At 28.7% G+C, this 72,089-nt stretch overlaps 3 protein-coding genes across 7 annotated transcripts; all 3 read right to left on the reverse strand.

Annotated features, from left to right (window-relative positions):
• Positions 1-4,864: 4,864 nt before the first annotated feature.
• Positions 4,865-6,217, reverse strand: LOC114179230 (uncharacterized). The gene is made up of 2 exons (XM_085671583.1): positions 5,634-6,217; positions 4,865-5,507 (listed from the first exon to the last, which is right to left on the reverse strand). Exons 1-2 carry the CDS (start codon positions 6,215-6,217, stop codon positions 4,865-4,867), a joined length of 1,227 nt encoding a protein of 408 aa, XP_085527709.1.
• A 21,157-nt stretch (positions 6,218-27,374) lies between these two features.
• LOC114179598 (guanosine nucleotide diphosphate dissociation inhibitor At5g09550) lies at positions 27,375-33,610 on the reverse strand. 2 transcript variants are annotated; one of them, XM_028066004.2, is made up of 13 exons: positions 33,379-33,607; positions 30,886-30,948; positions 30,723-30,806; positions 30,270-30,377; positions 29,965-30,137; positions 29,724-29,835; positions 29,392-29,472; positions 29,254-29,316; positions 28,738-28,839; positions 28,469-28,593; positions 28,099-28,309; positions 27,837-27,911; positions 27,375-27,614 (listed from the first exon to the last, which is right to left on the reverse strand). In XM_028066004.2, exons 1-13 carry the CDS (start codon positions 33,463-33,465, stop codon positions 27,561-27,563), a joined length of 1,338 nt encoding a protein of 445 aa, XP_027921805.1. In that variant the 5' UTR covers positions 33,466-33,607; the 3' UTR covers positions 27,375-27,560. The 2 variants fall into 2 exon arrangements, with proteins under 2 accessions (XP_027921805.1, XP_085527761.1); XM_085671635.1 differs by having other exon boundaries at positions 29,254-29,472; positions 33,379-33,610.
• Positions 33,611-35,029: 1,419 nt separating this feature from the next.
• On the reverse strand, positions 35,030-45,313 carry LOC114177349 (MADS-box protein SVP-like). Of its 4 annotated transcripts, none has more exons than XR_003603127.2 (9): positions 45,178-45,313; positions 44,574-44,759; positions 43,845-43,920; positions 39,186-39,247; positions 39,003-39,102; positions 38,721-38,762; positions 35,833-35,871; positions 35,649-35,726; positions 35,030-35,247 (listed from the first exon to the last, which is right to left on the reverse strand). XR_003603127.2 is itself a non-coding variant. In XM_028062648.2 (9 exons), the coding sequence occupies exons 2-9, from the start codon at positions 44,753-44,755 to the stop codon at positions 35,238-35,240; spliced, it is 615 nt and encodes a 204-aa protein (XP_027918449.1). In that variant the 5' UTR covers positions 44,756-44,759; positions 45,178-45,313; the 3' UTR covers positions 35,030-35,237. The 4 variants fall into 4 exon arrangements, 3 of the variants coding, with proteins under 3 accessions (XP_027918449.1, XP_027918450.1, XP_027918451.1); XM_028062648.2 differs by having other exon boundaries at positions 35,649-35,752; XM_028062649.2 differs by having other exon boundaries at positions 35,649-35,752; positions 45,066-45,221.
• Between the last annotated feature and the right edge of the window lie 26,776 nt (positions 45,314-72,089).

The raw sequence follows: 72,089 nt of genomic DNA on the forward strand, positions 1-72,089 counted from the left end.
ACTGTTTACTATATTATATATTGGAGTTTAATTTTATTTAGTATAATTAAATATGAAACATTTATAAGCAGGTAGAAAATTGAATATAAGCAAGTTGATTTAGCCACCGATTTAGCCTTCGAATTAGTCATTGATTTAGCTATCGATTTACTCTCCAATTTAGCGACCGATTTAGCCATCGATACTATTTTAATTAAATTCAAAAACGTATCTATTTGTGACTTTATTAGCGACTGAAAACCCTTTTAGTACATTAAAATTTGTTTCTATTAGCCACCGAATTAACAACCGATATTTCGGTTGCTAAATTGGTCTCCAATACTTTAAGATAACCAAATTTATAGCGACCAATTAGTGACTATAATATCAATGGCTATTTAGCCACCGATTTTAAAATCTGTGGCTAATTGTTTTGCGACTAAGATTTTCGTTACTATTTATTTTCGGTGGCTAAGGGTGTTAGCCACCGATTTCGTCGGTGGCTAAAATGTTTTTTTCTAATAGTGCTTATAATAATCAATTGAAATACTTGTCAAATTTATTTATCACATATAAAGTATGATAAAATCAATAATATTATTGCCATCATTTTCTTCAATGATTTAAAATAAAGTAAATAATTCAATTTTTAGTTATAAAATTACTGAAAAAAAATAATTGAAATTTTGAAGATTTAAAAAAATATTTTAAATAATTTGTGACGGTTTAAAACTTTTAATAAATTTTAAGTAATAATAAAATACGATATATTTAATATTTTTTTGGAACAATGATAAAAACTTTTAAATTTTTTTTGTTGCAAACATTTTTTAACAATTGTACTTTTGGTAGTTATTTAATTATAAAAAAAATATATATGACAGTTTTTAATAATTAAAATATGCAATTTTAACCTTTAGAAAAGCAACATTTTATAGTGCCAATTACAACTTAATTTATCAACGGATACATTTAACAAGATTACAAATTTATCTACGTTAATATTCTCTGAGTAAATATCCATTGTTTTTCTTATAACAGTGATCGTAAGCCTCGATTAAAATAAATAAAATATTTATTAAATTATGTAGCAATCAATATAATTATATATGTAAAATGAATTGAATAATTTAGAAAAATATTTTTTTTGTAAAAATATGTCTTATTATTTTAATCTTTTCTTAATTAATCTGTTTTAGGAGAATATGTTAGCTTTAAACTCTTGATACTTTTTAATCATTCCTTCCTTATTTTTTTTATATTTAATTATGGTTAGTTTAACGTTATAAATGTAAAATATTAGTATTCTTACTCGTGCGGGACATCGAATTTTAAAATTAAAAATTATAGTATATTTATTTTCTTCTATATTTATTAAAATTACAATATATTTCAAAAGTTGGTAAAATTATTAAAGTATAATTAAATTTAATATAAATTTTATTTTATAAAATTCAATAATAATATTTTAATCAATTTTATGATAAAAATATATTTAAATTATTTATATATATTTTAAATATTTTAAATAATATATTAAGATTTAGTTAATTAAAATTAAGAAATTTAATTTAATTTTAAATGAAATATTGAGTAAAAAATGTAGAAAAATAAATAGTTAATTCTCTAATAATAAAAATGATGGACGATATAAAAAGTTAATAAAGATACAAACGTTAAACGATATAAAAAATGTGAAAAGTAAACGATATAAAGCTACAAATGATAGATGTGGTGCATATAAATGTAATGCTTAATTAGTCAGATAGTACTCACTCTCTTCAGATGTGTCAGTTTGGTACTCACTTTTAAACATGTGTCAATCGAGTCCCAACTTTTGAAAAAATGTCTCAATTAGGTTCCTTTCACTCTTGTAAATATCGATACCGTTAATGACGTTAATACTTTTTTTCTCAAAGGGACCTAATTGACACCTTTTTAAAAGCGGGTATCAAACTGACGTATCCAAACAAAAGTGAGTATTATCCGACTAATTACACCTAAATATAAATAGTAGATTCTTTAAAGATACAAATGTTAGACTGCAAACAAAATGTAAATAATAAACAATCAAAACTTACAAAATGTAGACTATGTAGACAAATATAAATAGTACACTATGCAAAAATACAAAGGTTAGACTCTGGTAGACTCCTCTATTGAAGTCTTTTTTTCACAATTTTTTTGAATTTTGAATTTCAAATTTTAACTTTGCTCCCATATTTTATAGCTTTTAAAATTTAAAATTTAAATTCAAACTTTATTACTATATATTTTGAATTTCAAATTTGACAATATATATCTTAATTTAGAAAAAAAAATATTGAAATCGAGATCATTAGTGATTTTTATATCTTTAAAAATTTTAAAAATGTATAATTTTAACTTGTAATGATATACCAATGTCTATGTTATAAAAATTATTTTTTAAATTATTATTTAAGTTTGTGTAAAACGTCAAAAATATGTAAAAATTATTTAAAATTATTTAAAAATTCATATTTAAATTTTACAATTATTTATTTGTTATTTTACACCATATTTTAATTATTTTTACTATTGTTATTATCATATTAAGACTAATATATTAATATATTATTATATTATTAAGAAACACGAAGCTAGAGATGGCAAATAAACCCGTCTCCGTGGGTATTATCCGAACCCGTCCCCATTTTGACGGAAAATCCCCGCATTGACTGGGTATGGGAATGGGTATGGGGAATCCCCGATTTTTTCAATTGGGTATGGGGATGGGGATGGGGATGAGGATATACATATCCCCGCCATAATATTCGTCCCCGCCATATCTCCATCATCGTTTAAATTATTAAAATATTTACAATTAATTAAGTAACCATATATATATATATATATATATATATGTGTGTGTGTATATATATATATATATATATATATATATATATATATATATATATAAATACATATATATATATATATATATATATATATATATATATATATTTTATATTCTATTTTTTATTTCTTTTAATTATTTGGTTTGTTATGAAACTCATTCGCATCTCCAATATATTTTTCATCTTATCATAACCCTTATGTAATTATGTTAGAATGATGTATATCAATTAAAAAAAATTATTTCTAACATTTGAATATTTCTATTATTTTTTAATATTTTTATTTATTGCATTTTCCTTTCACATGAGAATGTTTAATACTCTCAATTTAAGTGTTTAATAACATAAACCTTTTATTTACTAGGTAATATATAAAAAAATTACTTATTATTATTAATTTTTGTTTCATTTGAAGAACTTTTTTGTTTCGCTAAAACAATTTTTGTTATTTCTCAACCATTGAGTATATATGTTGATATTTGAAAAGTTTTCTTAGATCTCTAAGATTTTCATCTTATCATACTCTTAATTATATATTTGTTTTCCTTTGTGCGATTTCTTTCAATAGTCTCCAAATTGTTTATAAGATACACATTTTTTAATTTTTTAATATTTTTATTTTTTTATTTGCATCATGTAGAATACTATTTCGATATATTTTATCTAATTATTTTTTATTTTCTAACTCATTACAATCATACTTTAATTTTTTCACTGTAATTGTATACATAATTTTTATTTACTACAATATAAAAATTTAATGTAATTGCTATGAATATTTTTTTATCACCATCCAACATATATTGGAGTTCAAAAGATACAAGATCTATGTTAAAATTTTATTATTATGGTTATTGTTTGTTCTTTGCGTCATTTTGATAAAGTGATGTATTATAACTTTTATTAGTGTATAAAAAAAAGATTCATTATAATTTAAAAAATTGAAGTAAATAAACATTTAAAATATATTTTAATTTGAATATTTTTTCCTTTTATATTTTTTTAAAATAATTTTAAATTTTATCAAACCTCATCCATCCCTTGGCGTACAGCTGCTTCTCTCTCAAAACACCAAATACCAACCTCAAGTGTTCTGCATGCTCCTCTTGAGTCCTGGAATAGATAAGGATGTCGTCTATGAAGACTACGACAAACTTATCTAGGAAAGGTCGGAAGATCCTGTTTATGTAGTCCATGAACACCGCTGGAGCGTTGGTCACACCAAACGGATAACCACATACTCATAGTGGCCATACCTGGACCTGAAGGTCGTCTTCTGTACGTCATCGTCCTTCACCAATATCTGGTGGTATCCTAACCGTAGATAAATCTTCGAGAATACTGCTGACCCATGTAGCTGATCCATCAGGTCGTCAATTCTCGGAAGCGGATACTTATTTTTGATCGTCATCTTGTTCAGTTGCCTGTAGTCACATCCTTCTTCACTAACAACACTGGTGCTCCTCAAGGCGAAGTGTTGGGTCAGATAACTGTTTCTCCATCAACTCTTCTATCTGTTTCTTAAGTTCAACCAACTCCGCTGGAGCCATACGGTAGGGAGCCATCGATATTGGACCTGTCCCCGGCACTAGATCGATCGAGAACTCTACCTCTCTACGGGGAGGTAACCCCGACACTTCCTATGGGAACACATCCTCAAAATCTTGCACAACCGGTATTACTGACGTCGCCTCTCCTCTCTTCACCTCCAGATATGTGATGATCATGTAACACTGCGCGTCGTCATGTAGTTCCTTTATAACACCCTGAGAAGACACCAACTCAGGATCCTCTACGTCGGGAAAAATCAGCTTCTTCTCTCGACAATCTATTAGAACGCGATTGGGAGAGAGCCAATCCATTCCTAAGATTACCTCCAACCCTTGTAGAGGCAGACAGATCAAGTTCACCCTGTACCTGCGTCCCTCTACCTCCACTGGAAGCCTAGCACACAAGGACGATGTCCTGACCAGACCCGACGCCGGGGTAGATACTGCAAGTTCACACTACAGCTCGCGCACCAGCAGACCTAAATGTTCCACACAAGTAAATGACACAAATGAGTGTGTCGCTCCAGAATCAAATAGTACACACAAAGATTCACCCGCTATCATGCATCGACCCATAACAAGATTACTTGAGCCTGCCGCCTCTACTCCGGTCATGGCATAGACTTTGTCCGTTGCCTGAGGCCTGTTGCCTCTGTCTCTCCGCTGGTGCTGGTGAGGGGTATGAACAGGAGGGCGTGTTGCTGCCCTGGCAAGGTTGGGACAATCCTTCCCAAAGTGGTCTTCCTTGCCACAATTGTTGCACCTGCGGTAACCCTCCATACGTGGACAAGCGCTCCTCAGGTGGGGTCCTCCACATATGTAACACTGAACTCGGCCCTGCTGAGGAGAAAAGCTCCTAAACCCCTGAGGCTGATGGTGGGGTCTATCATATGGTCTCCTCCAATCCTCATGTCTGGGCTTGGACCCAGATGGTCCATCGGTACTCTGAGGCGGTTGTGACTGCTGTGGGCGCTGACCTTCCACCTCACGCTTCATCTTCTCCATCACCCAGGCCTTCTCCACTAGAGTGGCAAAATCCTTGATGGACAAGGGAGCCACCATCAAGCGGATGTTACCACGAAGCGCATTCTCGAACTTCCTGCATTGCCACTCCTCATCGAGTGGCAGTGTGTAGAAACGGCTGAGGTGTTTGAACCTCTCAGCATACTCTGTTACCGTCTTCCCTCCTTGGGTCAACTAGAGGAACTCCACCTCCTTGGCGTACCGAATGTTGTTTGGGAAGTACTCTGAGAGGAATCTCTCTCTGAAAGTCTCCCATGTCACTGGCTCATCCCTCTCCTCCAGGATGGATTTGGTGCTACTCCACCAATGCTCCGCCTCCCCCGTGGGCATATACACTGAAAATGCCAACCTGTTCTCTGCGGGGCACATCTTGGCGTCATAGATGCGCTCCAGGTCCTTCAACCATTGGTCTGCGGCGTCAGGACTGGTCTTCCCATCAAACTTCGCCGGGTGGTGCTTCAGAAAGTCCTCCAAGCTCCACTCCCTGATTGCAGGTCGTGGTTCAGGACCAAACACAGGGGCAGCCGCCCTGTTCTCCTCCAGCTGGCGGAGGGCTTCCATGTGCTGCCGATGAGCATCCTCAGCAGCTACCCTCGCAGCCTCCATTTTCTGCATCACTGCCTGCTGCTGCTCAAGCGACGCCGCCTGTCGCTGCATGGATGCCTCATGTTGCTGCATCATCGCAACACTCTGCTGCGCCATAGCCGTTACCATCGCCTCTATTGCTCTGGCGATATCAGGTACGTCTCCCTGAGATGATTGTGAAGTCCTACGAGGAGGTGCCATATCTCGCTGGAACAGAGAAAATCACTTGGTTAGGCTCGGTAAGATAGGATTTCAACTAAACACTCAGAGACACATAAAAAGCTAAGCGGACATCCAAGTCCACAGACCTAAGGAATGACCACTCTGATACCATAAATGTAACATCTCATTTAAATATTAAGCGAAATTAACGGAAATGTCACACAATAATAGTACTGTAGCATAGTCTTGGGGTCCTTAACACAACCCCTACAACATGGGCACACCACGATGCCGACGGAAACCATATACAAGTCTAACAAAAGATAGTAGAGTAGAAAAGCATAAAGCGATACATGGGCCACAGCCCTAGAGAAAACATGAAGAAAATAACTTCAGCCCATATGGCTAAGCAGCGGAATCATCATTCCCTTGTTGGCCACGAGAACCTCGCCCATCTGCTCCCATCAATCAAGTTGATGATCATTTGAAGAAAGAACAGCCACATACAATACAACCATGCAACAAAACGGGTAAGCTAGAGCCAACAACATATTCATCATACAGCCAAAATATATTTTCACCATCCCATATCCATACAACAACCAAGCATGTTATGACTTTTCATTCAATACACTACGACTCGACTCGACTCATCCGGATACGTATAACCTGGTCGGATTCAGCGGATACTTGCACTTGTGGTGGATACCTCTGCTCACCCCCGAGCTATGTGTTACAAGTGTTTCATTGAATCATTTTCCCTCACCACAAGGTTAGCCCTTAAAGAATTTCAGGCCTCCTGTTACTCTCACCACAGGAGTCAGTCCGCTCTAAGTGAGACTAATTGGCCCCTTAGAGTGTCAGGATGCGGTCCTTACCTTGAATCCTTACCTAGTTATACAGATGGGGCACCACCATGGACACCCACTAACAAGGGCCATGGAATTACGTCCCGACCACTGAAGCGCGACCCAGAAAGTTTCACCTAGAGACTCCAAGGAATTATACACTAACACATACCAACCATATTCACATAGTTAAAGAATATTCACCATGCATAACTATACATTAATCATACCAACCTTTAAAGCCAAAGTCATCCATGTTCCAGGCCCAACCCGTTTCAACTCATCATAAACCATCCATGCTCATAGGATTTCAATTCATCACATTTTCATGCCACTTTAACAATGACCAACTCACTTAGTTCTCATGCCAACTTTCATAGCAACCCATCATTTATAATTCATGAATCATGCTACGTATACATCATACTCCCTCATATACATGTCCCTCATCATACATTCATACCCAACCAAAATAGATCATCCAGAAATAAACAAACATCCAATCACAGCACTGTCTCGCCTAGCACCTCGCTCAGGCTGAGGGGTCTCGCTCAGGCGAGACAGTCTCGCTCAGGCGAGTCTCCCTCCGCCTAGGCGAGGGCTTAAAATGGAAGCAGGAAAGTAACGCGGGGTCTCGCTTAGGCGAGACCCCTCTCGCCTGGGCGAGTTGTTTGCTCGCTCAAAAATTTGAATGGGTCGCTTGGGCGACCTTTCGCGCAAACTGGTGTGGGCGAGCCTTTGTAAGACTCGCCTAGGCGAGTCCGACTCGCCTGGGCGAGATTAACAGTTCTCGCCCTGATCTCCTGCAGCACATGTATATTCTGATCCAAACAAACACGTAGTTCCACGCACCAAAAACAATGATTTCACTATACAACATCAAGCAAACTCAAGAACATACCAAAATCAACTTAAACCTGAAACCCTAACTTCCCGTACCTAGAAAAGGCTTGTTCGAGACCTCGACACTGGACCACGGAGCACAGCAGCTCGAGAGACGGACCTGGAAACTAGCGAAACAGCGGTATAGTGGGAAGAATGAGGTTATTGACTAACCCTAAATGGTGGAATACAAAAAGGACCACATGGAAGTAAGAGCAGTAGGTTTAGGGTCACTTACATGGAGCAGAAAGTAGAACGTGAGCTTTGAGCGGACCGGTTCGAGACGGCAAAGCTAACCCTAGCAGAGCTCTAGTGCGGAAAAGGGGGTGACGGCAGCTGAATCTTCTGCAAGAGTGCAAAGTGAGGGTTAAGGCAACCTGAAAGGGTTTTATCAATTGGGTCAGCCCTAGGCCCAAACACAAGAGGGCAACCCTTAACTTTAGGGCAGAAATGGCCAGCCAAACTTTGATGGACCTTACATAAATTCAATGTAATTTAATATTATATAAAAATATATAATGATAATATTACATTAATTCTACATAAATATAAATTTATTCTTAAATTAATATTTAAATTTAATCATAAATTGATATAAAGTTAAGAATACAACCATAATCAGTAATATTAGATCAATCAATTTTCAAACACATTAATAGAAGAAGATTTTGCTTTTCAATGCAATATTTTAAAACCATTATTGATATAAAGTTAAGAATACAACCGTAATAAGTAATATTAGATCAATCGATCTTCAAGCACATTATTAGAAGAAGATTTTGCATTTTGTATTAATCATTAACGATAAATAAAAACATCTCCAAAAAAACAACATGATGATATTAAAATTTTATATTTTTTATATACTTAAAATCGATAAATAATATTTTTTGTGAATGTCTTAAACTTTAATTATATGTTTGATTGATACTTCATGATTCATTGATTCCAACAAATTATGATTGTTGTTGTTCATAATAAATAGAGTCATAATTCAAAATGCAAAATTCTTGGAAGACGAAAAGATTTCCATTTATTCTTTATATTTTTTACATTTATATTGGAAGGCGTAAGTGTTGATTGATAAAGTTTATTCAATAAGCTACATTAAAATTTAAGAAAATTTTTAAAACCTGTATAAAGCTTTCTTCAAAAGGTAGATAGATTTTTAAAATATTCTCCATTTAAAATTTTAATACAATAAATTCATATATAACATTGCAATGAGAAACACAAAAAGTTTTTGGTTTCTAATATTTAATGTTATTTAATGACGAAGACATTCATCTTTGAGAAGTTGTAAAAATATATCTTGGAAGTAGGGTTGGAAGAATGTGAAAAGTTCTTTGAGAGGTTGAAAAACTATACCTTGGAAGTAGTGTTGGAAAAAATTGGAAAATTGTTTTAATTCTTCTTAATATCTTTATATTTTTGGAAGATGAAAAATAGATTTTGAAAAATATAAATATATTTTTCAGTAAGCTAGGTAAAAAAAAACATTCTTAATTTTTAATTTGATAATTAAATATATTTAAGGTAACTAATTTTATTTGCATTTATTAACATTGTCATTAATTATTAAGAAACTATTAACTGATTGGATTTTAAGAAAAGCGTAATATGTAATGACTATTTTTAGAATAATTAATAAATTACATAATTTTTTTGTAGAAGATGAGAAAATATTAATACTTATATAAAAATATTTGTTAGTTATAAATCTTTCTTCTTCTTTGAACTTTTTAAAAGTCTATGTTATCATTAATGAGACAAATTCATAGAGTGAGAAATTTATTTTAATTTTGTTTGTTCAAAATTTTAAAAACTTGGATTATGCCTTTATAATTTGTATTTATTATAAAAATAAAATGTAGTTTATGTTTTGTATTTACCTCACTATAAAAATTTTGAAATAGTAAATATTATCTTATTAAATAAGATTTAATATTGGATTTTAAAATATTCACTCTCGATGCTACAAAACATTTCAGTCGTGTAATATTAATAAATTTCACACAAAATCCTAATTAATTTATTATATTACAATTTTTAATTAGATTTATTTATAAAATTAGCTACCTTCTCCAAGAAACTTTGTAAAAGTTTCTAAAGTTGTTATTTTGTAATATTTACTTCAAAATATTAATTATGAAGACCACTAATTATGTATTTTTTGGGACAATGCACATTAGAACTCAAAACAATATTGTTAGTTTTGCAATTGTATATAATTATATATTAGATTAGATACTATTAGAAATTTTGGTCATTCAAAATGACTTTTACTCTATGGAAAGGTGAGAAGATTTTTTGGAGCCAGTATAAAACTTTTTCAAGAAGGTATGTAGATCTTTTAAAAAAAATTCCATTTATAATTATAATACAATAAATTCAAATATAACATTGTATTGAGACACTAAAATTGGTTTTTTCATAATTAATGCTAATTAATTATAAAGATGTGTTGGAAGAACCAAAATTTTATCTTGAAAGTAGTGTTGAAAGAATCTGAAAAGTTGTTTTTATTCTCCTTAACATGTTTTAATTTTTTGAAGATGAATTTTTTTTTTTGAAAAGTATAAAAAACATATCCAGTAAGCCAAGTAAAAAAAAACAAAAGTCTTAATTTTTAATTTAATAAATAAATGTATTTAAAGTAAATAATTTTATTTACATTTATTATTATTATTTCAAATTTTAAATCCAAACATTATTATTTAATACGTTAAAAGAGATTTCTCACTGAATTAAAAAGCAGAGAACATCTTCCTTTCTAATAAACTAATTTTGAAATTTAGTTTAAAAAACATTTTATAATGCATTATAACATATATTTGAACATGTATTTGTGAATGTTGTATATCTTTAAATATTTCAATTCAATACATATATATATATGCACACTTATTTAATGAAAAATAAATTTATTAATAAATGTGTGCAATCAAGTTTTTTACTTTTATTATTTATTTAGTGAGAAACTTATAAAGTCTAAAGTAAATGTATTTCTTATATATTATATATAATAAATATTTATTTATTTGGTTATTTATTCTTCGTTATTTCTCTTTTTATCTTTGTTCTTTATTATAATTTAATTGTTGTTTACTATTCACTATTTATTCATTTATTTATAACATTTACGTTTAATAATGGTTAAATTTACAACTCAAAAGAATATTATTAGCTTTGCAATTGTATATAATATTATGGATTATATATTAGATTAGATACCATTAGATATTTGATAATTCAAAATGACTTTTACTCAATGGAAGGTGAGAAGATTTTTGAAACCAGTGTAAAAATTTTTCAAAAAAGTAGGTAGATTTTTTAAAGTATTTTTCATTGAAAATTATAATACAATAAATTCAAATATAACATTGTATTGAGACACACAAAACCTCTTTGGTTTCTTCATAATTAATGCTAATTAATGGCAAAAAGACATTGGAAGAGACCAAAGTTTACATTGGAGGTAGTGTTGGACGAAACTGAAAAGTTATTTTTATTCTTCTCAACATCTTTTAATTTCGGAGGATGAAAAGTAAGATTTGAAACTAAAAAGTAGTGTTGGAAGAAACTGAAAAGTTATTTTTATTCTTCTCAACATTTTTTAACTTTTGAATAATGAAAAGTATATAAACCTCTTCGGTAAGCTAGGTAAAATAAAAATAAAAGTCTTAATTTTTAATCAGGTAAATAAATAACTTTAAAGTAAGTAATTTTATTTTCATTTATTATTATTATTAATTAATTAATAAGAAATTATTAATTGATCATATTCAAAAAAATATGTCATATTTAATGATTATTCTTAAAACAAAAATTATAAAATACCTAATTTTGTCTATAGAAAGGAGAAACTATTATTATTTATATAAAAATATTTGATAATTACAAACTAAGTCATTATGTATTTCTTTTAATTTTAAATTATAAATCTTTTTTTACTATGAAATTTTTAGAATGTGTGTTATGGATTAACCTATTAAAGTTTAAGAAATATTTATTGGAGCATGAGCTTTATTTTAAATTTGTTTGTTGAAAAATTTAGAAAATTTGGATTCTACCTTTATGATTTGCATTTATTTTAAAAATGAATTGTAGTTTATAATTTTCATTTACTTCACGATTGTAATTCTCAAATAGTAAATATTATCTTATAAAATAACATTAAAATTATATTTGAAATTTTTCACTCTCAATGCTGCAAAACGTTTTAGTAAATATCGTGTAATATTTGTAAATTCCACACCAAATCTTAATAAATTTGTTTTATTACAATTTTTAATTTAATTTATTCTAAAAAAATTAGTTACCTTCAAGAAACTTTGGATTTTTAAAACAAATTGATTACCATCTATGGTATGATACTTACTGCTTCAAAACATTAATTATGCAGACCACCAATTATGTTTTTTTTTTTGGACATGGCACTCCCTCACTAATTAAATGAATGTTGTATCTTTCCATGCAGACCTTCTCCAACATGTCATTTCCACCTCTGTAAAAAATAAATGTTCTACCCAAAGATTAAATTTTCTGCATTAGTTTGTGTGCTCTTTTATTCTTAGGAATTGCATAAATGTCTCGAGCACAGCTTTGCATCTTCAACAAACATATTTTGGCTCCCTCATTCTTTTCAAACACCCACCATATTCATCCTTCCAAAAAACATTACAGGTCTGTTATGTGAAGAATAAAATTTGAAAGAAAAAGACAGAAAAATAGAATGAAGTTTTAAAACTGAAAAATTGTTACTGACTATTATCAATATATTAAAGTCATTTAATATTATATATAAAATAATTTCATAAAATAAAATAATTAAATATAAAAAATATATATTGATAATGTTCAAAAATGCAGCTTTGAAGTATGTTACTACACTTTGTTAATTAAAGAAAAAAATAAATAAAGTTTTAAAAATGAAAGATTGTTAGTCAACTCTGTTAATAACAAAATAAGAGATTTTTGAAAGATAACTATTGATTAAACAGGTTTAAAAAATCTAAATCATCTCGCAGATAACTATTGATTCAACCGGTTTCACCTTTCTTATGTTGCTCAATGAGTTCATTGAACTATTTTGCCCAAAATCTTGATGGATGTCCTTGCCTCAATTAGTCAATGAATTTGACAGAGAAAAACTTGATCCAATTGTTAAATACTACAAAGAAAATGAGTTAGATATTACATAGGGTAGAAGAAGAAAAAATCGGACAGAAGAACAAAAGCATTGACCTTTTTTGGTGTTCTTCAATTAGTTAATGAATGACAAAGAAAAAGATGGGTCCAATAGAAGAATAATACAAAGAAAGATAGTTAGATACGTAGAAGAGAAAACATTGGACAAAAGAAGGAAAACATAGACATTTTTCGCATTCTTCAATAATTTCATAAATCTCACAAAAAGAACCACGATTTAATAGACAAATACTACAAAGAAAAATAGTTACATATGATAGAAGAACAAAGAATCAAAGAGAAGAACAAAAGTTTTTACCTTTTGGGTGTTTTCAATGTGTTTAAGAATCTGACTGGAAAACATTCATCAAAAATAGAAATGCTACAAAGAAAGGTAGTGAAATATGGTAGAATAACTAAAAATATGAGAGAAGACGAAAAATTATTACCTTTTTTGTGTTATTTTTCACAGTGTTCATGAATCTCACAAGAAAACATTAATCCAACAGGAAAATACTACAAAGAAAAGTAGTTACATATGGTAGAAGAACAACAAAATCACAGAGAAGAAGAAAAGTTGTTACATTTTTTGTGTTCTTCACCGTGTTCATGAATCTCACAAGAAAACATGCATCCAGCAGAGAAGAAATACAAAGAAAAGTGTTTAAATATGGTAGAAGAACAAAAATCGCAAAGAAGCAAAAAAGTTGTTACCTTTTTGGTGTTCTTTACCGTGCTCATGAATCTGAGAGCAAAACATCTTCGAACAGAAAAACACAACCAAGAAAAGTAGATCTGATAGCAAAACATTCATCTAACACAGAAATACAACAAAAATAAGTAAATATGAGAGCAAAACATTCATCCAAATATGGTAGAAAAACGAAAAAACGCAAAAAAGTTGCTACCTTTTTTTGTGTTCTTCACTGTGCTTGTGAATCTGACTGCAAAGCATCCATCGAACAGAGAAATACAACAAAGAAAAGTAGATCTCGGGTGCAAAACATCCATCTAACACAAAAATACAACAAAAATAAGTAGATCTGTCAGCAAAAAAATCACCCAACCAAGAAATACAAAAAAAACTTAGTTAAATATGTTAGAACAACGAAAAAATGCAGAAAAATTGTTACCTTTTTGGTGTTATTTGTCGTGCTCATGAATCTGAGAGCAAAACATCCTCGAACAGAAAAATACAATCAGGAAAAGTAGATTTGATAGCGAAACATTCATCTAACACAGAAATACAACAAAAATAAGTAGATATGAGAGCAAAACATTCATCCAAATATGGTAGAAAAACGAAAAAATGAAAAAAGTTGCTACCTTTTTTTGTGTTTTTCATTGTGCTTGTGAATCTGACTGCAAAACATCCATCGAACAGAGAAATACAACAAAGAAAAGTAGATCTGGGGTGCAAAACATTCATCCAACACAAAAATACAATAAAAATAAGTAGATCTGTTAGCAAAAAAATATCCAACCAAGAAATACAACAAAAAAACTTAGTTAAATTTGTTAGAACAACGAAAAAATGCAGAAAAATTGTTACCTTTTTGGTGTTACTCACTGTGCTCATGAATCTGAGAGTAAAAATTCCATCCAACCAAGAAATAAAGTTTGAGAAGAAGAAAATTGGTGTAAGGTAGATGGAGGACGAACACTGGTGGAGTAAGAGAGAAGAAGAAAAGTTGAGAGGTTGAGAGGAAGAGAGGAAGCTGAAGAGGTTTGATGTGTGCGAGTGAGAAAGAGAGAGAAAAAGCTGAAGTGGTTTGAAAGAGAATGAGAAAGAGGTATTGTATGTGGAACACGGAGAGTCAGAAAAAAATAGTGTGGGAGTGATTTGTTTTTGAATTAATTTTTAATCTTCAAAATTCTGAGAGATTGACACGTAACCATATTTTCCTCTTGTAGAAAGTAAAATTTGAATATAAGTGGTTCAGAAATATTAAAATATTGAAAAAGTTGCCCTTTGTTAGTTTAGAATTGTATATAGTATTAGATTAGTAATCCATTTTTATATTGCATATAATTTTAATATATATTACACGATTTTAATGCATTTTACAATTTTGTGTGTTAAGGCTACTAATAAGTGGTTGCATGATAATTAAGTTAGAGAATGTTAAAATTAGCATATGAAGAGAATGCAGTACAACAAATAAAATTGTAAATATTAATAATCTATTTTTATGTTACATACCATTTTAGTAAATATATATTGTGTGTTCAGGCGCTACTGATAGGTGCTTGCATGGTAATTAAGTTGAGAAATATTAATATAACATACAAAGATAATGTAGGAAGCATAGGTAAAATGCAACTACAGAACAAAAAAAATCATATGTAAAAGGAAAAGAGAGCATATAATTAAGATATAGGTGAAATGTATATTATTTATTAGATTACCCTAATCATTTATTGAACATAAAAGAAAGGAGATGATGGGAGGGAGAGATGAATGGAAGGAGAGTGGAGATTAGGGCACAAGCATCCCTTAAGTTAAGGGGCACCGATGGCTGAACCTGGTGGTTGGAGAGAAGGACATAGGATGTGGAAATCTGCAGGGAATAAAATGCAGCCATTTAAAGGAATTTAAACTTGTTGCATGAGATGGTGTGCTGCGAGTGCTCCCTCCATGGCGAGTGAAAAAGAAATAGCAATCACAAAAGCAAAAATCATCCATTTCTTACACTCACTCTCCATACCTATTATGTCTTCTTCAATTCCAACTTTAACTTTCAATACACTCCCCTTTTATACACATCAAATAATCAAATGAACCACTTCCACATCTTACTATTTATTCATTATTAATATTGATTGTTACGTGTTTGACAATCCAACATTATATTTAATTATGGTTAATTTAACATTATAAATGTAAAATATTAATAACCCATTTTATATTGATACAATTTTAATATATATTGGACGATTTTATTTTTGGTACGATGGAATAAATGGATGAAAAAAAATGCATTTTACAATTTTGTGTGTTCAAGCAACTAATAGGTGGTTGCATGATATTAGTGACCATAGAATATATATATATATATATATATATATATATATATATATGTGTGTGTGTGTGTGTGTAATTAATATTAATTAAATTATGTAATGTGTATGTTATATATGCATATAAATAGATTAAATTTTAATTTTGAAAATTATAACTTTTGAAAAATAATTACTTTATTCTTATCTTAATATATTAAAATATTATCGTTAAAAAAATAAATAAATAATATTCTAAAACAAAAAAAAATAAATAGTTAAAATGAAGGAGTTAACTACTTCTAGACATACTGAATACAAGATTGATGATGAAATTGAATTCCTCTAGCCTTCAAAATGCCCTTATACCGTCAAATGTATAGATATCAAATTTCTTTCTCTCCAAGTGTGTATTTTGACTTCTGTCATGCCCTCAATTCATAGACTTTCAGAAACACATAGCTCGTTGGGCGAATTAAGCTTGATCGTTAAGCGAGTGATGATTCGTTGGGCGAATATAGCGAAATCTGATTTGGGCCTCCAGCTTTGTACTAGAATTTTTGTTGTATTTATCTTTTTAATTTTCTTGAACTCCATTTTTACGAATTATCTTTCCATTATTCTGACTTGAACTTGAGTAACCAACTTTGTGGAGAATTGATATTGTTGATAATCCTTGCACTACAAGAAAATGCTTCATTAGTAACCAATTTTAGTGACCAAAAGTTGTTAGTTACTATAATTACTAATTTAGATACAAGTTTACAAAGTAAAAAAATTATTGGTTTCTAAAATAGTTACTATTATGAATAAAAAGTTATAATTGGTCACTAAATTGGTTTTTAAAATTAGCTACCATAGTTTTGGCTACCAAAGAAAACTGGTCACTAAAAATTAGCTACCTAAGTTTTGGCTACCAAAATAACTTAGTTACTAAATTGCTCTCTAATTAATTAGTGACAAATTTAGTGACCAATTATAATTTTTTATTTATATTAGTGACTATTTTAGTAACCAATAAATTTTAATTTTGTAAATTGGTATCTAAATTGTTCACGTGACTAACAACTTTTAGTCACTAAAATTGGTTACTAATAAGACATTTTCTTGTAGTGTTGACTAATCAATATTTCACTGATTTTATTGCTAATCTTTCCAAATTTATAAGATTTCCACTTATTTGCAGAATATAACCTAAACATTTATCTTTTCTACTTTTATTGAATAAAATATAAAATATTAAATAAAATCCAATAATAAAACAACAATAAAATATAAAAATAAAATAAATAAAAACATGAAATATCAATTATCAGACTTCATCTTTTTAATTTTTACCTATTCTCAGGATGGAGTTGAAAATCATTTGGACAAGAGGACTCACAAAAATATTGAAATAAATTCAATTCTTTTGTTAAATACGAGTTGTAATTTCTTTTAATTTTCATAATGTATATTACACTAGCTTTTATTATTTTCAGTTGTACAATTATGATTTCACATATACATTATGGTATTTGCACACTTTCTTTTCTAAACATTATGTGTTTTACTTATGTTATCTTCAATTACAAACATATAAAAATAGTAATTGCCCTAATTTTTTAATTATTTCATAATATTGAACAAATAGTCTTTTAATAGTTTATATGACTTCTTATATTTTTATATTATTAAAAACTATTTGTGGATTTAAGCATTAATAATTTTTTATAAAAGTTATAACTTTAGTATAAAAGAATAAGATGCATTTAAAATAGTGTTGTCTAAAATGTAACTTCATAAGAATAAACTACATTTATAAAAGTGTTGCTTAGAATTATAAAAAGAATAGGAAACATCTAAAATATGATGTTTAAAAAAATATAGAATGTGTAAAATGTTTTGTCAAAAGAATAGACTATGTCTAAAATGTATTGTCTAAAAAATAGGAAATGTCTAAAGCCTAAAGTTATGAAAAGTGTTGCCTAATTGATCGAAAAGTGTGGTTATTGCATTGATCAAAAGCAATAGTTTTTTAAAATGTGTCTTTAGAAAAAGAAAAAATTGTTGCCCTTAATCTATGGTCAAATTCCACGGTTTGAAAACGGTGGTTAAACTTAAGGATGCAAATTTTTTATTTTAGACAACATTTTTTAGTTGTTGTCTAAACTAAAAAGTGATGTAATGATTGGAAGGGTTGTGGTGGAGAATCCATTGCACTAGACACAACAAGTTGATCATAAATAATAGGGACATTGATCGTAACAAACAAAGACATACAAGAAAAAAAAAGACTTAAAATAAAGAGAAGACTCATCAAATGTGATATTTGCTCAAAATGAAATAGTAATTAAGAGAAGGAGAAATTATAATTAAGAGAAGGAGATGAGTATTTATATCCTTTTTTAGATCTAATGAATCATAAAATGATACATTTTTGTGTGAATTAAGAAATGATTTATCAAGTCCTGAACTAAAATTATTACAATGAGCAAAGTCAATTTTTAAAGAACCCAAATAAATAATTTCATCAATATTTTATTGCTTTTAAAGAAATAAGTAACTAAAAAATTGTTTATACCTATATTTCTATTTGATTTTTTTGAAAAAAAATTTAAAATTATATTAGTTTGCATATTTAATTAAATATAACCATTTTAAAAAGTTTTAAAACTTTCCTATAGGGAAACAATTTCTAACTCTAAATTCAATGTTGAAGATCATTTTTTCATTTAAAAGGTTTTTTGGTAATTTTCTCTAATAAGCTACGGTAATGACTCTTCTATCCACTTCAAAAGATTTTTTTTATGTCATTCCATCGTGACTTTGATTACGATGGTCATTATTTCAATTCTTGTAGGGAATTGGTGCAGATTTATCGTTATATTACATAAATAAGTAGATTTAAAAAATATTATCGTTAATTTAAGACATGAATTCAATCATAGCCAAATAATACACCAACTCAGTTTGAACAACCTAGACTTAGGAACGTACAAGTTCGTTTAATCATTTAGAGCTCCGAGCTTAGGAATTTATGTACTTCTCCTTTATTTGAGTTATAAAATTAAATAAATATAATCATGATAAATATTCTCATAATAATTATAAAAATAAATATTTTTATAATATATCATAAAATATTACTTCATCATAATATGAATATAATATGTCATAAATCTCCTTAAATTTGATAACTGGCACATGTATGTGTAAATAATTGATCAAACAAGGAATAATTTGCAACATAACCTTATTTTGGCAATCAATTACCAATTTGCATTTTGGATTCACCATTGCATATAAATATAACACATTCTACTTTTACCCTTACGAAAAACTCTTAAATATATTAATTTAAATATTAATTTATAAAATAAAAAAATATTGATTATTAAAATAATCATTATTATGAATAAAAAGTTATAATTAATCACTAAATTGATTACTAATTAATTAATACCTAACATTTAGTGACCAATCTACAAACTAATTCTTTTAGTAGTCAAAAACTTGGTAGATAAATTTTATTGACTAATTTAAAAATCAATTATAATTTTTTATTTATAATAATGACTATTTTAATAACTAATTTTTTATTTATTTTGTGATTTAGTATCTAAATCGGTCACTAACTAAAATTTTTTATCACTAAAATTAAAATTATTGATTGTTAATCAAAAATTTTCTTGTAATAAATGTCAAAACATCGGTGGATTTTCTATAGGGGTGGCAAAACGGACTGGACCCAACGGACCAACCTATCAGCCTGTGCTAAAAGGAACGAGCTGGGTTGAAGATTTCAACCCGTCAGCTTGTTTTAAAAAAATAAAATAAAATAAAAATAATTAAAAAGATTAATTTTTTAGATTATATATTTTAAATGTAAAAATATATAATAGTATTGTAATTTAAATCATTAACACCTACAAATTAAGTTTGAATTATTAGTTATAATTGAATAATTTAATATGTAAATTTAATAATTATTTTAACTTATCTAATTAAAAACATTAACTAATCAATTAAAAGTTAAAATAATATTTTATTTGATTAAATATGACTTTAATAATAATTTATATGAATATATAAACAATTTTAAACAATAAAACAAATTAAAAAAAATTTAAAAAACTAGACGAGCCAGCCCGGCCTGACCCATTAGCCCGTCCTATACGGAATAGATTGTAATTATTGACCCGTTTCTGTTTGACAGGTCAGCCCGGACTGGCCCATTATAAAACGGGCCACATACGGACCGGACTAGCCCGTTTACCATCCCTAATTTTCTACGATTTTTTTGCACATCAACGATCAACCTTTATACATTACTTCAGGTAACCCACGTCCTTTACTGATAAGAACAACAATTTAAATTTTCACAATATAATTTTGAACATAAAATAAATTATTCCCAAAAGAGAAATATTTATTTTGTATACGTATAATTTAAAGTCTACTAATTATTAGTTCTGATAATAGAAATTATGTATTAAATTAGTGTGGTGACTTCCCAGTAAACACACCGTAAGTTGTGTTACCAAAAAATGTAAATCATAATAATGAGTAATAAATTAATGAGTTGAATTATCTAGATATTTTATTTTTCCTTTTCATAACAAAAAAATATCTTAGAGCGATAATTTATGATACTTGATATAATATTAAATATACCACTTGATTAAGTTTTAACTATTTCATAAATTTGAATACCTACAATTAGTTGGTTGGATTAAATATATTTTATCTATTAAGTATTTATAATTTTTATGTTTTTCAATTAAATATATGTCTAATATATTTTTTTAATTAGCTAACATGAGTGTTCTATTGTTCCCTTTTTTTGTTGTTAAAAATTTTGAGATTTTATTATAAATATGAAATAATATGAGAAATAATAAGTGATTTTTATTGTTTTAATAAAAAATATATTGGATAATAAGGTATTGTTATGATCATTATGTTATTAACTGTCATTTTATATTAATCATAATATTGTTTTATAGTAATTATAAAATTTCAAATTTCTTAACACGTGAAACAAATAAGTAAAATAATGACATTATATAAGAATCATATCATCCAGATAATATCCACGTTACCAAGATAATAATAATGTCACTTAAATAATAGAAAATTTAAACATCACTTATTTGGAAATAATAATATTTTGAGTACTTGATAGATAAAAAAATTTAACAAAAACTTAATTAAAAATACCTAAATTATAGACGAGGTTATAAGTATAAAAGAGAATTAGTGGAATAAAATGGTTAAAGTTGGATTACATATCTGTTTTGAGTTTTGGCTTCTAAGGAAGTATGACGGTTTAAGAGAGTGAAAGTGAATCTTAATGGAATGGAATGAGAAAAGTTTATGTGAATTGTTTGTTGCATAAGGGTTGTGCTTATAAGGAAGAAGTGCAGTTCTCACTAGTAGGTTGTTATGCATTCGCTAGGGATATGTGTTGGTCAGAAGTTATCTTATACTCTACTACGTTTAGAAACTCATATAGAATGTCATGGCCTAGGTGGTGATAGTTGAAGAAGGTTCTTATGGCGGGATTAGGGGTGGGACCACTAATTTGGCGATGTCATAAGTAACTTATCCTGTCCAAAGAAAATTGATTCATGTTGGTTAGGCCAAGTGAAGCCAAGGCCTTTGCCGCAATCCACTTCTATGATATGTGCTCAGCTTCTGATGTCCAAGTCAATGCATAGATCTGGATAATTGAATCTAGAGAGTCTATAATTGTAAGTTTGGTATTTTTATGAATGTTTAAAATATGCTATTTTGGGATGTAATAAGCTTAATTGTTATATGATTATTTCTTTTATAAACTAGCTTACCCTTGCACTCTGTGTCTTTTGTTGTTTGTCTTTCTTTTGTGATGATCACCTATTCAGTGGGAGCAGATGAGGTTACAGATTTAGAGGCGCCTTTGGAGGATGAGGAATCATCTGTTAGGTTAGTGAAAGGTTTGTAGGAGTTGTAGTAAGTGGATAACGTGTGTAGAGCTTATTTAGTTTTAATTGATTTGTATAAATAATATATTTTTATAGTCCTATCTTTTGTAAGATTGTAATAATATATTTTATATAATGGATATTTGTTTTTAATATTATGATAAAACATCCAAGTTTATTAATTTTAAGTTGATGAAATTGGGATGTTAAATTTATGGTATCATAGCAGTTCGTCATTTGGATGACCTAAGGGTTGTGGGTTTCTCATGTCTTGCTTGTTTAAGAGTTCAAGTTTAGTGTGGTTCGTTTATGAAATTGAAAGTATTAAGATCAAGAAATATATGGATAGAGTGATGAGGGTATACACTCATTGATTATATTAGAGATAGTTTTCCTTTCTCATTTCTAAATATTTGGGAAGAACGGAGTTAGAATTATCATTTGAGTTTTGTCTTTTATACCTTTTCTTTTCATGTTTGTGCCTCCATGGTTTGTGTTCGGTGTATGTGATGGTAGAGGAATGTAGATTAAAGGTCAAACTTGACCTACTTACCTTTGTAAGGGTTGGGTAAGGTCTTTAAGACAATCTTTTGCCTCGAATATATGAATATGTAGAAGGTTGTATATCGGTGGACGAAGAAAGTTAAGTTTTAGTTATATGAGTTGATAGATGAAGTTGGAGTTCATAAGCAACATTTTGGACTGAGGAAGCTGCAAGAACAAGTTCTGAGATCCTATACCATAAGTTTTACAAGAGGAGTTGAGTTCATAGGTTAGAATAAGAGAAGATATCGATGCATGTTCTTGTAGTAATGTTTGAGAAATCAACTGGGTTCTATAAGTCGACAATGTTTGAGTTCTGAGGTGGAAAGTTGTTGAAAGTTTGAGGTTAATGCTAAAAAGGCTAAAGACCATTAAGTATATAAGGATGACAATTCTCTAGTGGGAGGTTAAGATGAGGTAGAGCTTGGAAGTTTAGTCAGGCAAGGTGGTTTTCTGAGTAAAGGGGAAAAACAATCATGTGATAAAAAAGAAGTATATTAAGGGTTTTATACCAGATCAACATCAATAGGAGGTAGTTGGAAGTTCTCAATAGGTAGCAACATCAAAGTTGAGAATAACAGGTATGTTTCAAGGAAAATGGTTCACATGAGAAGAAGATTTGACCTTGGGTTAAGGTAGATGATTTCAAGTGTTGGAAGAGGAAACACGTCGTTAAGTTTGATTTTGTGGGAAAGGCAAAGCTAGTGATGGCAGAGCATAATAAAGGAGGAAAAGAGAACAAAAGTTCATTTTTAATCTAATGGTCTCGATTTAAAGATGACAAATCTTCTCACCCATTATTTTTTTTCCTCACTTTCTATATAAATTTCATCACACTTATCTTCTTCGTTTCCATTCATAAATATTCTCACACTCATATCTTTCATTTATATTCACTCCTCATCCACACTCATCTTTTTCATCCACACACATTCATCTACATTTTTTTTTCTTATTTTCTTCATTCATATTATTCTCTTCTTCTCCTCGTCTCTTTTCTTCATACTAATTTCTTCTATCCACATTACATACGTTGTATATCTTTTCTATTGTTTAAATTTATACGTATTAAATATTGAAAGTATTATACGAGAATTTTTTTAATCTATTGTCATTTGCATTAGTAAAGTCAACGTTAAATTAAATAAATTTTAAAATAAAAATACATTAGTGTAGATTAAATCGATATTAAATTACTTTAATATAAATATAAATATAAATAAATAAATTTAAAATTTAATATAATAATCCTAATGTTAGGTATTATCGATCTTAAAAGTTGACGTTAGTTAAAGAATTAGTGTTCATGATCTTAAAAAGTCACATGACGTATTTATACAAATTCAACGTTAACAAAATATATATATATATATATATATATATATATATATATATATATATATATATATATATATATATTCACATGAAATTCCTTTAATATAATTAATCAAAAATGAAAATATTAATACTAGCTAGTATTATAGGATAAAGAAAAAATAAAAAAAATCCAAACAATTCATAAGTGAAATTCGGTCTCAAAATTTTCCAGCACCACAAAAAGGTAAAAAATTACAATTAAATGTATAAATTTTGTTTATAATAATTTAATTTAATATATAATAAATGTAGAACGTTTGAATCTTGAAGATTATATATATATATATATATATATATATATATATATATATATATATATATATATATGTGTGTGTGTGTAATTTGCTTTAAAACATTTTGTTTTATATTTCTCTTTCATATATCAAATTATACATGAATTTTTGTCATTGGACAATTTTCTCCCTCTTTTACTGGGCCTTATACATATATATTTGCATTTTGTTTATAGCTTGGATATTTTGAAAACTTTTTAGTTGTTTTAGTGTGAACAAATTACATATACTATTATCATATAAGCAAACAATACAGATAATAGTTTATTAAATAAAATACTGGAATATAAAAAATAATTAGAATTTTCTAAAGCATTTATTATGCAATTATCATTTTGCAGATACTTAAAAAATAATATATTTTTAAATTAAACGAGTGATTATCTCTTTAAATAAAATAAAAATATATAACTTTTATTTTCCAATTTCTATTAAAATTATTTCTTATACTATATACACCATCAATTAAAATATATTTATAACAAAATTTAAAATTTTAATAATAATATAGAAAATAAATTATAAATTTTTTTATTAATATAATTAATATAACTCAAATCTTTTTATTATTTAAATTCTATGAAAAATATAAAGAAAAAAAAAATCACGCACGTCTTTTTCTTGTAATTAAGTCTGATAATAAATGATATGTACTATAATATTGCAATTAAAAAAAGTTATTGGTTATTAGTGTGGTGACTTCCCGGTTACCACGGCAAGTTGCACCACCATACATTTTTGTAACAAAACAATATTTTACTTTTGTGGTATCTACTCTAATTCCACCTTCACTCTTTTACCTCCTCCACCTCTTTCTTGTTATTGCTTTATTTATTAACTTAGTAATGAACCTACAAGGAAGTTACACACTAACAATATAATTGATTAAATTAAATAATTAAATTTTATACATTTGCTGTAAGTGAAATATTATTAAACCTTTTGTTAGTAAAAAAAATATAATTAATATAAAATTTGAGAATATGTAAAATTGATTGAGTAATACTTAATCAATTAAAAATATGACTCAATAAAAATATATTTGTTACTAAAATAAGAAACTTGCAAGAGAAAAATAATGCAGGGCGGTTCTTATTGGATAAAAAAGTAAAATATTAAAATAATTTCAAAATTATATACATGAAAACAATTATACAATAAAACATTCTAAAATATGAGAATATTTAATGAATCAAAAAGATAAAATTAAAAACAAATTAGTTAAAATGAAATTCTCATCAAAATACAACTTAAAAATTATAAATTTTGAATTTATTATTGTACTTCCTCAAAATTATTAGTCAAAAATTCTTCATGATTAGCCAATTTTGAAACACATTCATGTCCATAAATCATAATAGGATATTAACTTGATTCATGAGAGATTAAAGGAGAATACATTCTTCAATTTCTCTTATTCAACCTCTTTTTCCAATTTATCTCTTTGTATTTATTTCTACTTTTACACACTTTTTTTTATGATTTATTGTGAGAGAACCTCATGACCAGAAACAAAATATTAATCTTTTTTTATAAAATGACGCCCATGAAGTTTGATTGAGCTTTATTTTATCTTTATTTTTTAAGCCAATCGTAATATTTTCAAAGAGTCATATAATAGAATTAATTCGTCAATTAATTCTAATAGTTATTGTATTGATTTTCTCATCATTTAGTACTCTGTGTTTTCTTATATGTAGATTTGAGATTTCTTGGGTGCCTTCCTTCTATTTGGGCCACTGCAACATGTTTCATGTTATAGACCAGATTAAACACAGTGGTGGGGTGAAATAAAAAAATTAGCTACTAAGCATTCTCAAAATTAGTAAGGTTAGTGCCTTGATGAACAGGATCTTCGGTCAATATGCTGGGGGTATCCAAATTTTGGTTGAATTACTCTTTTAGTTTTTTTTTTCGTCTAAAAATATCAAGTTGATCGTCTAAAAAATCAAGTTGGCCGTCTAATATTTTTTAGTCTCAAATTGGTTTTGATTTTTTAAAAATTGATGCAATTTGATATTTTTCGTTAAATTTTTTAAAGCGGAACAAAAATTTTTTACCAAAATTTATACTAGGACTATGTCAATTACACAAACAAAACAAATCATCCTTATTCACAACTTCGATGTTGATGAAAAAACATTGGTCCAATTCAAACAATTTAATGAAAAAATGACAAAAATTGCATCATTTTTTCCAAAATCGAGATAAAATTAAGACTAAAAAAAATTTGAGGACCAACTTATTATTTTTGAACGAAAAGAGGAACCAAAAAAGTAATTCCAAAATTTTTATATAAATTAATAAAAAATTATATTCACTTTTTATATGATAATAAAAAATAATAAAATTATAATTATTGTTATCATTATAATTATAAAATGAAATATAAAATAATTTTTATTTTATTATAATTAGTTTTCATTAATAATGTTTAAGTTTGAAAAATAATTAAACAAAAAAATATTAAATTAAATAAATAATCCCTTAAAAAATAATATTAATAAAATAATTTGTTTATTTAAAAATATTTAAAAAATAAAATTGAAAAATAAATGTGAAAAAAAAAATTATTCCTCATCTATAAATATAAATATATAAAAGTTTATTAGAATATAAATATATAATATATATTGAAATATTAAATTTTTAAAAAGTATATATGAAAATATATAAATATAAGAAAAAATTGGGAAGGCCATGACACCCTCTGTCCACACTAAGGTTCGCTACTGTTTGTAATCATCATGAATGCTGGGTGGTGTCGCTCTACTTTTTCTTTTCAATGTGTTTCAAGTAATGCTGGCAAGTTGTATGCAAGGTGAAGCAACATAACGAACTTGTGACCTGATTGAAAACTATAGGTGCTGATTTTGCCAATGTTATAATCATCACATTATATATTGCGCAATTATTTTTCTTTGTGCAAAAGCATTATGTTAATAAGGGTCTTGCCATCAATTTGAAATGAATAAATAGACGAATGAATAATCTACGAATTTTTTAAATGAGCATGGTGTATAAAATTTATATGGTTTAAATGTCCCTAGTTTTCTTGCATTCATATATTTTTTAGCAAATATGCTGAGAAATGGAATTAACTATGGAAGGAAAAGGATCTTAAAGAATTATATTGACTAATAAACAGCTCGTCTGAATTAAAGAATGCTGTAATAGATGGGTCATACAAATTCCATCCAGAAAACGAACAAGAATCATCTAAAAGATAAATTTGAAATAAAAAAATAGAATAAAGCTTCTCTTTCAAAACTTGGGCATGTTTATATAGCTTCAAGCAATCTCAATCTTCAGTTGCAGCACTTGCGGCACTCAAGTCCACAGAAAGATCAAGAACCTGAAACAAAAGACAAAATTGATACCGATCAGGAAAAGAAAAAACAAAATCCAGACTTTATTACCTTTTCCCCTTGAATATGATATTTTATTTATGCAACATTACATTTGGAGATACCATTTATCAATTTCTTGGCCTAGTTTATAATACCAGTTCTTTTTTAATTCTTGTTCTCAATGAGATATGTAATGTGAATTGCATTTAAAGTGAAAAAATACAAACCTTTCCAGTGATTTTGCTGTACATCCCGACCACGTCTTTAACTGTGGTTTCAAAGTGTGTGGTAGGATCATAGCTCTGCAAGGATTTAATTTCAGATTATTGCAATTGTTTTTTGATAATAAAAATTACAAGGAAAGAAATTCCATCTTACATACCGAAAAGGAAGTGCAATAAGATTTCATATCATCATGAAGGACAACAGGGAAAACCTTAGGATTCTAATTGTAAATTTACAGAACATGAGATTGTACTCAATACTTACAGTAGAGATGAAACAACCATCAGCCTCATGGTCATTGCAGGGTTCAAACCTGTCATACATGTCATAGAATATCTCATCTACAGGTCCAAGAAGATCAATACCAGGCTTCAATTCCACCTCAGGGTGCTCAGTCTCTGCTTCTGTTGTAACAAAAGCAATAAATTTTCCTTTGGGTGCTACATTATGAGCATAAGAGCAGCAGAACAGATACCTGCAATAACGATGAACATCAGAAAACAGCCAATAAAGTAGGATTTGTGAACTCCTCTCTGGAAAAAAGCTGTTCCCTTGTGTTTTTTCTTATAGTTTGTTCTTTTCATGCATATTTAGTAAGATATGAAAGCATCGAAGTTGATCAAAGCAAACCTACATATCTGACTTGCGACCAAGCTGCTTCTGTGGCAGAATGACTTGTGCTGAGTGAGAGTCATGGGTTTCTGGAATAGGATGGCTCATAATACATATTGCACGTGAAACCCTTCCAACCTTTTGAACCTGTTGAATGAATTAAATAGTGTCAGATGGAGTGGAGGAGATCACACTTTGCTGCAATTCATGTTTTCAGACTTCGGACATTCATGTAAACCATGTCCGGTAACTAAACATACCTCACACTTCTTGTTATCATAGAAATCTAACCTTATCAGATAGATATGATGGATCACACACAACTTTCTTGCATTTGGCTGTTTCTCCTTCTGAAGTCACACCTATGGCTTTCCCATTTTCGTCAAATTCTACCTGTGTACCACAAGATTAAAGGCAAGGAGAAATGTACAACAAGGAACTTGAGAGTACCTTTGCATATATTGGTTAAGGTGCATTTAGTAAGTCTAATTGATTTTTCTCTTTTAATATAATGTTTGTGATTAAATACTTTCTACTTTTGTTTCCTTAACCCATATTTGATGAGTACTGAATAGCATTTTGCTCTGTATGTGGTGGATTCTTCTATTTATCAGGCTTCAGGAGTTGAGCAACACAAAGCAAAGTAATGACCAATTTACAAAAAGCGAAAGGGAACAGAATGACTAGTAAGAAAAAAATTGACTTCTTTAAACTGTATCAGACAAGATAAACTTCAAAGTTAAAATAAATTCTCTTGATAAAAATTTCACAAGTAATTACAGAGCAATTGGTTCTCCTGTAACTTACCTTGCATTCTGGTTTGTTCAGCATGTAAGTTCCACCGTACACAGCACTTAGACGTGCAAATGCCTTAAGGAAATCAAAGAAACCAAAGTTTAGTTCCTGAAGTTTACCTAGAATAAAATGGAAATAAATATGGAGAACCTGAGGCAACTCTCCCAGTCCATATAGTGGATATATGTAAGGTGAACCTCCTTGAAAGCGTGCTAGGGACTCTGCATAAATCTGTACAGAGAAAACAACGTATTACATGCTCATAAACTTTAAGAACTGACTCCATGCCTGCAAAACATCAATGTAATGAACTTAAAATGCACGACACAAATTTTCCATGAAGGAGAAAAATAGGAAGCCTGTGGAATCTCGTGATCCCAATTAGTAATTTCAACTACATATACATACTAATTCCATTTCTGGTTATCAGTAATTGGCTTTTAGTTCTATAAATACCCTAGCGAAATTTATGAAGTCAATACCTTAACTCTCTCCACAAAATCCTTGGCTGGCTCATCCAAGTAGCTGTCATCACGATGAAGTGCCAAGGCATGACCTATGAAGTCAATTGTATCATCTTCCAATCCATATTTCCTACATTTGGAGAAACCATGAAACATGTAGTAAGGTAGATTTATTCATGTTTTACGTGTGATTGAAGCAGGATTTTAAGGGATGAAAACCCAAGTTATACAGAGGAAAATAAAAGAATCAAATGCATACGATATCAGCTGTCTTGCTGTAGTTTGATTCAAATCTAGTCCTTCGTGAGATTTGGGATCATTCTGGTCATAATCTTGGACATAAATGAAGAACTTCCGAGCACGACGCTTCTCAAACAGTCCCATTAAAGGTGATTTCAGTGCTTCAACATCTGTTGCGGGGACTTTGTATATCTAGAATAAACAAATTCAGAAATTCAGTCGTAAGATTTTTGTCAAAATGTTTGGTGAAATGTGAAGCTTGCAATATAGTAACAAACATAGAACTTGTGAAGTACACAAAACGAAAATAAATATGTTGACTACCTTTCCCTTGTTATACACAAAGCTTCCATCCACGGCTTTGAAGTTCAAGTACTTTGTGACATTTGTGTGAATGAGAACACGGACTAAAGCTCCATTCGCCATCATAAACTACAAAAACAACAGATGAAAAGTTGGTTTTCGTTTCAGAAATAAATAGAAATGATAACTATATATGATCCATTTCATGCATGGGAGAGAACTCAAAGCAACTTGCTTTGCTTTTCCACATTAATATATGCTCAAAAGGAAACCACCAGAAAAATTTGATCTACATTGCCTAACACTTCCAAGAACCAAGAAATATGAACACATAATATTGTCCTAACAAAATTAGAAGGTAGATTTTAAAAGAGTAGGAATCCACAATGTATAGATATATACTAACAAGATGCATCAATGTTTTTCAACTTTCAACTGCAAAATGTAATATATATATAAATATGAGAGCATTACCTTAGGTATCATATCAACATTGTATTCTCTGCTGGAGCCTAAGTCCTCTGGTGGCTTGTCATCTGACCTAAATCGTTTCCATAGCTAAACAGCAGAAAGTGGATTTTAGTGTGAAAAATGAAAAAAGAGATAATTGTATTACTAATGAAACAAGTATGTTTACCTGTGTAAGATTGAGAGATGTAGAAGCCCCTCCATAGTAGTCATTTCTATCCATGTGCAACACCTGATTCAACCATACTCAAATCATTTATAATTTTCAAAATTCATAATTATTTATCAACTTTCTTAATGCTTCCATATAATCATAATTATTTTCAAATGGAGACATAGCCTATGCTTGGTCACACTTAAAAATACTCTTTTCTTATATATACGAAAAATACCCAAAATATAAAATGCTTCCACTCTGTTGTCACCTGCTAGGTCAAGCAAAATAGATGAAATTATGATATTAGCCTATGACTTAACACATTAAGTTTGGATTTGGAACAGGTGAAAATTATATTATATGATCAATATATGTGTAGCTTATTATTCTGTAATCTATTATAACAATAGATGTTACTTTTTCAGTAAGTTTAAAAAAATAAAATAAATAATTTTCTTAAATGTAATAAAAATACCAACTTTCGCATAAGAAAATGTTTTATGCTTGAAATTTGGAGGACCGTCTAGGTAGGATCGTGTTTAATCTAAATTTTGTTTTAAGTTAATTAAATTTAATTGAGTCGGGTCTATTTCATCTTTATTTTATTTATTTAACATTCCAATCGAATCAAAAGCGCGAATCATTAGATTGAGTAATTTTAAAAAATAATACCTCTAAATTTTCTCTCTTTTCTTTTCATAATTATAAGGCTAAAATTACTTTATATATATATATATATATATATATATATATATATATATATATATATATATAAAATAATGTCATAAAATATAAAAATACTTTTGTTAAAATTTATGACATTCTAATCTCTTTTTTTTTACTCATTTTATTCAATTTATTCTAAATATTAATAAAAAAAGGTTCGATTAAATCCGTCACTTTTTAACAAACCTATGTTAATGGTTTTAATTTATACATAATGCAATTTATTACCAATGGATGATGACAGTATAAAACTAATAACATCAATTTCAATATATTTAAGGTTTAAATTGTTAAATTGAAAAAAAATATCAATTTGATACATTATTTCAATTTTAAAATTTAAGGACTTGATTATATCCATTATCAATAAATAGATCAAATAAAAAAAAATACTAATAATAATATGACTAAAAAGATAATTAAGCCTAAAATATCAAACAAATGGCATTCTTTTATTATTATATTAATTATGTAGTTGGATTGACTTGAATGAAATTTGAAATTCATTTAACATGTTACACAATCTAATTCTATTTTTTTATCCAATTTTTAATCCATTAATTTAATTACCATTAAATTATTTATTTTAATTTTCTTTAATGATGTAATGTGATAATCTAATAATAATTAAAATAGTAAATTAAAAATGGATAAAAAGAATGTATGTGAAAGTATCATTGTCTTTCTATTTAAGTGCATTAAACAAAATCCAACTCAAAGAAGTGTACTTAGACCTAGTTGAGTTATATAAAATTGCAAGTGGGTACACGTCCCGAAACAAGAAAACAAAAAACTATTGAAAAGTAATTATAAATCACAATTTTTAAAATCCCTCAAAACAACTTATTTTTCATAGAAAAACAAAGTTTTCTTTATTAAATTTGAGCAGATGCCTCAAACATCCAACTTACTTTATAAAGAATCTATTTTGTATAAAAAAATTGAAATTGGAAATATAGAATGTACCAAACATGTTATTAAGCATAGACAAGCTAAAATTATTAAATAAATTAAATAGGTTAAATTTTCAGTTAAAAACCAAAAAGCAGAAAAACATTAAATAAAGTTTTATATCAAGTAACTAAACTAATTTCAGATATTCAATTTATAATTAACCTAGCCACTGTTTTTCCCCCTAGACAGGCCTAGGTCAAGCTTGTCTTTAATTCATGTTTGTACTTCAAATATGACACTTTGAAAAGACAAGACTACATAGGCCATTGCACTGTTTTTTTAGAGAGGGAAATTTGACCATCATTTTTAAATTTCATTTATAATTTTTCCTTTTTCTTACATCACTTTTCCATTGAGGCTACCACTGGCTTTAGGATCTCATGTATTAAAAAAGAAAAGTAAAATATATATATATATATATATATATATATATTATATAAATGATGCAGAGTCCATTTTAAAAAATAGTACATAAATAATTGTAACTTGCACAGATAAATACTGTCACCAAACTGTGTCATAAACCAAATTCTCATTTTGAGCAAAGTCCTTTTTCTTTAAGATTTTTCATGTTAGAAATTACAGAAAATACATCATCTCATATTTGATATACACATATTGCAATTTGATTAGCTTTACCTAATTTATTGTTTCTTGAAAGAATTTTTCAAGAACCATTTAGAAGTGCTTGCATCTCAAGAAATAACAAGAATTGAAAAGAAAAACTGAAAGAATGATCGATGTGGCAGCATTGTTGTGTTTTACAACGAAACATGAACATAAGAAGAACGAAAGAAAAAGGTAGAAAGAAATTGAGAAAAGAACCTTGAGGCCATCAACAGAGAGAAGACCACTGAGGATGCATTCCTTGAGACCTGTGCCCAACACAATTACATCGTACTCTTCATCCATAGTATGTTGATTGATTGAGTTTCAGAGAAATTGAAATTGAAACTGAAATGCTGACAGAACAGGAAACGAAAACGAGGTTTTGAATTTGATGAAGGAGGAAATGAGAGGAACAAGGGATTTGCGTATTAAGTGTTTACGTTTTTGTGTGTGTGAAAGAGATTTGAAGCAGAACACGTCTTTAGCACAAGGTAACGAGACTAACGCTCCCCAAAATAACTCTTCTCATAATGCTATGCACACACGTGTTTTCTGTTATCAAACCATTTTATTATTTTTATTTATTTAAAACCCAATAATCTGCACATCTTTTATATTTAGTTTCATGTTGGATAATGAATGTCACTAAATTTTAATATTTTTTTCCTTGAAAAAAGTTTTAATAGTGGAGGGATATTATTCAGCTGAAAAGCTCTTATATATTAAAAGGGAGTTTATGTAGAAAAGTATATATAAATATATAGTTTTTAACCTTAACTTTTAAGTTATATAAGCATTATAAAACACATTAATTTACTCACAATATATTATCGATAAATATTTTTGTTAATAAATAAATTTTAAAGTCTATTGGATAAAATTTCGTTTATAAAAAAAAAAAGCATATAAAATCAACTTTAAACTTTTTACTTTTATCGTGCACTCAAAATAATAACGAAATTTAATGCAGGAGCAACGGAAATTCAGGTCGCTTGTGTTTCTAATCTTAGTTTCTTATAGATAAACTTTCACAATGCAAACTTCAACAGATTAATTTAGTGTGTGTTTGATTAGGCTTTATGTTAAGAAATGTTTACTTAATTTTTTTTTCTAATGAAAATGATCTTTATCGTTATAATTTGATGTAGTATATGGGAAGTGTTAGAGGTGTAAAAAAGAAAGACTGTAAAAAATTTAAGTTTCAAAATATAAAGAGAAAAACTCAAACTTGATATGTTGGCTCAAAATATTCAACAGATTTTTGTTTACTTTTATAATAAGTTTTGATTCACTTGAAATTTAAGTTTTATATTCCATAAGGATTTTTTTTTCTTTCTAAACTCTCTTTAACACACAAAATCATTAAATAACAATCAATTTTAAAAATAAAAAAAATAATTAATCACTATAATGATTAATTTGGATACCAATTTAATAAAAATTAAAAATTATTAGTATCTAAAATAATTTTTGTTATAAATAAAGAATTATAATTTGTCTGTAAATTAAAGTTTAAATTGGTTTCAAAGATTAACTACTAAATTTTTTTGATTCAAAAGTTTTAGTGGCTAAATATATATAATGAATTTATATTGGTAACATTAATATTCAATATATAAATTTGCATTCCAACATAAGTATTTGTTAGTATAATGTATTATAATATTAAAACTAGGTATGCTAATTACAACAAATAATATCGTAATGTTTATAATAAATTTACTTTTCAAATATCAAAATGGTAATGACAAATCGACACATAGTATTTGGTTAAAGGATGTGGAGGACAGAAAAGAATGAATAACCTCTTCTATCTTTATTTAGCTTTCAATAAAAAAAAAAAACACCAAAAAGAGAAACATAGATGTAAGAATCAAATTAACTTTTATGGTGATATAAACTATAGACATGATCGAAGCATCGACCACTAACTCATGAGTATACAGAAGATGAGTTAAGTACAATGCATCCCTTAAATTTACTTTAGATAAACACTGCATTCAATTGGTTTTCAGTGAGACACACAAAGGAAGTGAACCCTGTCACTTCTAACATTCTACAATTTTGTTGATTATTTAAGGTAACCTGAAATCCACAAAGATAGACTCTAATTAAATAATTTTCTCACCGATACTTTTAGAAAATATAAAGAAAAATAGTTAATACTCATCTACATAAAACAAGTAGTTAAGCCTAATTTCATATCCCTACCCTAACTTCATTATAGAATTAATACATAAAGAAGTTATTTACGTAAAACAAGTACATTATTATAAATAACAATGATATTTTGACAATTTTCTCTTATAACATGAGGTGTCATCTTCTAAGTGGTTCTTGAATATTCAGAATGAGAAAAAGAAAATATAGAAATCCTCTTAGAATATAATATTTAATGTTGTAAGAAAAAATTGTTAAAATTTAGTAGTCAAAAAAATCATTTTCACTCGTAAGCTTAATCATAATGTATAGAAAAAGTAACTAACCCCAACTTGAGAGATGTGTCACTACAACCATCTTCAGGAAGATTAGATGAATTGCTAATAATGGATTCCGATGATTGCCTGTGTAAATGGATAAGGCTTGGCACCTAAATTTTACATGCATTCTTGAGAGATTGTGTGTAAAAAATATCAAAAAACACACAAGTTTTTGAAAAGCTTAAATCACCTGTTTCAATCTTTGGTTTTCCTGCATTAGTTCCGCACCCTGTATGAGGAACATAATCAAACATTGTAGCCGAGAGTTGCAAAGAATGCAGCTTTTATCTTCTTTCATCAAATTAAATACAAAAAGTAAAAGTTCATTCATTTGGGTACTATCTCTCAGACAAATTTTGAGAGCCACTTTAGTTAGATTATTGATACTAATCTATAAAGGATTTGTTTACTTCTTCTACTTCAATTTATCTTAATGTTTTGAATATGGATGATAATCACTCTAGAGGTGTACAATAAAGAAACCTAATTGTAACCTAGCAGAAAGGATGCACAAATTGTTCAGAGAAAGAGTCATGCATGTGTTTGCTTTCTAAAGCAAATTATTTGAATATGTTTGGATGCACAAATTTTTTATTTATTTATATTTCATTCCAAATATTTAAAATCAATTCACCAATCTGAGCTTCGTTTTCTTTATTGACTATGAGATTAATATTTAATTCGAAATGTTATCCTTTCTTGGATAGTCTTCTGCAGAAAAAAAGTTAGGACTTTCAGACATCATGTTTTGCTAACAGAGTGACATCCATTAAATAAATTCTAATTCTTTTGATGAAGATGCTTTATCGAAGTAAAAATTGTTTTGTTGCCCTATTTATTTAATGAACAATTTAGATAAATGCATTTTGCTTTTTAAATAGAAAAATAAGTTGAAAGGAATATAAGTGTTCCCTAACATCAGTTTGACGCATTTGATATGATATGATCTGTGCACATATGTTGGGAGACAGACACAACGTAAGAGTACTGACATTTTGCCATCCACAGTTGACAACTTTATCTTTCTTTATATAAATACTAGTGTAAACACAGGCGCTATTGCGCCTGTGTGTACGCATTTTTTGAATTATATTAATAATTGATGATATTGTAATGTTATTAATTTAATAAACAAAATAACAAAATAAAAGTATATTTATAAAAAATAAAATAAAATGTACGGAGAAAATAAGAGAAAAATAACTGTTGATGAATAGTAAGAGAAAAAAAGAAAAAGGAGATAAGTAAATAATTTTATAAAAACTTGTAAAAGTAACCGTTAATTTTTAAAAATTTAATAAATAATTAAATTATAAAGGGTAAAGTTGGAATTATGAAATGTGGACACAAAAGAGGGAATCCCCTTTATATATAGTTATAGATATATATAATAAAAATGTATTTCGTACATCAAATATTTATAAACAATTACACTTATATTTTTGTTTTTTTATTTCTTTTTATTTAACTAAGTTTGATATGAAAATTTTAAATATTTTTAATTAATTTTTTATTAAATTTTGTTATTTATTGAATGCTCACAATTTTTTACATTTTTTAGTTTAGTTTTGGGTTTAATTTTTCTATGAATTAGGATGACATTGTAGTTATTTTATCACATAATTTTACTTATATATACTTTTAAAAGATTTGAGATTTTGTAGTTAATATAAAATAGTATAATGGCTAAAGTAAAATGACAAGTAATTTTTTTCTTTATATTTTTATCGAAATAGTGAAAACCTTCTCATCAATAGAGGTGACGGAAGAGTCTTTGACTTAAATGAAAGTCATAAAAAAGACATAACAACTTCATTATATAAGACATCTTTAATGACAACAGTAAAAAATACTCAATATTAAGGACAACATCATTTTTTATTAATCATGGACACAGGTAAAAATAGCGAAACAAGATGAAAATCATATAATCCAATTAACAAAAACAACAATTTGTAGATATTTAATTGAAAAGATATAAAAAAATTAAATACTCAATAGATAAAAAATTTAATAAGATTTCCTCTAAAAATACTCAAATTTATGTGTATTTAATTTTATCATTTTTTTAATCATTACTTTTTTCCGGCAATAATTATATTGACAATTTATCTGCTAATGTACATCCCAATAGAAAAGTCAAATCCTATTACATCATGTCTCCTTGATTATACAATGATTTGTCAAGGGTTAAAAAATTTGCAGAACTTCAGCTACACCTATTGGGAATATCTTATTTCTACTTCATTCTATTTTTCTATCATTTACCATCTATTATTCATAACCAATTTGGATATTTAATAAGGCTTGATTAAAACAAATACAGTTTATATAATAACATATAACCTAAAATTGGTTTTCCAATTATATGCTTTAAAAATTGAAGTTCAAACTGAAGACATTTTAGTTGAAGTTGATGGAAATATATTCTGAACTAATAAGTTGAACTACAAATTTCTTACTAAGTTGAAATTACATTGAAACTGAGTTAAATATACACCAAGCAAGGCTAAGTTCAAGATGTTTCAATCTTTAAGGTGAAGATGAAATTACTTAGGTTATAACTAACAAATTAAAAATACTTTGATCAAGACTAATCTAAATTATTCTCCCTGAGATCAAGTTAAAAAAGCTGTAATTGAAACAGTACAAAAGATATTCTGGTAAAAAATAACTAAAAACTGATATAGGATTTTTAAGCTTTCATAAACACATCTATAAATATATCCCACTGTTTAAAGAACCAAAAATTTAACTTAAAATACAGTGATCAAACTGTATTACCAATTTTGACACATTGAAGAGCAAAAAACACAGTCAAAAAGCTGTTAAATAAGAAAGACAAAAGAAAGGTTTCGCCCTTAATGCAAAAATCTTTGACTCACTTCACTGAGAGCCCCCTAATGTTTAGAGCAGAAGAACCTGGTCTAAAGGATTTTCCTGAATACCGTTATGCATGCAGCATGTACATTCCACTCATTTAATATGTTAATTAGATATAAACATTATGATAATAATAATAATAACGACAAAGTATATGACATTTGAAATGAATCAGAGATTTTGTTTATATTTTACCTTTCTTTTAAGGTTGTTGATCTCTTGCATAACTTTTTCATCCTAAAATACAATAGTATCCAATATGTCAGAAGCATTCATACGTTTCCCCAAAGTCATAACTAATCAAAAGAAGGTTGCAACATTGCAAGCATATAGGTTCTAGTTATGGATTTTAATCCCTTGTGAGAAATGAAGTACTACACACTACACTAGTAACTAATATTTTCATTTTTCCTACTGCAAAAAGGCAACAAGGCTAAAATACTGAACTGTGAGCATCATTGATCATAGGGCACAAACCTTTACTTTTGAAACATTGGTCAAACCTCTTTTAAGATGTTCCTCAATTTTCTGTAGTTCTTGCAGTGTCAATCCTTGCAGATCCTCACCATTCAAATGCCTGTGTTAAAGATGGAAAAAAATGTCTGTGATATAGTAGTATGTTTATATATGCAACATATGAAACATTGCATGCATATGTACCTCAATTCATGATTCTTATCTTCTACTTTCTTGCGCAGGATGTCGTTGGAGTCACTCTCAATCTGTGCATAAATTTAAAAGTAATCTTCAACTTTTGTTATCATGCAAATAATGTCAGAGACAATTATACTTTTCTTTTTTTCTTGCAGACACGAGATCATTAGATCAATTTGCAGTTTTCCTTACACAACTCAATTAATCTACCTGTCAAGTCCGAAAAGAAACACATTCATGCAACCACCAGAAAATTCACAAGTATATTTCTCCCTCTAATGTTAAAGCTTACCAAACAAGGGACAAAATGTTAGTATGAAACTTTTATCAGCAGAAGTTTCAATAGAACATACATGCATGTATGTTTTTATCAACTAATTCACTTACGTGATTTAAAGATAATAAATATTTTGCATGATTTAATCACCATGGTAAATTTGTCATTAATATCCCCTTTCGTAAGTAAAAATTGGTCCTGATTGTAGTTGAAACATGCTTGAGTATAGACTTGCAAGATGAATAGAATATTTAATTACCTTGGTTTTTGGAAGGTGAAATGAAATTTTGGTAGGCTTATGACAATTTTGGGGAATTTGATAGGTTCATGACTCCAAAAATTATATGTTTACATAAAGTAATTAGAGTTAAACTTGTCATTTTTAAACATAATCACTCTATTTTTGTCAGTTAATTTATTTTTCTTTTTTTCAGCTCCAATTTTTATATTTTTGGAGTGAGTCATTTAAGTGTTAAATTCTTTGTTCTTTCTATAAAATCTTTAGTTTTCTACCATTAGGCTGCCAAGATAATTTATGTACCTTCACTGAGGGATGATATACTTTTATTTGTTTCATCATTACTGATGATAATTTAGTTTCAACTAAATGAATGAATTAAATTAAACTATTGTAAATTTTGAACTTCACTTCAAAAGTGGGTTGAAAGAATTGAGGTATATAATAGTTTATTATATAGAATGGGTTATGATTTTAGTAAATTAAACTAATTGAACTAGTATAATTGTTTGAATTATTTGAATTATTACCAGTGATATATTTTCCAATCTAATGAGTCATAATCCAATTTAGTTCAACCAGTCTTATTTGATAAGAATTCAGTTTTCCAAAACTAAAGTATAACAAATTAGTATAGTTTTTTATTAAATAATTTAGCTTTTATACTGATAGCCATCATTCATTTACCTTAACCTCAATTGCAAGAATAATTAGTACTTTATTTTTTACATAGTATACAAGTTATTCTTGAGTTATCCAAAAGTAGACAATTTATGATTGCAAATTCAAATTTAGTCAAATGTATGTCAATATTTGAACATAGACTACTGTAATGGAGAGGATCTCATAGTTGCTTTAAAATGTCTACAAAATTGTAAAGTTATGCCAAGAAGATTAAATTATATGATCTGAGGATAAAGTTTTCAACGAACATAAAGTTGTAAAATTTGAAGACAAGTAAAGGATAGATCGACAAAACCTAGGAAGTTTGCCAACACTTTTAAAATGATATCACTATTAAGAAATCACACATTTCTTTCAATTTTCTTTTGCAAACTTATTCTTAGATGATACTTACAAATTTTGTTATAAATAATAATTTAAAAAAAATTATTATCAATTTTTTTTAAAACACAAAACACTTTTCACAATAAATTTTATACGAAACATTTTTCAAAGCAAATTTTGCAGATAGTATTTTAAAATTTTATAGTTTTCTAAAAAATAATTATTCATGAAAAATTATGTGTTTATTAAAATTTTTAGAAAAACCAAAAGAGAATAAGGTTTTTTCTTACAAAATTTTATAAGAAATTTGCAAAAAAAATTCTATTAAATATGAGAATTTTGTAATGTATGTTGCTAATGAATTAATAATGGGGTTAAACATAGGAAGTTAAAAAATGTATATATTATGGCTATGCTATGAGCTATGAAAAAACATATACCAGTAATAATGTTTATATATATTGTTTTAAATGAATATGCATGGTTAAATAGTTGTCCTATATTATGTAATGTTTCACAGCAAAAAAGAAGGAATTAAGTCTAGAAAAGGTGTTAGAATTTTCACATAATAACAAGATTGAAGCAATTGTCAGTAATACACAAGATGTCATAATAGAAAGGAGCTACAAATAAGCAAGTATGTTTTTGCATGCTTGTCTAAGACGTGTTTTTGGACATTTTCACGTCAAAATAAGGAAACAACGCAGAAGCTACCATTTGTTGCTTCTGACATGACAGAGAGATCCATTGTCGTCAAAAGTATAGCCAAATAGGTAATAAGTCTGACTTATAGGGCCAGATTTTTCTATCAGGACATTGATATAATTTTTCACTAGCATAGATTGTAATACTATATAGAAAGTAAGTGTAAGTTTAACCTATTTTCATAAGTACTTCGAAAAATAAGGTTTATCCGACTTATTAATTTCATCTTTAATCAACATTAGGTGTCCAATAATGGAAACTAAAATTATGACGAGGAACAGGCACCCTACAAACGTGCTTCCATGTTACAATTGGGATGAATCCCCGATTTGATGACAATAGCGATGTCAGAGAAGCAACATTATAACTGTGCTGTTTATACATTATCCTTAATGTCATAATCAAACACATTCCCCATAATGTTGTCATCATCAGACGTGCGCAGAATAGCATGTGGAAGCATACCAAGATCAAAACCCTAATTTAATGTCTTTTTGACTCGTCCAACACGTCAAGAACAGTGTTCCTCAAGAATAATGAAAAGAATAAAAAGCACGTTCCATTAAGCATTGTCCATGCATATAAGAGCTAGAATAACCACGCCACAAAACTGAAAACTTTCAAAGTGACACACCAAATCTCTGAAGTTCGGTCATGGATGATCGATTGATAAATCACACACAATGCATGCTGTGTAAATTTTACTTGATATGACATACAAATGAAAATATTTGAGATGACAAGTTTTGTCCCCTTCAAGAGAAAATTGATTACAAGTACCCTGATACATGGTGATTATAATCAACATGCTGAAACACAAGTTTGTGGTATTTCTATTACTCTCTTTTTTTTGGCACAATCAACCGAGAAACAATCCAAATTACTCGACTTCTTGAAATAAAATTTTGAATTACATTTGTATTAACTTATTAGGTTCAAAAAAGGAAAAACGGGTGAAGATATAGTTCCAACAACAAAGCAATACTTGTTTGTAATATTTATGGTTTGTCAAATTGTGCTAATCACCGAAAATAATTGTAAGTGAGGAACCCTTTCAAAAACAACAGTTTAGGAAGAGGAGTTATCATGCATACACTCTGCATTTATTTTTATTGCACTCAATTTTTTCTTTCTACCTCTCCTCTCATTTATTTCATAGTACTACATGCTATATTTATTTCTTTTTCTCAACTCTTTTATTCATTTGTTTTTTTGTCTCTCTTCAATCTTACTTATGACGGAGTCTAAGATCAACCTTTTCATACAACAGATACACATTTTATTAGATATTATGTGAATTTAAAAATGTATAAAAAAATCATACAACATATAATCAATAAAAACACATTAAATATTGCTGAAATAAAGTTATAGCAATTTTCAGCTTTGGATATGGAGAAACAATGTTTTTATACCACGCATATTTTTCTTGAATATTAATTTTTTAATGGCAAGAATCGCTTCAAAAGTGCATACTGGTAGTATCTAAAATTATTGATATCAAGTACACGAATGAAATAAATATATTGAAGTAGCATAGGTTTAAATGTTTCATGGGTGTATCAAGAAAGTGTTCAAAGAGTTATTGATACTGGGTACGAGTACATGAAGCAAATTAAAGACACTTCATAGCTTCTTCTTTTTTTGAGAAAGATATATATGTAGACACTTTCTCTAGACATAAAAAAATCCAGTGACATTATGCTGGTTCGCTCTTAAAAGTGGTGATATTTGTACTTAAAGAAATGTAGGTCCCTACATAGAGTTCTGAACTTTCCAGGAGCATATAGAAAAAGGAGATATTATGAATCAAGGAAAAGGACTTTAGCCAACGTATAATTACATGAGAAAACTCAAAACTTAAAGGTAAAATTACAATATTGGTATATATAGAAACATGAAATATCTTTCACTCACTAATTGCACATGAGAAACTTCAGTTCAAGGTGAGATTATGATGTGAAGTCTATTCAAGCATGCAAGAACTCTTTCATAGATGACCTATATCAGCAACCATATACTCCAGAGAAGAGATAAGAGGGGATTTGTTTAGCAAATAATTTACTTATTTTCAGCAAGTAAATTCTACTTATTGAACACATATGCACTGTGAAAGGAATAATCATTTATCAAGATGGTAGTGAAATTTACCTAGTTTCATAGGTTATAACTTATCTTGAAATAGAATTGATCTTCGTCTTCTTTTCATTTTGGTTAGTTTTACTAGAAGAGGTCTTGGTCTGGTCCCATATTTTTATCTTTGTGTACTCTTCTTTTTTTATGTGCTTTTCTCTTCCAAGTTAATAAACAAATTCAGGATATATATATATATATATATATATATATATATATATATATATATATATATATATATATATATATATCAACATCATTGCAAGCAACTACAATAGTGAGTTGATGTTATAATAAAGCTAACCTGAAGCTCCATAGAGGGACGATCCAATCTATGCATTGCTGAATGACGATCGCGCCTTTCAATTACTTGCTGCATACTGAAAAAAACACAACATTAGGTTTACATTTCAATTTCCTTTTTTTCCTTTGAGTTAATGATGCTCATAAAATTAAGAACTTCATATCATTTCAAAGCTCTGGTAGAGTTTATACAGATACGAATTTTTCACATCACCATGAACTAGTTCGAGTAACTTGTATTTCAGAAGAGATGACCATGAAATCAAAACACATTTCAAATATTTCGAATAAAACTACTCTTTAGACTTTTCAGCAAATATGTACAGTGCAAGCAAATTCCGAACGCAATAGCTGCGAGTGCTTTTCTGCAGAATGTGGTCCCAACTTCTGCAGCATAAAGTCCTTTATAGGGAAGTTTACACACCTAATGCTCCTAATTAACTGGTTTCAGAAAACTAAGTTGCAGAAAAATATGCAAAAAGAGAGTATAAATATTCAAAAATTCATTAAAGACACTGCTCTCGAAGAGTGAGAAAATTCATTACTCTTTTCTGATCTCCTGAGCCCGTGAAACAGATGTTATAATACAAATATTTTCTCTTTGCATTTGAACCCATATGAAAGAAGGAATTAACGATACTAAGGAAACAAAAAGGAGATGAATTAATAGATGAGAAAATGCAAAATGAAAAGGAAGACATTGATGCTGCAAATAGTAGAAATAGAATACCTTGAACTGGCATAATCAAAAAGCTTGCTAGTTGCAGAAAAGACTATGAGAGCTATGTCTGCATCACAAAGGGTTGACAACTCCTGAGCCTTCTTGAAAAGCCCTTTTCTTCTCTTTGAGAAAGTCACTTGCCTCGAACTGATGTTGTCGATTTTCTTGATCTGTATCCTCTTTCTAGTCATCTCCCTATCACTCAACAACAATCATCCAAAACCATTACATCTAAGAGGGAAAAAGAAAACACTTTCTCCACAACAAAAAAATCCAACGGATTTAACATAAAATGGATCCAGATGAAATCATGTGAACACAAACAAATAGAGACCACTCGACCATTTATTTAAACCTTAAACTGCACTTACCCAGGAATTTAATTTGCTTTACTTAAAAGAAAAAAACAATGTTTTGGATATCATATATGGAAAGTGGGAGGTAGAGAGAGAGAGAGAGAGAGAGAGAGTGATTAAGAAAAAAAGAAAAAAGGTAACAAACCAGGTTCTTGAAATAGCAATCTGTGGAAGAAGAATCTTAGAGGAAGGAGCAGAAAATGGAAAACTTGAAGAAAAAGCAGTTGGAAGAGGAAAAAGTTGAAAGAGGAACTTACAAAAATGGTTGGTTTGAGTTGCTGAAATGGGTATTGGGAATAATAGAGAAGTGAGAAGTTGGTAACAGTTAGAAAGATAAGTGGATACATAGGATACAATTTGATGTGGGTGTGGGACAATACACTTATGCCTTTTATGGTCAAGTTGCTGTTCCTGTACTGCAAACTATTAAATTTATGTTTCCTTTTTTTTTCCATTATTATTAAAATAAAGAAAATGACGTTTTCACAATCATGCAACAACCAATAAACCTCTTTTGAAGGATACCCTCGTTAAAACAAAGTAACTTAAAAAAGGAAAGAAGAATCATAGAACAGGTGTCAGCTACTCGTATAAATTATTAGGGTGCAAAAATATTGTTATATATACAAAAGTAAGCGTCAAAATACATTCAATTATTATCTATGCTAAAAAACTAATTTAACATATAATTTAGATATATCATACACTAAAATTATTAAATAGCAATTCATTTTATAATTCAAAATAATTAGTCAATTTATTGAACAAGTTAGTCACTATTTTATATATTAAATATTTAAAATAGTATCTATCATGAATAAAAAAAATAGAAAATACCTTTTAATATTAGTTATCAAGATTTTGGTTATTAAGGGTTTAAATTAGTTTCTAATTTAAATTAATTTAAAATCAATGATAATAAATAGCTAAAATATTGATAAAGTATGTATCTAATTTACAAATTAATTATAGATTTTATTATCACAATCTTCTATTAAAGATCCTTGAAGAAAATTATTATTAAGAAGTAGGGAAGTAGGGATGTTAAGGAGATGGGACAGATTTCACTATCACATACTGATAAAAAAAAATCATCCACATCATTATTTCCAAACTCAATGGGTATGAATTTTTTTTCACCCTAATCTCCATGGGATAATGGTATACTCTTCTACTTGTGTCTATACTCATACTTATTTTTCTTACCATTTTAATATCAAGTAATTAATTTTTAATTATGAAAGTATAAAATAGTCTTACAAAGGAAACATAATATTATCAAATTCAATATCAAAATAATGTATTTACATTTTTTTTCAATATCAAATATTTAGAATTATAATTATAAACATTTCAAATTAGAGTATCAAATAAATTTCAATTTTATTAAAACCAAAACTTTAATTAAATTTGCAAATGTTAATGGAACAAAGTTGATAAAATTTAAAAATAATTTTAAAATATTGCAAAAAGAAAACAAATATTCAAATTTAAAAATATTTTAAATGTTTCTTTACTCTCATTCTCACGAACAATTTATCCTATTGAATACTTAAATTAAGAGTTAAAAATTATCGTGCAAAAAGAATAAATAATAAATAAAAATATAAAAACAGTAGTATAAATATTCAAATATGAGACATAAAAAATATTTAATTTACATATATCGTTTGAACATAACTGTATAAATATTCAAATATTTAATTTACATATATCGTTTGGCTCGTCCAAATCATTGAACCAGTTTGAATCGTCGGGTCCGTCCGGATCATCGGGCCCGTCTGTGCTGTCATGCAGGTTCGGGTCGTTTGGTCCATCCGGATCATTGGGCCTAACCGGATTGTCGCGCCCGGCCAGATTGTCGGGCATGTTCGGGTCGTTGGACCCATCTGGATTGTTGAGCTCGTTCAAGTCATTGAGCTCGTTCGGGTCGTCCTGCTTGTCGAGTCATTGGGCAGGTCCGGGTTGTTAGGCTTATTCGGGTCATCGTGCTTGTCCGGATCGTTGAGTCTGTCCCATATATAATAATATTTTAAAAAAAATAATATATTTTTCATGTTGAAGATGAAAGCCCATGTGTTGATCCTGACTCACAGGACTTTTGTGGGGGGTTTTGGCCATGTGGGCTTCTTTGATGTGAGCTTTTTTGGCCCTAATCCACATGGGCCAGTCCTGTGGACTGGACCAAACCTGTGGACTTATTTTTTTATCAGCAAATTTTTAAATTTTTTTAATTTAAAATTGATGTTAACTACAATTTATATTTTTCAAACATTAAGTACATTACAACTTTAGTTAAATATTAAGTACATTGCAAATTTAAATGCATTTTAATTTAGTTTTTATAAAATATTATTTAATTATATATTTAAAATATTTTTTATTTTTATCTAAATATCTTTTTATTTAGTATTTGTTATAAATTGAATAGTGTGAATGTTAATTTTGTTTTCACATTTCTATCTCATTAGTTTATGTTTCTATTCTTTAATTTTCCTTATTAATTTTTTCATTTCTTCTCTCGATAAGAACAAGGTGCAAGTGAGTTAGAAAAAATTAAAAGAAAAATAAAGAAGTTTATCAAGAAAATTGAGTAAACAACAACGAGTAATATACAGTTAATTAAAAATAAAAAGTATTTAAAATGGTTGATAAAAGTTTAATTAAAAATTAATATTAAAATTAATAATCTCATTAAAAATTAATAAAACTTAAAAGAAATGGAAGATATTATCCACTTAAAAAGAAGAGAAGGCATGAATGAGTGGAGGGTTGTAACAGTGGTGAACAGAAGAGTGTTGTAATGGTTGGGAAAAGTAAAAGTGATTGTATTGTTTTCCGAAAGTAGGAATTGATTTATTTATTTGGTTTTTCTCTTTTTGGTTTCCCACAAGACTCATTTATTGATGTCCGTACAGTTAGCCATCTTGACTCGAGGGCACGACAACGACAATTGATGTACCCTCGTACTCACTACCCTACCCTCGTACTACCTTTCTCTCTCACACTGGTCCTTATGCACTTCTTAATTCGTAGCAAAACCCATGCCCACAATTATTCTTTTATTTTTTCTACTCTATAAATATCTCTTTATTATTATTTAATCTCAAATTAGATTTTTCTTTTTGACTTTTCGATCATCTTACATCTTCTTCTACCTCACCCTTATTTTGTTCCAACCACCGATTAGATCATGTAGGTTTATTTATAGGTTTGCACATAGGATGGACGGAGTATTTTTATTTACTTTATATCCGTCTTCTATAATTTCCTATTATATGGATTTGTCTAAAAATATATTCATAATTTATGATGTGTTATTGATATTAATATTGTGTGAATTTGTTATAAATTAAGTTTACTTTTAAGAGAATTTTCATGGACTTTTAGTTCTATATGATAACTTTAGTTACTTAGAATTTAGTTTTAGAAGTTGTTTTACTTATATATAATTACTATAAAAAATTTTAACTAGGGGTGGCAATATGAGTTTGGTCCGGCTTATAGATCCATAAAAAAATTGTGGGACGGGTTAAGACATTGAGCTTGCAGATTTGTTAGAGTTCGACACGCAAAAGTCTGCAGTCAGTGCGGGCTGGCATGTGCCCGCTGGCCAGTATAAAAAAATTTGTATTTATGTATATGAGTTACTTTCCTTCTAGACTTCGGCATGAACGTTTCAAATTCTTAAATGATGAAATAACATGTATTATATATTTTTGAATGTGCTAAAACTTGAATAATACATGTATGCCAAAGTATAAATATGAATATGATAAAAATGTTGAATTATCAATTTATCATCCAACTTTCCAAAATCTTTGTTCAATTTTATGAATTTATTAAAGTTTCTCAATTTTTTGAACATTAAAAGTTTTATCATAAGATTTAAAAAAAGGAAAAAAGGCAGACTAGCCCGCGGGCCCGTACTTATGTGAGACAGGTCAGAATTTTTAGTTTGCATTGAAAATGCAGGACGGACCAGCCCGACTCGCATATTACGAACCAAGTACAAGTCAGACCTAAATGGGTTGTACTAATCCGTATTGTCATCCATATTTTTAACCGGTTTATACTTATAAATTTGATATTATAAAATTATAAATATTAATTTTTTTAAGAAATAGATTTATAGAATTTATTTTTTCTATTAATTTAATTAAATAAAAATAAGGTTATTAAAATCTCATCCCTTACTAATTTACAAAAATATAATTTCTTATGCATGTAATTCTACATATATGGACTAAATATTATGCAAAGCGGTCTACAAAATTAATCAGTATTTCTTCTACGATAGACCAGCCTAACCTATTTTCCGAAAACCAAATGTTAAACATTTCAAACTGGGGTGGACTGGTCTATTTTACCATCTAATTTCAGTGCTATAAAAGAAAACTAGGGGAGTGAGAACATAAGAAAAAGATGACAAAAAAAAATCAAAATAAAGATAATTTAGTTTAAAAAATTGCGAATAAAATATTGTCAACGTAATATTATTTAATTTTGTTTGTTTATTTATAGTTTTATTATGAGTTGTCATGAAAAAAAAAACTAAACATAATAAATTATATGTAGAACGTAATTTGTTTGTTATGTTGCATTATTTGCACTTTCCACATTTTAAGTCATAAGTTAAACTATACCACACCTTTTATTGTTTTTCTAACTTTCCGTACTTTTATTCAATCAAATCCAACCTTTTCCTTTTAAGATTTCCCTACTTAAAGGAATTATAGAACAAATTTAAAATATTTATAATATAAGACAGAAACGTGATGTTTTTAAACACGAACTATTTTTATACACATTTGGTAAAAAAGAAGTTGGATTATTAAACCATTATAATCTATTTATGAGTGAAAGAGTTGCAATAAAAAACCCATTTCAATAAAAATGTAAGACTAAGTTTTATTTAAAAATAAATTTCAAATAAATAAATAATTATAAGTTTATAAATAAAAAAATTATATATTTATTTTTTATTTTATTCAAACTTTTATCTTACTAAATCTCATTCTCTAAACTCCTTCAGTTTTGAAAAGATTATAACTATTCTGGTGCTATCAACTTTCAACTTTTAGAATATATATATATATATATATATATATATTTGTGGATAATGATAAGTGTATAGATCACGTAACAAGTAATAAATATTGTTATTTTTTAAGGGACTTGTACAATACTTGACAACTCTTACACTCAATAACTCAATTAGATCACAAAGTTCACAATTAATATAAAATATTTACAATTGTCAAGAATAAAATTTTATCCCTTCCATTTTCATGCATTCACAATTATCTGTACCTACCCACCCCAATCGATGATGCTGAGCAATGCGGCCCAATAAGGATCAATTAGCCTCATCATCAAAAAGACTACAAAATATTCCTAGATACACCTAGGGATATAAAAAAAATTCGTACCAACGGGTATCCGTGGATAAAATCCGCAACGAGTAGAAAATGAATATTGAAAATGGATACTCATGGGTAACGGATACGGGTATTTTTGATACCCATGTTAACGGAGCGGATATGTGTATCAGAGTACTATAGATACTTGTACACGCTATATTCTAATTTAAATTTAAAAAAATAAAAAAATATTAAAACATTAACACATTGATTTTGAGTGTGTTATTTTTTATCAATTAGTTTTAAAAAGTCTTCATTTATTTGTAAATGATCATTCAACACTATTTAAATGAGTTATTTACACTTTATTTGAACTTTATAAATGTTATGCATTGTATTTTTATTTGAATTTATGGTTAAAATTTGTGGTTAAATATTATTTTTTTCTTTTGTAAATACCCGCGGGTACCCATGGATATCCGTGGATATTAAAAACAAATGCAGATATTCGCATAATGGATACCCACACGGATATGGGTACCGATACGAGGCGTATCTTTATCCAGCGGGTAGGGTACGGGGAAACTACTACTTGTATTCTACCCGCCCCTTTGACATCTCTAGATACACCATTAGGGGAAATATTCATATACTAATAGTAGTTATGATAAATCTCGGTAGTTTGATTACGCCTTACTACCAAATTTTTATAAAATATTTGGTATATCAGGTAAGACGTCATATTTAATATTATTATTATTATTGCTTATTTGAGGTAAGTCATTATTTTACTAATATTGCTTGATATTACTTTACCTATTTTACCATATGGATCTAAGGCCCAAAAAGCCCTATAAATACATATAGTATTCTCTAAGGAATACACACACACACACTTTCTCTCTCATATAGTCATTATCTCTCATACAAGATCATGAATCTCTTACTGACTTGAACATCAAAGAGTTTTTTGCAGATGGATCTTTCACTTTATTTCAATCCTCGGTAAGAACATTCTCAATACCAAATTCATGTCAAAATTGATGAAGAGTTTGGCTTTGGTGATGAACTTGCTGCCCTGGAACATATTTAGATATGTGGCTTAAAGACAGTCAACCTAGTGATCTTCCTGATTACAATTTTGATGACTTTGGGATTGATGACATTGTTGGTTGGATTGAAGAACCCCTACATATACCTTGCGTGCAAATTTTGTAGCTATAGATGAATGAACTTTGTCCAATAGAGTAGTATTACATTTCAAGTTGTGTTATTTTCTTACAATTGCTAGTTTTGGGGTGAAAACAAAACAATTTAGGATTATGTTTAGTTGTATAATTGTATTATAATTTGACAATGATTTTTAATATTGTCTTTTATATGTTTGAATATTTGAACTCTTGTTTTGTATACTTTCATATATTTTTTTAGATTTATAATTTTTTTTTATATAATTTAAATTTTCATTAGTACAAAAGAATATTGAATTACGAAATTATAAATATAGGTCAACAATAATAAATAATAAAATATTTTATTTAAGAATTATTTATGATAGTGGAATTTATAAATATTGTAATATAATAAATTATGACATTTCTAAGTGTTGTGTTTTCATTAGATTTGATTTTTAATAAGTAAATAAAGTCATTTTTAACTGTCATTATTTACTTCTTTAAAATGTCGCTTTATGCAATGTATAAAGTGGCTGTTTGTTGCAATGCTTCACATTAAAATGTCATATTATATTTTGTGACAGCAATATCTATTGCGTTTTATAAAAAAACATGTCACGTGTGTAAATAACGTTTGAAAAGTCAAAATAAACAAAAATAAATACTACAACTTACGCTCTTGTTTGTAGTGATAGAGAATATTCTATTAGTTTTTCATAATGTGTCTTACAACTTTGATGGACTTATAAGACACGATCCTCCTAAATTCAATGGGCAATTTGGCTAAGATCAGGCAAATTAATGGATCAACGACATGGATAAGATCTTTGATGTATAGATCCATGACTCTATTAGTGGATGTAGTTGAAATCCTAGAGCTGTGGGAAAAGACCCAGGATAACAATTGATATTTCTTAGACTTAGAAGTGATCTTAGGAATGAATTGATTATCTATTGATGATAATATTATTCATTGTGTCCATGAACAATTGATTTTTCTTAGACTTCAGAGGGAAAGGATGTTATGTGCTCGCCAATTCTTACGGGATATGCATGATGATGTAGAATGCTTCATATTGTTATAATTTAGTAGGAATATGCATCTGGTGAGAAATATAAGAACCAGGAAAAATATTTTAATTTGATAAAATAAATAAATGATGTTTTTGGTGCATACTTAAGTTATTATGATTATGTTATGACTCAAAGATATGGTAACTCAATTGATTAAAGCTTGTTAGTAGAGGAGACCTTGATCCAACTCTTATCTAGAATACTTATCGGTTATTATTTTAACATTTAAATGGAATTTTGTGTGTGGAGGAAGGTTAAGTGTGAATTGGAAGCTGACTAGGAAGTGTAGGTGTATTGCAAAATTGAAGATAAATAAGTGTAAGAGTTAGGAAAAATATTTTTATTTATTAAAATAAAAATTAAAAGAATGACGTGATATATTGTAATTTATCACATTATCATTATGACAAGAAGATGATAATCCAATTATTCGGCAAGACAACGGTCCAAAAGATCAATATGTGAATTTGGAGTCTAAAATAAAAAATAAAAGGAAAACAATTAGTAAATAACACAATGAAGATTTTAAGACAATGAATAAGAATAGGTGGAGCACTTTAACTCACCTCTACATCCTATGGTAGAAACCCCAAAAATCACAAAAAAAAAAACTAAAGAAAGAACTTAATCCACAGTAAAACCAAAAATAGGAAAACGAAGGACACGAATTAATCACTTAATAAAAAAAAAAGTAAAAAATTGAAGTTCCAAACCTCTATAGCTTCAATGGAAGCTCGAAAATGGGTGGAAGAAACAAATATGGATGGAAGAAAGGGAAACCGAAGTTCAACAGGGTTAATAGAAACCTGGATATTTATGACTCTCAATCAACTCCATCAACTATAACGTTTGTGCCTGCTGCCACAATGTCGGGCAAATAAATGGATAAAGATGTTTACAATATGAAATGGATTTAAGAGTGTAGAGGATCGACAAGTTTACTAAATTAAAAATGTAATAAAATGGAAATTCCAAGTATAGTTTCCAAAAATATTTATGAAAAACTTGTCAATTTTTATAATTCATAACTCAATTAGACAATAAATTTCACAAAAACAAAACTAAAATTCTTTTTGTATTTTTATCAAACAAAATGTGTACAACAATATATGATAAATGTTTCACTAGGATTGAGTTTAATGATTCAATTCAAAGCAAAAATACTGAACAATATATTTCTAATTCATTATCTAGCATTCACATACATGTCTAGCAATTTTTATTATATGCTTACATTAAGATAAAAATTATGATGTTAATAATGACCAATGATGTACTCTATGTCTATATGCATAATCAATTAATTGTATATTCTAGTCTAGGTTCTAAGATACCCATACATATTGATACGATCATATTTAGGTAAGAGTACGATCGTTTTTGAATTTGAATCCTCAAAAGGCACGATACAAATAAATTAGAGAAGAACATAAAATAAGATAGAGATAAAGGACGCCACAATCTAGCAGATTAATAAGTCAAGTGAGAATTCACCACAAAGATGTTAATCTTTGATAAGAACCAAAGGCCTAAGCCAAGAACAAAGATAATTCTCTCTTTAATGAAATCAAATTCAATATATGACTAAAAATGTCTACAATAGTTTTTGGTACCTTTATATATAGGCACAGAAGTTTAAGAAAACTTAAGAACCCTACAAGAAGGCCTAAGCCAAAACATAAACTAATTTATAAAAGAAAGCCTAAAGCCCAAAAATATAGAAACATAACTAATTTCTAAAAGAAAACGCAACTTAAAAAAAATATAAACTATTTTCGTAATAACTATCCTTCAAAAGTGCTTCAGGCCATGATCTTCATATCCTTTGAATTTCCACTTGTAGTTGCTTGTAGCATCAAGAGCCTTGAATATATTTGATTTTCCAATCTCTTGCTCATTGCCCTTGTCATAGGTCTTTTGAATTGTAAAGGTTCATCTTCAAGTTCTTCTTGTATAGAATCTAGGGATAGTCCTCTATCAAATATGGAATCAATAATGATCATGCAGTTAAAACAAGAATAGAACACAAGAGTGATAGAAAAGAATTACATTGAATAGTAGAATTCACAAACACTTAAGAATACATTACATCCAACTCCCATGAATAAGGGAGTTAGCTACTCCTTAACATTCTGAATACTAGAATAATGATGAAGATGAATGCCTCAAGCCTTCAGAATGTGCATCTACCTTCTTTTCTTTTAGGTCAAGCGTCCTTCTTCCTAAACGAATTATTTTCCCTCTATCCCCAAAAAGGTTTTTTTCCTAAACAGGGTGATGATTTCCTAGAAGGGTTGTCTTTTTTTGACCTTTGCGAAGCCCTTTATTTATAGATTTTTCGAATTAGACTAGGCTTGAAACTTTGTACTTGATTTTATATTAGAGTAACCAACTTTATCAATATCTCCTCTTGTTGGTAACTTTGATAATTCAATTTCGTTGATATTCTTTGATATTCCCATTTATCTACGAACTATTAAATATGTAAACCAAATACTTATTTTTTCCAATTTTATTAAATAATTCCTAAAATATATAAAAGATAATAATAAAGTAATAATAAAAGATAAAAATAAACAAAATAAAAAAAATGATAATGCCAATTATCAGATAGAGAGAAAGTAAGACTTCTTGGAAAGAACTTAGAAAGGGGTATTATAAAATGGGTAGACATTTGAAACTTTCAAATTGAAAGCAATAGTCATGCACAATGTATTTCAACTACAACGTTAGTTGTAAGGACCTACAAAATGGTATTTTATATTGGATAGTGGTTTAAAAAGGTGAAACTCGATTATTTTAATATTAAAAGACTTTAGTATAAATAGAAAGTTTCATAAACGAGTTTCAATTTTTTTAAAACATACCATCACCCTGGAAAAAACTTTTCTAGAGTTTTATGCCTTCTCTCTACCTTTTCTCACTCTTTGTTGATCCTTTTAAAGATATGAGACTGTAGGAGTGATTCTTATAGCGAGCTTTTCAAATCCAACCGATCAATTTCTCTATTTATGTAAGTAGTATTTATGCCATTTTCCTTAGGTCAAACATGTTCTTCCTTTGCATGTGGTCTTTTTTTGCTTGCATGTGTCCTTTCAATCATCAATATGAGTCTTTGAAGATGATCATAATGATATATTTTGATCATTTTTATGATGTTTCTATGTTTACAACCCTATATCTCGTTGGACTAGTTGGGTTTCCCTATTCTAATTCATCTAGGAAAAAAATGGGATTTTTGTTTCGTTAATCGTCGAATCGAACTGAAATGTTTACAACAGGTTCTAGATATATGCTTCTTTGTTTTGACCATTGGGATCTTTGATTGGAGATCTTTAGCTAGAGCAGTTTTTCGTGTAAGATTCTTGTAGTTTAGGTGGCTCAAACCTTTAACCTTTGTTGTTTATTTGGTGCATAAATTTTTTCAAAGTTACCTAATTGAGTTGATTTTGTTTGCATTGCAGTTTTAATTCAATTATATTTATTTTGAATGTAAGAACATAATTATCTACATTTTGTGGAAGTTGCAATTTTATTTTAAAATCCCAAATAATTTGTACATGGGTTGTTAAGTTGTTGTGCAATATACTTGAGTGAGTGTGATATAAAGTGTAAAGTATGTATTTTGATGATATGATCTTCTAGATTATGACGTGTATAATTGATGTTATGTATGCTATCAATTGAAAAGGGTGAAGTGAAGTTATCTTAAACTTTATGTAAGAGATTCCAAGGAGGAGATTTTAGTTGTTGTGAACAATGTTAATGTCTGAATTGATGTAAAGATTCTATATTGGAGGTTATCATGATACTCTGATAATCCTTCAGACTTATATAAAGTAGAGTGAGTTATGTCGTCAGAGTAGCAGGAGGTCCTAGTCCAAGAGTTTTATCTTGGCCTAAGACGAAAAAATGACTAACATTATGTGTGTGGTAGAGTGAAATCATTGACAAAGGTTCTACAGAGTCATATAGGTTAGAGTTTTCCTCTGGGTGATATGAACCAATTGTGTGATGTTAGAAATTGTTAAATTTGCTTGATGTAGTTTTGTTTTAGAACCAATGTTTTGAGATGAATAAATATTATATTATTATAGTCCTATATTTTGTATTATTGTACTAATATACTTTATAATGTGAATTATTTGTTTTCTGATATTAATTATGAAATATTTTATTTTAGTAATTTTTTATTATTACAATGGAACGTTACATTTGCGCCATTACCACGAATTAATAAATGATTATGCAAAGACTTAAAAAACCAATAAAGACAAATAAATGGCAATGCGTACAAATGGGTATCATGGTAAATTAACTAACACAAACGAAAAAGACAAAAAAAACCATTGCAATGGTTTGTTGCAAGAAGATGTCCATTATAGGAAAACTAAAACTGGAAATGACTAAAAAACCAATTATGGGATAAGTGCCAAGAAATTAGATATGGATAATTGGCATTACAACAAAATACTTCTTTAAAAATTAATTTTAGTGATTAAAAGTTGTTAAAAGTTTTTAGTTATCGTAGTGATTAATTTAAAAAATAAAAAAAATATTGATTACTAAAATAGTTATTATGAATAAAAATTATAACCGTCGCTAAATTGATCATGAATTAATTAGAGACTAATTTAAAAATCAATTTCTTTAGTAGCAAAAATTTTGGTAACTAATATTTAGAGACAAATTTTCTTTAGTAAAATTCAAATAAATATGTTGAATGAAGAGAGAAGAGAGAAATAATGTGCGTTGAAACATGTAAGCAAATAAGATTAATTTAAGAATATTTGGTCCGCAGAAAGAAATTCACACTTAAATCAATTTTGTTAACAAACAATGATTTTGATATGTAAAGTCGTCAAATAATTAATTTTTTTGTTAGAAATGATTCTACTGTTTATTTTTGAATGAAATTATAACACCTAAGAGTAACATCTTTCTATTTATCAGCGTATTACTACTATTAAACATATCTTTAGAAAACTAATGAAAGACGAAAACTGAGATAACGACCGTTAAATTTAACTGGTTGAACTTAATTAAATAAAAGTTAGTCCGATTTTACTTTGAGTTGAAATTTATTTAAATCAAAATTTTAGTACATGTACATGTTCAGTCTAGTGTGTAAAATTGTGTTTAAAAATAATAATTATCCCAAACCATCCTAATGTGTAAATTATTTTACTTCAAAGTGTACAATATAAATAAATCTTGGACATCATTTCATTAAATAAGGCCTAAATTAATTCAATAAGTTGGCGTGAGGTAAATATAATTACGTTATTAAGTTTTAATTCTAAAAATTATATTCGATGTATTTTCGATTTAAATTGAAGCACACTGGTTTATTTATCTCATATGTTACTATGAATAATTTAGACTATTATTTTTATCATTAACTATAGAAAATAGTATGTGTTAATTTTTATAATAATTAACTTAAAAGTTACACCAACTATTATTTTCCATTAGCATACAATATAATTTTCTTACGAACAATAAATAGATATTACTCTTTTTTTTTCTTTATATAATTTTTTTAAGTTATAGTATATTATCGTGTTATATGTCCAGTAAGAGGATAATGAGCTCTTACAAAAGATTAAATAAAATTTGACCAACCTAAGAGTAGGAAGTTACTTAAATTTAGTTTTTTTTTAAGATAATTAAATTGAAATTTTGTAGTTGACATAAATTTTCATGCATTTATCTTGTTAATGATAAGGAAGTGAAATGATGAAGCTTCCCATTTCAAGTTTTATAAGGTTATATATTTATGTAATTTTTATTTCTTGCGTGATTTTTAATTAATATTGTATAATGTTTTGTTATTTGGACTTTTTTGGTACTAGATGCACAAGGTGTTGGTGTCAAAGTCACTTTCAATTTTATTTTATTTTTTTGATCAAGATTCTAACAAGAGAGGCAAACATCACATATTATGTAATTTAATGGAGAATTAAGATTAGACTCTCGAAAAGTTTGAGGAAAATGCTTATTTTATAATTCTCACAATCAACCTCTCAAGAATTTCTCTAATTCTCATTACAAGTAAGAGTGTTTAGAAATAAACCTATAAAAAAAGTAATCGAAAAATGGTTTAAATAATGAAGATCGAACAAAAAAAAGTTGAATTGATTTGGATTACTTTTTCCAAAACTAAATGGTTTAGTTCCATTTACACTTTAACACTAAGGAACTAACCCAAAACAAAACCAGTTATCTAAATATTATTAAATTGCCTATTATTTCTTTTCTGACCTTTGTTAGAGTGTAAACAACCCTTGTATCTTTATATTTTATTATTCTTCCTTTGCTGATAAAACAAAAATAAAGAAAGATATTATTATATATTATGTACAATATTGAAAAGAAACAATTATTTGTGGAAGTGAAGTATGTGTTGAAATGATTCATCATAATATAACATTATACACATGTGGTTTGATTTAGTTAAACATATGTGTTGAATGTGTGATAAAAAAAATTAGAAAGAATGAACCAATTCCAAAATTGTTCACCAAATATTTAATAAAATAAAAAATATAGAAGATAAAAAAAGAAGAAGAAAACATCACAATCATAATTAAATAATTAATTAATAAATTGATAAAGATTCACCGGTCTACATTAATAATTAGGAAATTTATTAAATGTTCTCTAAAAAAGTTCAATTGAGAATTTTATCACAACACAAGCTTAGTGTCTTTTTTTTTTTTTTTTATGAAAAAACATTATTTATTGTATAATAATGAATGAATAATGTGTGGCTGCTAGAAAGTGGTGACTGTAACCCAGGAACTTGAGTTGCATACCCGTTTAACACGTGAAGATTTGTAATTAATGAATTTGTTTTTGTAGGAAGTTTTATCCTTTTGGTTTTGTGGAAGCAAAATCCCCACTTCACCAATCTATGACTCATATTTTACCCGTACCATTGCCTTATCCCTGTGAACCCATCATCATCACGCAACCCTTTCTCCTTCAACTTCTGCAAAATAATTCTCAATCGTACCATCTCACCACACTCAACCATACCATATATGACTAACAAAGTATTTTCAAAAATACCCATTCCACAAAATATCTTCTTAAACACTTCAAACAAATATCAACTCCTCGCTACCTTAATATTACAATTCATTTATGCACAATTTGTTAATCACTTTTTCAAACTTAAAAACTGAAAGACATTTATTGATAAATAAATATCTTATTTTGAAATACTAATATTGTGTTTACAGTAAGAGGCTAATATTTATCATAATAGATAATTTATATTTATATTACTTAATAATCTATGATAAATTATTTTTTACATATTTATTTAAGTATTATTTTTTTTTTCAGTTGAAACCTTCGTCAGATTTTATTATCTCATACATTTATTTATGCAACTCAAATAGAACCTAAAATCTCTTTGAATCCCTAACTTGTTATTCATATAATACATAAACTTCTTTAAATTACTTTCTTGATTACTACTGGCACATCGTATCGATAACCCGTAAATACCTAACAACTTATTTATTTGAGGATTTTAATCTTGTGTTTGGATGGAGCATTTTAACAATGTTCAGAAATTAAAATGCTTTGTATTTGAATTGCTTGCAATTAAATTCCCTTCATTTTCTAAATAACTTGTTTAGAAAAAGAAATTAAAATACCTTACAATTCAATTTCTTATTAGGAAAAAGTAATTGAATTTCTTGTAAGATAAAATTTAACTTTTACAATATTTATTTTAGGCTTAATTATGTTTTGAGTTCATGATAAATTTGGAAAGGGGCTCGACGACCCAGATGGGTCAGGCTGACCAACTACCCAGCCGAATTGGTCTGACCCAACGTCCCAGACGAGGTGGGTTGGCCGGAAAACCCATACAGGTTGGGTTGACCCGATGATCCAGACAAGCCTAACGGCCCATTCCTGCTAGTCGTGCTCGTTAAGTTCGTCAACCTGGGCCGGCACGACCTGACTCAACTCGGTTCGTTTGGGTCATTGGCCCGACTTGGCCCCACTAGGTGGTCAAGCCCACTCGACCCATCTGGGTCGTTGGGCCCATTTGTATCAATGGGCATGCCCAACCAGTTTGTGTTGTTTGGTTGGCCCAAACCGACTAGATCGTTGGGTTGGTCGGGCACGTCTAGGTCATCGAGCCAATTGGGCTTTTCTTGGTCGTAGGGCCCATCTAGGTCGATGGGCCGACTCGACCTAGCACGGTTGTCGGGCCAGTTGGGCCTGACTAGGTCATCGGGTCAGTCAGGCTTGTTGGGTGAATGGATCGGTCAAGTCGTTGGACTTTCCCAACACGTCTAGGTCGCCAGGCCCGCCGAACACCTCTAGTTCGTCTGGCCTGCCAAACTCGTTTGGGTCATCGGACCTGCTGACTCGTCTTGGTTGTCAAGTCGGTTCGGCCCGTCTTTGTCTTTGAGCCCACCCGACTTGTCTAGGTCATTAGTCTCATTTGGGTCATCGGGCCTGCCGACCTGTTTATGTCGTCCGGTCAGCCGGGTTCGTCTGGGTTGTTAGGCCAGCTCGACACACATTGGTCGTCGGGCTCACCCAAACTATTTGGGTTGTCGGGCTTGACCGACCTGTTTGAGTTGTCAAGCCCACCTGACCCGTGTGTGTCATCAAGTCACCCAATCTGTTTGGGTCATCGGGCCTGGCCGACCTGTCTGGGTTGTTGGGCCTGCTTCACTCGTTTGTGTCGTCAAGTTAATCTGATCCATTTGGATCGTATGGCCAGCCCAACCTGTCATGGTTGTTGGGTTTGCCGGGTCCGTTTGGGATTGAGTCCAGAGTGTGAAGTTGAGTGAGAAGAATTTCAAATTCCACCTTTTTTTAGGGTATTTGAATTTCTTCTAATTTAGGTAATTGAAATACTTCAAAAAATGCATGCATTTTAAATGCTTCTTAATTTCTCTATCCAAACAAAGCATTTCATTACAAAGAATTTCAAATTCTCCAAATAAATGAATCACCCTCTTGAATTGTCTCATCCAAACACACCATAATAGCTTCTTATCTTTTCCCCTTTTGTAGGAGTCTTATTTTAGTTTTCTAATGTGTGGTTTAACCAATAGTGTAAAAAAGGACTTCCACGACAACTAAAAAACAAATATTGTCAAATGAAACATGGGGGCATTTTTGTAATTCTAATGAACTTTTTAACATCAGTTCGTTTACAATAGTCGTTAAAAGTGGTGTAGCAGATAAATGAGGATGACTACTTTATGTAACCATTGTTAAAAGTAGAAAAGTTGAGAAACAATGACACTTCCTTGCTTCAACTGTTGTTAAAAAGCCTGCGTAAGTTTTCATATTCCATTTTCTCTTCCTATATCTACATGTGTTATTTTCTCTCTCATTTTAAACTTCTTCGCTCTCATTTAGGATTTAAGGTTTAGGGTTTAGTGTTATTCACCCTCCTCATGTTCACATTATCATTGTCACTCAGTCGAATGTTGTCACTCATGTCATCATTCCTCGTGCCTTCGATTATGTTGTCGTTGGGATTCACATGCCTTCGAAGGTGAACCTCCGCACCCTGCGAAGCTCTGCTGGACCACATTGTGCACTCCATAACCCACGAGGCTCTTCCGCACTACGTCATGCAACTCCTACATCTAGTGAAGATCCTTTGCACCATAACACACATATCTCATAACTCCTCTTCACCACATTGCAACATTGTACCTCCACTAGTGACCTTTTGCAACGTCAAACCTTTGCGAGTGACACACATGAAACCCAATGCATTCTTTGCGAATAGTTCACCAGAAAATGACAGATAAAACTACCTTTACAAAACTCAATTCTTTTTCAAGATAATAATGGCAAACAAGATAAAAAATGGTCATTGTCATTGTAGTGGAATGACAATTAGATTCATACATCTTGTCTACCAAAACATCTTATTGAGCTATACCAAGAATCACTTAAAAATAAGGTTAAACATTTTGAATATTTAGAAATTAATTTAATTTTCTTAAATATAATTGAACTTAACTAAAATATTTTAAAACCAACAAACAAGTATTATGAAAAACATAATACCTTTGGAAACGCAGGGTATCGATCCCCGTACCTCTCGCATGCGAAGCGAGCGCTCTACCATCTAAGCTACATCCCCACACTTTGTTTATAAAGATGGTGATTCTAATTACGACTAAATGCCACTCATCTTGATATTGTTGATTTCTTTTTTAAACCAAATGAAAGCATTGATCAACTCTTTGGTGATGGAAGTGTTAAAAAGTAGATTTTCGCATATCATGTTCTTTATATATATATATATATATATATATATATATATATATATATATATATATGTGTGTGTGTGTGTGTGTGTGTGTGTGTGTGTGTGTGTGTGTGTGTGTGCGTTTCTCTTGATCGATAAATATTTTAAATCTTCTATATATATATATATATATTACATAGTAATATCTAATATTGACATTTTTTTATAAGAATGACGGTTGGAACTAGCACAAATGATGAAGATCTATGTTTTGTTGATAATGCAACAACTCATACAATTCTCAAGTTCTCAAGAGTAATACATTTTTCTCTTGTTTGGTAATGCGAGAAGTCAATGATAGTACTATTTATGGTACTACAAATATTATTGAAGGTTCTCAAAGAGCTACCATACTTCTATCAAGAGGTACAAGGTTGCACAGTAAAAATGCATTTTATTCTCCTAAGTCTAACATAAACTTATTAAGTTTCAAGGATATTTATCTAAATGGATGTCATATTGAGATAAACAATGAAGCAGATATGAAATATCTTTATATCACTAGACTTGGGTTGAATAAAAAATGTGTATTGGAGAAATTGTCAGCATTTTCTTATGGCTTGTACTACATATATATTAGTTCAATTGAAACACATGTCATTGTAAGCCAGAAGTTTACAAATAAAAATGAATTTCTTGTTTGGCATGATCAATTATGTCATCCTTGATCTATTATGATGCAAAAAATAATTGAAAATTCATGTGGACACCCACTTAAGAGTCAAAAACTTCTTCAGTCTAATAATTTCTCATGTAATGTAATGTATTTTCTCTCCCTATTATATAGTATCAATTTTGTTCTCTCTTCACCAAAGAGTAGAATATGAAATAGATTATCTTTTTTTTTTTCTAGTTTCCATAAAAATAGGTTTTCCTTTGCAAATTTTAACCTTGAAATGTGTAAAGAGTCATCTACTCTTCTCTCTTACTAAACTGTGTGCGAGAAGATGATTAAAAAATTTCATTTTTGGAAGACTAAGTTCTGCATGTTAGGAATTAATGATTGTATATTGATTTTTCTTCAGTTACTCTTATATTGATCATTCTTTATGATATTTAAATATTTGTAACTTTTGAGTTGTATCCTATGGGTTGCATCTTATGTCTATAAATAGGATTTTTTTCCTCTTAGTAATGAGAGACACAAAATTAGTCACCATTCTCCTTAAATATAATTTTGTTAATATAAATTCATTTTATACATTATAAACCATATTATAACTATATCAACATGTTATAATTTTCTTTCTTTTGTTTATTATAAATTAATAATTTTCTATTAATTTTATAGTTTCATACATGAAATATTATTATAATTAGTAATATTTTATTTTTTTACGTGTTAGTTCTAAACATATCAAACCTTACAAAACTTGAATTTGTTGTCCTTGATATTACGTGGAAGAATTATTTATCTTTGATAATAGATGTTAAAATACATTTAGATGTAACGAGTCTTTGTGATGTGATTAAAGAAAGAAATACAACATCTGACCAAAATAAGGACAAAGTTATGATTTTGTTTCGTTGTCACTTCCATGAAGGATTGAAAATTTATATTAGTGGTGATTTCTTTGCCAAACCAGATGAAAATTGATCTCGAACAAATAAAAAGTTTAAATACCGATAAAAACAATATCAATAAAGAAGATTTCACAAAAATTGTTGGAGATGCTCTCACATGCTAAGCAAGCGCTCTACCATCTGAGCTACATCCCCACACTTTGGTTATAAAAATGGTGATTCTAATCATGGCCAAATGAATGACAATCATCTTGATATTGGAGATTTCTTTGCTAAACCAGATGAGTATTGATCGAGGTAATAGTCGAACAAATAAAGACAAGGGAGGCTAACCCAATGTCGTCTCCTAGTCACCAATGTTTACAATCAGAGGCTTCAAATTCAACACAACTTCAGATTTATAGACAAGGAAGGCTTGAATAGTGTTAATTAAGGTTCAGAATAGAAACATAAAACTGTGATTAAGCATCCACTAATTTTGCATTCCTTCCAAAAACAGAACTTAAGAGGATGAAGAGCAAAGAGAACTTAAATTGCATTACAGAAAAACAACTTCAAAGTTTCTTTTCATTTCCTTCAAAGAGTCAATACATAGAGTTTAACAAGCCATGGAACCCAAATTACAACTGAAAGGAAAATGAAAAATCATCATTCAATTGATTATTTTTCCTTTCATATTTGTTACACTCCCATTTTTCATTATTCACTTAATATAAGTTAGTTTATATAATTTTATTTTAAACGTTATAAATCATATTCTAGCTATATCAAAGAGTTATAATTTTCTTTCCTTTGTTTACAATAAATTAATATTTTTTATTAATTTTATATTTTCATACATGAAATATTGTTATTATCAACATTTTATTTTTTTATGTTTTAGTTCTAAACATGTCAAGCCTTGTAAAACTTGAATTAGTGGCCCTTGATATTACGAGGAAGAATTTCTTATCTTGAATATTAGATGTTGAAATATATCTAGATTAATCGGGTCTAGGTGATACCATTACAAAAAGAAATAAAATATCTAAGAAAAATAAGTCTCTAAGCTATGATTTTCCTTCTATAAGGTGGAACATTTTTAAAAGCAAGATATGACCACCAGAAAGTAGTGATTCTTTCAAATGCTCGTTGTTATTGGATGCATTTAGACGAGGATATGTTAGAAAAAAATTCTCCACCTTTTCATGCAACTAATTTGCTCTGCTGAACTATACCAAGAATCACTTCAAAATAAGATTAAACATTTTATTGGAGAAACAGGGTATCAATCCCCGTACCTCTCGCATGCTAAGCGAGCGCTCTACCATCTGAGCTACATCCCCACACTTTGCTTACAAAGATGATGCTTCTACTTAGGGCCATATGAATGTCAATCATCTTGGTATTGTTGATTTCCTTGCAAAACTAGATGAAAGTTGATCTAGTCGTACCCAAAAAAATAAAAAGGTTAAATATGGTATTTAGGAGCTAACCCATGGTTATCTATGTGTGACCAATGTTTTTAATCAAAGGTTCCAATTGCAACACACAAGGCATTTTTTGGATTCATAAATTCCACATGGGATTAAAAACGCAACTTCTGATATATAAAACATTGATGTAGATGGTACTAAATTGCATTACTGAACAACAACCTTAAGGTTTAATTTCATTTTCTTCAAGGAAGTAATACATAGAGTTTAGCAAATGATGGAATTCGAATTACAGCTCAAAGGAAAACAAAAATGCATCATACAATTGAAGAGAGAGGAAAGAAAATGTTAAACAGAAGAAACTATGCAGAAAATGTGAAAAACGCTAATTGGGAGTTATCCAAAATAGTAGTGGCTCCTTCAATGGCTTTCCAAAGTGAAGTTGAAAACAAATAAGATGAAGACCACCTAAAAAAATTTGGTGCACACACCATTTCATTTACATTCCCATAGAAAGAGTATATTAATTCTCTTTGAACTATTCAAAATTAAAGACAATCTTCAACTATACAAAGAATGTATAGATAAAATAAAAATTTGAATAAAAAAGCTGGTATTTAAAAATGAAGACAAGGAGTAAAATTAGAGCTGTCAAAACGGGTCACTCGACCCAATCCGGCTCGGACCGCGACGGGTTGGTCATTTAGTGGGTCAACCCAACCCGACTCACTTATTAACGAGCCAACAAAATTAGAATCCGACCCGACCTATCACGGGTTGGCGGGTTTTGGTTCACTGTCTCACTTAATTAAAAAAAAAACACACAATTTTTTTTCTTCAATGTCAAGAAAACTAAATTATAACTCTGATTAAAATCTAAATAAACTTCAATACAATCCAAATAAAATCCCAAATTATGTTAAACTCCCAATACAAACCAAAATCACAAAAATATAAATTACTATCTAACATCAAATTATTTTTATCACTTATCAAACTATAGTATTAGAGTCTTGAATGGATAAATCCACAATATTTTCATCTCTTGAAGCATCTTCTTTATTCACATCTACATAAAACAAGAAAAAATAATGTTAACTAATAATATTAAAAGATTAAATGTTAAATAATTAAATTAATTTTACAATAATAACAATAATGTTACCTTTAATTCAAAATCATATATATATATATATATATATATATATATATAAATTTAATATTTAAAATTTATTGGCGGGTTGGTGAACCAACCTGTCTCATCACAGGTTCAATTAACTTAATTATACTATATTTTAATTAATTGTATTGTTTTGTACTAAAATAAATTGAACTGGTTGTATTAAAAATTGAACTATACTGTTGTTTAGTTCAATTTTTGAAAACTGAATTTAGATAAATTAACTATTCTATAACTGAATTGAATTGGACATTTTAGTTTCTCTTTCGTGTTTCACACTTTGCTAATAATACACGACATCGTATTTCCTCGTCTCATGTACACTATACATAAAATTTGTTGCTCTTTGATTTTTTTTTTTTCATTTCATATACAATAATAAGTAAAACTATGTAATATTTTTTAGATTATATTATAATAATAGATTTAAGCGACAATTTTATATTATAAGTCACAGTTTCATCAATATTAATTATTTCATCTTATAAAAAATAGTATGTAATATTTATTTTATTTTATAAAAAATAATGTTATATGTGATTTATATTAATTAATGTAATTATTTATGATAAAGAAAATTTAATACTTTTAGCACTATTTTCTAAATATTTTTTCTTGATACCAAACACAAAATAAAATCTACCTCTTTTAATTATTGTTCCCTTTTTCCTCTTGAAATCAAATGTCTCTTTTAATTATTGTTCATTCTTTTCCTCTTGAAATCAAATGTGTTTTTTTTTTTTATATATCACATAATTACTATTATTTATGGAATAGAGTATAATAGTGAGAGACTTAAATTTTAGAAATAATATTTTAAGTTTTATTTTTATTATATCTAATTTTATACCTTTTTAAATATGTAGTGTTTTAACTAAATTTTTATTTTATTTAAATTTAAAAATTTGTGAATACATAAAATACTCTTTACTTATAGAAAAACGTTAATTTCAAACTATTGTATATGAATAAATATTATAGAAAATACTTTAACTCAATTCATTATTAATATACTTTTTAAGATTATTAGCAAAAAATTAAAAAGAATTTGAAGAAAAAATTCAACAATTTAAATTGATGTAATAATTTATTAACCATTTAAATGATAAAGTACATTTTGGTTCAAAAATAGTACATATTTTGTTCAAAATTAGTGTGGTTTAGTTAAAGAATAGTGCGCTATAGTTAAAAAATAGATTTCAGTTTGTTAGACAAACAAACAGTTCAGTTCAGTTCGTCTGAACTGTTTGTCTATTTAGTTAGTTGAAACGAATTATTTTTTAGTGGTTCAGTGCAGTTCAATATGTTTTGTCCAATCCCATAACCATTTCTTCTAATATGATTTCTTTTTTCCTAAAGTGTTTTCTTGCGTTCTTTTTTTCAACCCAGAAACCAGTTCATTTATTTGTGGGTTTTTTTTTTTATCGAATACGGACTTAGAAAAAAAAATGTACTTTATTTTACGAATCATATTTACTCAGTTGATTTTAAAAGCCTGTTTAACTAACTCCACTTTAAATGGGTCGAAACAATCTGTTTACCCATCTTTAAGAGGAAGTAAGGAGAGCATAGTTTTAAAGAGGAAAATGTAAGGTATCATGGTGGACAGCTTCTTCCTCCACCTCCATACATTTCTTCTTGCACCTCCCAAAATGTATGGAGGTAAAAAAAAAAAGAAAAAAGAAAAAGGTGTCTATTGTTCATAAATTTGGTTTTATTTGTTTGGAAACATTTGAACTCGTCTTAAAATGAGTGTTGAGTTTGATATTCTATTTTTTTTCTTCCTACACTTCCATTAAACTTTCACTCACTACACTACACCACACCACTATTATTGTCACTTTTATAACCGTTGCTGGAAAGGAATAAAAGATAGAACGTGTTATGGAAAAAACAAATTCTTGTTGGCATGTGCGTTCCTTCTATTGCTCATAATGTTGCATTGTAATTTGGTATTCCCCTCTTATAATCTTCTTATAATGCTTCTTGTCAAAACATTCATCTTGAAGACTGAAAGGTCGTTATAAACCCAACAGGATCCTTCATAATTTGCAAGTACCACAATCTGTAATATGGCCTGATAAACAACATTAAGAGCATATAAACACTACAAGCCCCAAAGTCTATAGTGGTCACGAGAGTTAGCTAAATAGTTAAACCAATAAGATAAAAGTACTTGTGAAAACATACCCTGTTAAAAACATCATCATTCCTCAAAATCTCAAATCTTTCCCTATAGCTTGGTGAATCAGAATCAGCCACTGAACTGTTTCGTTCATCTTGATTTGTCAATCTCACAAATTGCTTACTATAAACTGTAAAATAGTATGTTGAAAAGGATAGAAAGTTTTATTTAGTTTTTCAAATTGATCTAATAGAGTATAGTTTTATGATAAAATAATATATAATTTCATGTCGAATGGATCTCTGAGATTATATCTTATTAATAAAACAATTTTATAAAACTTCAAAAATAAGATATAGTGTTACACGACTTTTGATAATTTCAAAATTTAAAAATAATATTTTTTTATATTTTTCTTAAATCAATAATACAAATTCTATTATAGTGATTTGCTCTTCAATATTTTAATCTCTTCCAAAGCACACACAACATTACTAGTAAAAAAATCCAACAATTCCAAAGTAACATTAATCTTTCCCTCTGTTTGATGGTGTACATAATCTGAAATAATCTAACCATGTTTAAAGGAATAACACAATTATTATTGGGTCTGAGATGAGAATCAGAATACAATACCATATGGATAAACTAACTATGCCAGAAGATATACTTTAAAGCAGGCTTCAAATACACCAAAGAAAAATCTAGACTCAATAATAGAAAAAAATTCTTGATGTAACAATCAGCTAAACTTCAACTGTTCGGCCAAAAAATATTGGATGTTTAATTTCTTTTTCATGAGTGTTATTGTTCAATCTCATTTCAGTTTCAATTTTACTATAGTTCAATTTTGATCAATCATTTTGACCACCCCTAGTTTTAACTAGATAACTATAATAGTGGCAACTTGAATAACTTCTTTGGGTTTATTATCTCTACTCAGAAACGTTTAGGCATGTTTTACACTGGTTATAGTGGGGTAGGTGATGTAATGTATTCCGCTTATTGTCTTATGGTCATTTAACACAGTAAGACATCTCATCTTTGTTTGACACCAGGGGACGAAAGACATAATTTTGGCTATTGTTTTGCAATGATGAATGGGGATTTTTCTTTCTTTTCTTACAATAAAAGTAAAAGTAGAAGTAATACTGTAAGATTGTTGTATTGGTTACTCTTTGCATTGTTGTTGTACCATCACAAATAGCCGTAAGATTGAGGGTGGTTGTAGAGAAGATATCGTAGATAAAACGAGCAAAAGGGATGCATAATCAAAGTATCTAGCATGGCTTGGAGTTGCTCTTCAGTGCCAAGCCATAGTTGATGGGCTGAGGGACAGTGTGTTACAAAGCCATAGTTCTTTATAAAGCACAGGTGAAATATTTTCATAGTTATCACAATCGAAATTATGACGGGATGACGAACCAAAAATAAAATTTGAAAAAATAGAGTTTGGAGTTGTCACCATAGTTTATTATGAAAAACTACGGAAAAAAAGGACAAGGTATGCAAAAAACCAGATTTTGAGTCCGAGAGTCGGTTATGCGTGGGGAAGGTATTAGCACCCCACATCATCCATCCTAAGACGATACCTTCAATTAAACATGCAAAAGGATGTGGTTTTCAGAATATTTAATTTTCCACAAAAATAGTAATAAAAGAATGTACAAAAGAAACAAAAATAATTGGCTTAAATACCTATTTTGTCCTCATTTTCGCAGTGTTTGTTGCGGATGGTCCTAATTTTTTTTTGAATGTTTAAAATGGTCCTCATTTTTGCAATTTGTGTTTAATATGGTCCTTTTGTGTGACACCGTTTAAATGAGTAACAGAGCATTGTACAAGTTACACTTTTTGTATTACATTTAATTGTGATTTATTACGAGTAATTAGGTTCAAATTACAGATTTGGGGAAAACATTGCAATTAGGGATTTGGGAGAAGATTTCATTGTTCAAGCACTTGGGAAGGCGATTTCGTTGTTCAAGCACCTGGAGAAGATAAAAAAAATAATCCAAACCTTGGCTAATTTTCCAAATCGAGATGCAACATCGCCATGAACGAGCTTCCTCTAACTGCAAAGAAATTTACTTCAAAGATGGATAGAATACTGCATGTCTGATATCTTTGTCGTCATTGTAAATGAAAAAAATGTTCCCCATTGTTCTTATCCCACTGTAGTTGAGGCTTATGCTTTGCCAGAAGTGTCAGGTGATCTTTCCCAATAATAGCTCCACCACCACCTGCATCTACACTAGCAAATTTCACTCATATGCAAAACAGAAAAAGGTTTTACATGATCTCTTAAGCATCAAAATGGCTAAAAAAGGTGTTTGTTCCATTGTATTTGGATTTTTTTTTTATCTTCTCCAGGTGCTTGAATAGCGAAATCACCTCCCCATGTGCATGAATAGCGAAATCTTCTCCCAAATCCCTAATTGCAACGTTTTCCCCCAAATCTGTAATGTAAATAGAGATGGCAAATAAATCCGTGCCCGTGGGTATCATCCGAACCCGTCCCCGTTTTGACGGGGAATCCCCGCTTTGACTGGGTATGGGTATGGGTATGGGTAATACCCGAAATTTTCAACTGGGAATGGGGATGGGGATATATATATACCCGCCCAAATACCCGTCCCCGTTTAAATTACTAAACTATTTATAATTTATTAAATAATCTAAAAAATATATATAAATAAATAATATATTTACACATAAAATATAATATAATATAATATAATATAATATAATATAATATAGTATATATACATATAAATAAAATATACTTTTATATATATATATATATATATATATATTTACACATATACATGTAATATAATATAATATAATATATATATAATATATATACATAATAATATAATATAATATATATAATATATACGTATAAAACAAATTAATCATTTAACTAGTGAGATCTTTTATAAATAAATTTATAACATTACAAATTTATAAAAATTTAAAAGAAATATATATATATATATAT

The sequence above is a fragment of the Vigna unguiculata genome, chromosome 3, assembly GCF_037176805.1.
Source record: "Vigna unguiculata cultivar grain cowpea cultivar isolate G323 ecotype 2 chromosome 3, ASM3717680v1, whole genome shotgun sequence".
Lineage (NCBI taxonomy): Eukaryota > Viridiplantae > Streptophyta > Magnoliopsida > Fabales > Fabaceae > Vigna > Vigna unguiculata.

Excerpts from the sequence above, each read along its gene's own strand:
- LOC114179230 (XM_085671583.1), bottom strand. The coding sequence starts at position 6,217 with ATGGCACCTCCTCGTAGGACTTCACAATCATCTCAGGGAGACGTACCT. Across the intron at positions 5,508-5,633 it reads TACTTCCCAAACAACATTCG|GAAGTTCGAGAATGCGCTTC; the intron begins GTACGCCAAGGA and ends GTGGCAATGCAG.
- LOC114177349 (XM_028062648.2), bottom strand. The coding sequence starts at position 44,755 with ATGACTAGAAAGAGGATACAGATCAAGAAAATCGACAACATCAGTTCG. Across the intron at positions 43,921-44,573 it reads TTTGATTATGCCAGTTCAAG|TATGCAGCAAGTAATTGAAA; the intron begins GTATTCTATTTC and ends TGTTTTTTTCAG. Across the intron at positions 38,763-39,002 it reads CCAATGTTTCAAAAGTAAAG|GATGAAAAAGTTATGCAAGA; the intron begins GTTTGTGCCCTA and ends ATTGTATTTTAG.
- LOC114179598 (XM_085671635.1), bottom strand. The coding sequence starts at position 33,465 with ATGGATGAAGAGTACGATGTAATTGTGTTGGGCACAGGTCTCAAGGAA. Across the intron at positions 30,378-30,722 it reads ATGTTGATATGATACCTAAG|TTTATGATGGCGAATGGAGC; the intron begins GTAATGCTCTCA and ends TTGTTTTTGTAG. Across the intron at positions 28,594-28,737 it reads CATCATATCTATCTGATAAG|GTTCAAAAGGTTGGAAGGGT; the intron begins GTTAGATTTCTA and ends TTCATTCAACAG.